Source organism: Pseudorca crassidens, chromosome 11 (genome assembly GCF_039906515.1).
Source record: "Pseudorca crassidens isolate mPseCra1 chromosome 11, mPseCra1.hap1, whole genome shotgun sequence".
NCBI classification, from domain to species: domain Eukaryota; kingdom Metazoa; phylum Chordata; class Mammalia; order Artiodactyla; family Delphinidae; genus Pseudorca; species Pseudorca crassidens.
In genome coordinates, this window is record NC_090306.1 from 951823 (window position 1) to 1021258 (window position 69436).

The following is a 69436-nucleotide window of genomic DNA, read 5'->3' on the forward strand; positions in this document are numbered from 1 at the left end:
GAAGTACAGAGCGTTTAAATGACACGGCTTGGGTCACACCGCTGTGCATGGCCAGGCTGGTATGAAGCTCGGCCTGATCAAAGCCTCTGGGCATCAGTGCTGTGTCCACCTGCCTTCCCTCCCGGAGGGGCTACCCTTCCCGCCTCCCTCGGCCTCCCACCCCGGCATCCTCCACTGTCCTTCCCCGACATCCCTGATTCTCCGTAAAACATCTGCCTTTTTGTTTCTTTTTAGCCACGCCGCGCGGCTTGCAGGATCTTTGCTCCCTGACCAGGGATTGAACCCGGGCCCTCGGCAGTGCAAGGGCTGAATCCTAACCACTGGCCCTCCGCGGAAGTCCCAAACATCTACCTTTTATTATACCTGCCTACTTGTTTACCTGCTGTCCAGTGGGCTGGCCCACACCTCACCCTGCGCTTTGAGGAGGGGAACACATCCCAAAGTTCACGAGCGGGTCTGAGTGCCTCACAGTGGTCCGTGTGGTCCAGAATTATGTTCCGGGTCATACAGGCACAGTGCACCGCGACTCACACCCCAGACAAATGAGCACAACCCACCTGCACACAGACTCACGCACACACACAGACACACATGTGCGTATAACCCCCAGAAACGCACACGCACACACGTGGATGCTCACACACACGTAGAAACATGCGCACGCGGGCGGCCCTCCCTCCCTGGGCTGCAGGGAAGTGAAACCCCTTGGGGAAGTGAAACGGTCGGGAGCCTGGGCTTCCAACGGGCCACTGGGGGGACAGAGTCCACGGTCACGGTCGCTGAAGCTGCCCCGAGGTAACTGGGGTCTCCTGGGTGGGGTCCGGGGACCAAGGCGTGTAGGTGGCTGGTGGCACTGCTGACTCACCTGGGCGGGGGCCCTGCCCGCGGGGTGAGTCCCGGGAGTGGGGTGGGGGCAGGGCAGCCTGGCTGCACCACCTGCTGCAGCCCAGGGACGTGACTCAGGCTCACGGCACCGATCCTTTCTTCTGAGCCTGCAAACAAGCTATTTTTGTAGAGCTTTTATGCGCCTTCTTTTTTTTTTTTAGAAATTTATTTAGTTTTTATTTTATTTATTTTTGGCTGTGTAGGGTCTTCGTTGCTGCACACGGGCTTTTCTTTAGTTGCGGCGAGCAGGGGCTACTCTTTGTTGTGGTGCGCAGGCTTCTCATTGCGGTGGCTTCTCTTGTTGCGGAGCACGGGCTCTAGGCACACGGGCTTCAGTAGTTGTGGCGCGCGGGCTCAGTAGTTGTGGCTCACGGGCTCTAGAGTGCAGGCTCAGTAGTTGTGGTGCACGGGCTTAGTTGCTCCGCGGCATGTGGGATCTTCAGGGACCAGGGCTAGAACCCATGTCCCCTGTGTTGGCAGGCGGACCCTTAACTCCTGTGCCACCAGGGAAGCCCCTATGCTCCTTCTTCTAAAAGGGAGGGAGGACATGAAGTGGCCGTGTGGACGGGATGACCCCTCCTCCTGCGCAGCCGGCTGCTCCTGACCTGCGCTGGACACACTTCGGTCTGGCCGGCGGGGAGGAGCCCCCAGGTGCTGGGCACACAGATGCTCTGGGGTCCTTGGAGAGGACCGAGTGGGAGGTTTGGGGGGGGTGGCCCTTGTTAAATGTCATGGGGAGAGGGGACAAGGGGCGGGGCCCTTGGTGGAGGATGTTGGGGGGCTGGATGGCTCCGTGATGGGGATGGCACAAACCTCACTATCCTTCTGCCTGGAGATTTCAGCTTTGGCAAACACCGTCGACCAAGGAGAGATTTTAGGACCTGATGAAGTGGCAGGGATTCTCCGAAAGCCCAGCTCTCGGATTCGGGGTCCAGCCCTGCCACGCTGCCGTCCCACTGGATGACCATCTGGTTCCTTCTGAAAATCTCCCCCTGCGTTTCCCCCCGCGTCTCCCCTGCGGTCTGGTATAATCATTGAATAAATACCTAGAATAATTGAGAGCCATCCCTGGAAAGGACCTTGGACGATGTGTCTTGACGACGGCCAGGCTCTCCATCTTTGTTGTGTTGCTGTACCTCTATTTACTTACCATTTTTCTTTAAATTAACTGCTTTGAGTTTTTTATTCCACCTGAACAGGGATGACACGTGTGTCACACTTTGAGAACCACTGATGTCATCCAATTCACCCTTTTTTGCAAGTGAGGAAACAGACCCACAGTCATGAAGTGATTTGCCCAGAGTCTCACCAAGACGTGCTAATTTGGGGCTGGGCCTGGGGTCTCCCCATTTACAGTTTTGATTCTTTCTGGTGGAAAGCGTCATACTCTCATGTGTGCAGAAACAATTCCTAAATGTGGTTGCAGTAGTCAGCCCAGGTCAGGGTTCCTCCGCAGACCCAACTGGGGCAGTTCCTTCCTTCTTCCCTCAAATCCCCGCTCACTGGAGACCTGGGTCAGCTGCTCTCTGGAAGCTCCTGGAATCTTTGATGCTAATATTCTGAAATGTCAGGAACACATGTCGCTGTTGAGTGACTGTGCTGGGTGCCTGCTGGGTGTCTTGCCAACCCGGGGTGGTGGGGGGCAGGTCTTCAGTTCTGGGACAATTTCTTATAGTATTTATTTCCTTTTTTTCTCCCATCTATTTTTTCTTTTTCCTTCTGAAATGTCTGTTATTTGGGTGTTGGGTTTCCTGAACCAATATTCTTCTCTCCTATTTTTGTCCTACTTTCTAAAAGCTTCTCTTCAGTTCCATCTTTTATATTGCTCGTCAATGTTTTAAATTTCAGCATTCATGTTTTTAATTTCTGAAAGCTCATTTTGTTTATTTTTTACACCACCCTGTTCCTGTTTTGGGGACACATAACGTTTCTCATCTCTGTAGAGATATTAACTATGCTTCTTCTGGGCTTTCTTTCGTTTCCTGTGCTAGTTCCTTCTCTGTGTTATTTTTTAAGTTCCTTTGTTATGCTGGAGCCTTTCTTCATAAGCCTCGTGATCCTCTGCTCTCCGGCTGTATTTAAAAGTGAAACACTAAAAATCGATTTCAGTGTTTCCCTGTGCATGTCAGCAGGGCTCGCGGGGAGGTCTGGGAGGCCTCGTGATGAACTTTTATGTGGGGACCCCCCCTTGTCTGTACCCAGAGGTCTCTTCTCTAGGATCTCAGAGAAGAAGCGTCGTGTGCATGCTGCCTCCTGGTCATCCGAGTGTAGGATGGGAGGAGGGCGGTCCAGCTTCAACACTAAACTCTTCAGCCTCCCCCCTTCCCAAGTCTCCAGCAGAGCGATTTCCTCTTCTAGGCGTCCCAATGTCCGTGTCAGGGCGGCCAGCCCTGCCCGCGCTGCTGCTGGCCGTGGCCATGTCTTCTTTCTTCTCGGCCGCATCCGGAGACGAAGCACGAAACTGGCTGTTGATGAGAGAGAAGATGATGCGTATTGGGGGGCAGCTGGTGCTGAAGCAGGAGGAGGAGCTGGCCAACCAGAGGCTCGGGGCGCTCAAGGAGGCTGAGATGCAGGAGGCCCTGAGGGCAGGGAGCATCCCGGCCAGCATGCACTTCTTCCAAGCCAAGAGCCTCATTGAGGAAAGTGCAGTGTTCAACATCCTGAAGAAGATGCCGAAAGGTAGGGGTCAGAGGGGACGGTTCTGGGGTCCTGGGGACATAGGAGGGACTAAATTGGAGCCGGTGGGTCTTGTGTTGAGTGGAGCCCAGACTCCACTGGGGCCCTGAGTCCTAGTCCTTGCTGGTGGACTCGGGGCGGGGGCTCCACGTGGCTGCCATCCACCCTGAAACCAAAACCCTGGCTCCGAGGGGACTCGGCCTCAGACAGGCTCCGAGGGGACCGGGCATCCCTGGCGGGGCTGGAAGTTGTCCCCTGTAAGAACCCGATCCCTCCCTGCATACGTTCTTCTAGCCTTTCCGGGGGCTAAGTTACTGAAGGGGATGCGTCCTGGGTAAACAACACATTTCTAGTACTTCACTGCTACTGTCCACTGGAAAAAAATGCACAGCGTGAGAGCTGGGAGTTCAGTTTTATTTGGGGCAAGATGAGGACTATAGCCCGGGAGACAGCATTTCAGATAGCTCTGAGAAACTGCTCCAGAGAGGTAGGGGGAAGGTCAGTACCTACGTGATTTTGGTGAAGGGAGAGTACATGCAATGAAGCACATGTTGGTTTTGGGTTTTTTTGTTGGTTTTTTTTTTGCAGTACCTCTCACTGCTGTGGCCTCTCCCGTTGCGGAGCACAGGCTCCGGACGCGCAGGCTCAGCGGCCACGGCTCACGGGCCCAGCCGCTCCGCGGCATGTGGGATCTTCCCGGACCGGGACACGAACCCATGTCCCCTGCATCGGCAGGCGGACTCCCAACCACTGCGCCACCAGGGAAGCCCGAAGCACATGTTTTTTGCAGGCGGTTTCTGCTAGTCACCAAGAGCAGACGTCACCAAGAAGGATCTTAGTGTTTTTGTAAATATGAAGAGTTAGTTTTTCCCAGAGCACAGAGGGCCTCATTTCTGATCTCCACCCTGAACTCCTTTCAGGGGGTTGAAGGTCAGCAGCTGCAGCGGCTCATGATTTAATCCTCGTAGAGGTAGATGGCAAGGGCCAATCTGCAGGTGACGTTACTGTATAGACGCATCGCCGTGAACAGTAGAACAATCGTGGTCCTGAGCACGTAGCTTGCAGCTGCAAGCTTTCTATACTTTTTTTTTAGTATCACAGAGATTAAAAAATGTAAAGACTGTGAGGTTGGTAAAGCAGCCTCCCTGTTTAGAGAGGGGACACGCCAGAGCTCGCACAGCGGGACACCCGCCAAGGGGCCAGTGTCCAGGCCAGGTGCTCAGACGCAGCCGGAGGGCAGAGGGGGTGAACCCTGAGCCTCGAGTCGGTGCAAGGTCTGAAGGAGGCCAGAAGCCGCAGGGCTCGGCGGGAAGCAGGAGGTGGGCAGGCCGCATGTGGGGTGACGCGGAACAGGATGGGGGACTCAGGGACCCTGGGCCAACAGGCTGGCGTGGGCGGGCGGGGGCAGTCTTCTCACGCCCCTCACGCTGCGCTGGGCCCGGAGGACTCATCTGGGGGTCAGGCTCCCCGTGGGAGCTGGAAGCCAATAGATGGAGGCCAGCCTTCTGATTGCAAACCCGCCTGCGGCCTCCTGGATGAGACCCCCCAGGGCTCCTGCTGGTGGGGGACGCGGTCAAGGAGCCAGGAGGCCGGGCCACCCCGGGACGAGGCCGCCACAGACGGAAAGGGCCTCGTGTCCCCAGGAACGTGGCCCCGTAGAAAGCCGCGCCCCTCTCATCCGCCTCTGCTGGGCTCTCGGCCCCCCGCTGCCCTCGCCTCACCCCACCCGCCCCTCTCCCTGCAGGGGCTGCCTTACACGTCCACGACTTCAGCATCGTCAGCGTGGACTGGCTGGTGAGAAACGTCACCTACAGGCCCCACTGCTATTTCTGCCTCACCCCGAGGGGGACCCCGCAGTTCAGATTTGCTCGCTCGACTCCCCCCACCCTGAACACAACAGAATGTCCCGCGTGGGTTTTGCTGGAGAAGTTTCGAAAGGGGCTGCCGAACGTCACCGAGTTTGACCACAGGTGGGTGGTGGTTCGGGAAGAACCCGTCTCGCCTCTGCGCAGGTGGGCTTGGCGTGTGCGCTGTCCCCGTGGGACAGACCCTTCTAGAAACAGCTGGCGTTAAAGAAGTCCGGAGGCTTTTTCTCTTAACTTTACGGGATCCTTTGCTTCACCAAGCATTCAACACCTTCCCCACCCGCAGCAAGTTCCTGGTACATTTAAAACCCGATTTGACCAGTGACACTGCTGCCGCGCCGAACAGGATTTGTCTGGACCCTCAGGAAGGCCGGAGACAAGGGGATTCCCAGCTCCTGGAGCCAAGAGGCCCAGGATGGATGAAACAGCCTGAACACACGATGGCCAGCTTCCTAACAGACTTGTATACAAACATTATAATAACTATTCTAATCGTAGAACCATCTACAGAGGGCTTTCTTGAGGTATTTCCTTGATGAGTGAGAAAATGCAGCCCAGCCTGCATTTTAAGGAGGTTGCCCAAGGCCACACAGCTGGTAAACGGCTAATCAGGGAAGTAACCTGGGTCCTGTGCTGCCAAGTCCACAACTATTTCCATCGGACCTCGGGCTTGAGTTTGCTGGGGCTGCCACAATGGAATACCACAGGCGGGGTGGCTTAAAGAATACCAGTGTACCTTCTCACAGTTCTGGAAGCTGGAAGTCCAAGATCAAGGTGTGGGCAGGTTTCTCCAAGGCCTCTCTCCTGGGCTGGCAGACGGCCGCCTTCTCACTGTGCGTGCCTCCCTGGGGTCTCGGACACCAGCCCTACTGGGTCAGGGCTCCACCCTTACGACCTCATTTAACCTTAGTTACCTTTTGAAAGTCCTCATCGCACATTAGGAATTAGGGTTTCAGCATCTGAATTTTGGGGACACGATTCAGTGCATCGCACCCTCCAAGGACAGCTTGGTCTGAGATGTCCGTTCAGTGGGGTCAGCCTGGCTAAGAGGCCAAGGGGGACAGCAGAGCCTGGCTGGTGGGAGCATCCTGCCAGGTGTCTCCTGGGGAGCACTTGGAGGTCCCAGGGCAGGAGGCCTCCATCAGGGAGCCTGGGCAGGAGTCCTACAGGCCGGGGTTGATGGCCTGCCGCAAGCCCCTGCCTACCCTTTGTATCCTGACAGCCTGCTGAGGAATTTCACTCTGGTGACCGAGAACCCCCAGGCGACTTATGCAAACCAAGATGCGGTCTGGGCCAAGTTCGAGACTATCTTCTTCGCGATCGCGGGCCTCGTGAGCTACGCCCCGGTATTCCGAGACTACATCTCCCAGGGCCTGGAGGAGTTCTACCAGGACAATGTGCTGTACCTGGAGCTCAGAGCCATGCTGTACCCGGTGAGTCCGTCTCTGCTCAGGCTGGACTCTCTGCTCTCACCCTGCAGGGCTTCACGGGCTCCCCACCCTGGTGCTGCATAGGACCGAGGGCCGGCTTCACCCCCAAGGGGCCTGGTGCCTTTCCGGGGGCCATGTGAGCAAGAAGCCCTGGGCGGGCCCTGCGAAACTGGACACGTGCCCCTCACTGCCCGTCACCTCCCTTCCCTCGTGATCCCCCTGGCCCAGCTCCCCCGAGACGCACGGGGCGTGCTGATGCCTGGGCACCTGCCCTGGACTCTGGGCAGTGCCTAGTGCCCAGGCCATCCTTGACCGTCTCCTTTCCTATCCAAATGCGCTACTGTGAGTCCCATAGGATGATGCCCTTGATGCAAGGCCCGCTGAGCCTTTCATCTGGTAAACGGGTCTAGTTGCAGGTAGAGTGAGGTCTGGTGAGTTCCTGGGGGCCCTCTCTGTGGAGCACGGGGACCTCTATGGGCAACAGAGACATTTGATTTGACTTTGAGGAAGAAAGGTCAAAGAGAAAAAAAAGGAAAAGATTGAGAAGAGTCCAGAAGTATCCCAAAGTGTCAAAATATTAACAAATCGCTCAGAGGACCTTGCATGTTGGCCAGAAGCAAAGGGTGATGGGGTCTCAGTTACCTTGACGGACCGACCTCGGCTTTGCAGACCTGAGCTCGGGAGGCAGCGGGGTGGCTGGGGCTCCAGGCTGGGGAGGCGTCCCACAAGGAGCCCGGGCGGGTCAAGTGCTGCGAGCGAGGACCTTTCTGGTGGGTATGGAAGAGGACTTTCCTGAGGACTTTTGCGGGGAGGTGGGGATTGGGGGTTGAGGGAGTAGCCGAGGTACTGGAAGGCTCTTTCCAGTACCTTCAGGGGGCTCACAAGAGTGTGTGCATTGCGCTGTAGGGGAGCACACTCGCCCCCAAAAGTGTCACTTTGGCATGTGGATTATTTCGAGCTGAAACAATCAGGCCCAGAAGACTCAGGAAGAGCCTTTGACCTTCCCCCCAAGTGACTAAAAGACCTAAAGGGCCTGCTCTCAGCATAGAGCCGCACCAGAGTCTCTGCAGAGAATACGGCCAGGTGTGGTCGGGGGACCCCTCAGGGCCTGGACACCAGAGTCCATTCTGTCCCACTGTCCCTGCTGGCCCAGCAAACATGTGTTTACCAAACACTTGCTTTTTATCACCCTGTGAATTGCCTTCCTCGCCTTTGAAGTCCCAAACCCCTACCCCCAACATCCTCTTTTGTCTTGAGCTGAAGATGGTATTTAAGGTGAGGGCTTCAGCCATTTGGGTGAGCGGCTCAGTCTTCCTGGGTCTCTCCTACGTAGAGCTGTTATTAAACTTTTGCTAGATTTTCTCCTGTTAATCTGTCTCATGTCAGTTTAATTCTCAGACCAGCCAGAACCTCGAAGGGTAGATGGAAATGTCTCCCCCTACACCCCGACAGTTGGCCAGCTGGCCTAGGCAGCTGGATTCAACTTTACTGGCTGGACACCCCTGGCCCCAGGCTCCTGCATCTCCGAGATCCTGGCAGAAGGTGAGAATCCTTATCCTGTCAGTTTGCTGGATCTCCGCCTGCAGGGGCTTTTGGAAACAGGAGTGGAAAGAGTCCTTTTTCTCTTTTCTAAAATCAGATTAGCAGGAGAAAATATTTGTGGAGCTAGTTCTCGGGCCTTAGGGCCTCTGGGTCAGTGAATTTGGAAGAGAGCTCTGGGCTTGTGAATCCTTTTCCTCCCAGAGATGGTCGCTGTTTTTCTGTGTTTCTGTCTTTTGTATCACAAGGAGGAAAACCATTGGTCTGATTGGTTTTACATTTTTCTTGTTCTCTGTCTTGAGAGTTTGGCCTCAGCACCAGTGAGAAAACTTGGCTGGTCCTGCCGTCTGGAAGGCGCAGGCACCAGGGCATTGGGTGGCCAGCCAGCTAGACTGGGATTCCTAGCTGTCACCTCTGGTCGGAAGCACAGGCCACACCTGGGCTTGCAACCAGCGTCCTTGTCCAACGGTGCCAGCTTCCGGGGGTTTGTCACAAGAGGTCTCCGTCCCCAAGGGGCCTCTGTCATCTCAACCTTCACGCCGCCTTTGCTTCCTTAGACCATCCTTGGGGGTGAACTTCCTGGAGCTTGTGAGGCTGTGTCCTTTGCACTCTCCTGGGACACCTCTTTTGTTCATGGTTAAGCCACGGAAAGCCTTATGGTGTAAGTTGGTATTACGATCTTACTGTCAATGGCCAGAGGATGGATACTTTGAACTGGAAAAACTTCTAAATTGGTAAATTTTTTAGAGACCTCTCCTTGTAAACACCTGTTTTATTGGTACCAATGTTAAGACCAAAAGGTTACCTTAACTCAAATGAACAAAATGGTTTGGGAAGCCGTATGGAATTCAGTGTCCTAGCTTCGCCTCATGGGTCTTACAGATGCTAATAAAAACGGTCCATTAATTAACAAGGGAGTGAGAAGAAGGGTGAAGTCGGGACTCTTTCCAACAAGGTAGACATTTGTAAAGGGTTGTTAAGGGGAGAGTCACAGGACTGGTCCCAGCAGTGTGGGACTCTATAGATGGTTATGAAGAAATGGGATGAAGGGCTTCCCTGGTGGCGCAGTGGTTGGGAGTCCGCCTGCCGATGCCGGGGACGCGGGTTCGTGCCCCGGTCCGGGAAGATCCCACATGCCGCGGAGCGGCTGGGCCCGTGAGCCATGGCCGCTGGGCCTGCGCGTCCGGAGCCTGTGCTCCACAAAAAAAAAAACAAATGGGATGAATACAATGGACATTGATGGGATTAAAACAAAGGTTTTGATAACAGCACTACCTAAGGCTGGGTGGGCCAAAGGGACCCCCCGCCAGCACCCCCCAACATGAAAGGGCCCCAAACAAGTCCTCTCTCTTTCCCCCAGTTTGGAGAAGTTTAAAGGCCAGGACGCAAAGGTGACACCTAATAAGCCGACCTGAATCCCGAGGGCAACAGTCAGGCTGATTAACCAAGTTAAAGATTGACAGGAGGGCCTGGGTCCCTGGGGTGGACTCCGCACTGGGGACCCAAGGCCTTTGACAAAGGAGGGTGGAGGGAACTTCCCCTGACCCCTCGAAGCGGGAGCCCCAGGAGCTGTGGCACCAAAACCGCTTGTGGAGCCGAGTTGTGGTGTGAGGGTGGACGAGGTTTATAAAGCTTGGAATGTTTGAGGAGTGTTTGATGGGAAGAGATGTGATGTCCAGCTGAGAACTCTTCCCCGACAGTATCCAAACTGGTCTGTCCATTCATCCAAATTATTGAGTGTGCCAAGGCCTTGCCACACTCAGTAATTTGAACTGACTTCAAGGGTGGCACTATTTTGGTTTTCTTACCATATTCCATGGTCTTTATTGGCTCAGAAATTTTACTGTTTGTACACCCAGAAGCAAAAGGGCTCCAGAGGACTGACACACATTGACCAAAGTCATAAGAGACAGATGTATACACAAGAAAGTCAGAATGCAGTTTTCAGAGAAAATTGTCAATCAGACCAGTCACGTATGCTTTCCCATCAGTAAATTCTCTCTTGAAGACAAATTTTTTTAATTGAAATATAATTGATTTACAATGTTGTGCCAGTCTCTGCTGTACAGCAAAGTGACTCCGTTTTACACATATATACATTCTTTTTTTTTTTTTTTGAGTATAACTGCTTTGCAATGTTGTGTTAGTTTCTGCCGCACAGTGAAGTACATCAGCCGTACACATACACGCATCCCCTCCCTCTTGGACCTCCCCACTACCCCCCCACCTGACTAGGCCATCACAGAGCACCAAGCTGAGCTCCCCGTGCTAAGCAAGTTCCCTTTAGCTATCTATTTTACACATGGTAGTGTACTTATGTACATTCTTTTTTTAATACTCTTTTCCATTATGGTTTATCCCAGGAGACTGGATATAGTTCCCTGTGCTATACAGTAGGACCTTGTTGTCTATCCATTCTAAATGTAATAGTTTGCATCTCCCAGCGCAACCCCAAACTTCCCGTCCATCCCTCTGCCCCACCCCACCATGGCAAGCACAAGTCTGTTCTCTACGTCTGTGAGTCTGTTTCTGTTCTGTAGATAAATTCATTTGTCATATTTTAGATTCCACATATAAGTGATATCATATGGTATTTGTCTTTCTCTTTCTGACTTACTTCACTTAGTGTGATCATCTCTAGTTGCATCCATGTTGCTGCAAATGGCATTATTTCGTTCTTTTTATGACTCATATTCCACTGTATATATGCACCACATCTTCATCCATTCATCTGTTGATGGACATTTAGGTTGTTTCCATGTTTTGGCTATTGTGAATAGTGCTGCTATGACCGTAGGGGTGCATGCATCTTTTTGAATTATAGTTTTGTCCGGGTATATGCCCAGGAGTGGGATTGCTGGATCATATGGTAGCTCTATTTTTAGTTTTCTGAGGAACCTCCATACTGTTCTCCATAGTGGCTGCACCAACATACATTCCCACCAACAGTGGAGGAGGTCCCCTTTTCTCCACACCCTCTGCAGCATTTGTTATTTGTAGACTTTTTAATATTACCATTCTGACTGGTGTGAGGTGGTACCTCACGGTAGTTTTGATTTGCATTTCTCTAATAATTAGTGACGTTGAGCATCTCTTCATGTACCTACTGGCCATCTGTATGTCTTCTTTGGAGAAATGTCTATGAAAATCTTCTGCCCATTTTTCGATTGGGTTGTTTGTTTTTTTGTTGTTGAACTGTATGAGCTGTTGGTATACTTCGGAGATTAAGCCTTTGTCAGTTGCATCATTTGCAAATATTTTCTCCTGTTCCGTAGGTTGTCTTTTTGGTTTTTTTATGGTTTCCTTGGCTGTGCAAAAGCTTATTAAGTTTGATTAGGTCCCATTTGTTTATTTTTGTTTTTATTTCTATTGCCTTGGGGTGAAGGCAAATCTTAACTTCTCCTGAAGCCAAACTATCTGATATTTTTGCATTCGGAGGCTAATTTTTAAATCCTGGGTGGGATCCCTAAACTGACTCTATTGCCCTAGTTTGACTTGAAGGGTTCGGGGACCCTGTCGTGGAGGCTGCGCCAGCCCTGAGAACCCGTCCTTCCCGTCCTGAGTCAGTGCCCCCTCTCCCCCACTTCCAGGTCTCTACTCTCCTGTGTATCCTGGATGACCCCCTTTTCCTGGGATATGTTCACACCTCCTTGAGGTCGGCCCAGGTGAGGGTGTGCATCTCCACCAGGATCCGGTGATTGTTTGCCGGTTTCACTCTGAGCACAGACCTGCAGACCTATTTCTGATTCTTGGGAAGTGGGAGTGGGCCTGACCTCGGCCCCCAGTAGAGTCTTGTCAGCCTTGTGAGTAGTCAATAAGTCCTGGGTACAAACGATCCTTTCAAAAGAAAAGAGAGGGTCCAGTCCCCCTTCTACTAAGAGAAGAATTTCGGAAAGAGATGAGCTGGCCCTGGACTAGCCCGTGTAGGGCGGAGGACAGTGCACCTCCCAGAGCCATTAGTCCCCTGTTTGGCCTGAAATCCCTTCCTTCGCCCAGCCTGGGCCCCGCCCCTAAGCCCATCCTCCTCCGGAGTCTGGTTTAAGCCCTGCCTCCACCACACACCCCCACCTTCCTGGGACTGGCTTCCTCTCCTGGAATCCCCGTGTGTATGTCAGCCCCGGTTTCCCAGCGAGGGAAATGACTGTGAGTCATTTCAGACCCGGCAGAGTCCTCCAGAGGCTCCAGGGGTGATAATCACGCTTAGGGGGGGTAGGTGTGCATGGGACTGAGTTGGAGGTGCTCTTTGGACCCTGACCTCCCAGGGTCCCAGACCTTGGGTCTCGGGTTGGGCTAGGGAGCTGCCGAGTTAACTAGCCAAACGCCCGCCCCCCGCGCCCCTTGGTTCCCATGCAGATGGTCTGACCCAGACCGCACTTCAAGACCTTCTGAAAGCACTTTATCTGCATGGTCTCCTCTGAGCCTCACCACCTGCACTTTGCAGATGTGGAAACAGGCTCAGAAGGGTGCAAGAGCCTGACCCAGGCCATGTGGGCAGTGAGTAGGGATGGGCCAGGGGCCGGGGTGCTGGGCTTTGAGAAACCCTGTGGGGCTACACGCATCTCAAAAGGAGCTCCCCGAGGGGCTTCCGGCCTGGGGGTGTCGCTTCCTGTGGGCACATCCTGGCAGCTTTCGCAGAGTGGGGAGTGGGAGGGAGGCCTGCCCTTGGGGAGGGGACTTGGGCTCCGTAGGGGGAAGGGGAGAGGAGGGAGAGAGGTGCCGAGCGAGGGTCTGAGCCCCTGGGGAGGTATTTGGGGAAGCTGCAAGGAATTGGGCCTTGCTTCCAACCCCCCGCCCCCCTCCCCACGCCCCTTGGGGACACGTGGCTCTGGGGTCTGCCCTGGGGACCTGCCCAGCCAGCCTCTCTCCCCACCTCCTCCGGCACCCAGCCAGGGCTCCCTGAAGGTGGAGGGCGGCTGGGATGTGGGCTGGGGCGAAGACTGAGGGGGATGGGATTTGCTGTTTGCTCTGGTCTGACCCTGGAACAAAGGGCCTTTGCAGTCCGGAGTCTTTGCCTAACGCCCCCTTAGCCAGAGTAGGGGAGCCATCAACACATTAACAACTAAAAACGTCTGCCCTGGAATTCTTTTCTGAGCCCCCTGCCTCCCCCTCCTTGCCTGTGGGGCTAATTCAGGGCCTGGGATGCTGTTGATGGACTATGCCACTGCCCAGCCTCCTATTGTGTCACTAATGCTCCATCACAAAGGCCACTCACCCGTAGCAACAGTTGCTAGGCGGGTCTGAGCTCCTGGGCCCCATCCCCGCCCCCTCGGCCGGAATCGGAGACTCAGACTGGGTCGGGCCAGCCTTCCGAGAGGAGCTCCCAGGGGATTATGCACAGGAGCTAGCCCAGCTGGCATTTACCCGTGGGCGGTCTCGGGGTGGGGGGGGACACGTCGGGGGCGAGGGAGCTCAGGATGGTCGTTCGCGGACGGCTTCCTGGATGCTGTCACTTGTGTAACCAGCGGTCCCACTGCTCCCCCTACCCACTCCCAGGGTTTTGTCCTGGGTTCTTAGCAGAATCCTTCATTAGAAACTCCACCTGGCTTTTTGCTCTAGTGACCCGTGTTTCACGTCATTGGTGTTGCTCTGCGGAATCCCGATGGCCGCGCTTCCCTACCACGTTGCGCTGTGATCGCGCTCTAAACAAGGCTGTGAAATCGACGAACACGGTAGATCTCCAGCCTAGAGGTACATTAGTACATGAGAATCACCTGGGCGAGTTTAAAAAACCAGGTTCTACCCCCAGAATTTAACTAATCCGGGGTGGGATCCAGGCATTTTCTCCTCACTAGGTGGTTGGAGACTTTGAGACAGCGCCCCTCCACCGCGATGCCGCCGACCCCCAGCCCCCCGCTCCAGCCAGGGAGCCTCAAAATTCTCATCTGTAAAATAAGACCTACCTAACAGTGCAGTTTTTAGGATTAAATGAGATTGATGGAAAGCTCTCGGCATATGCCTGGCACATAGCAGAAGCTCAGTTCACGCTTTTTAAGTGAATCCGGCTCTAGAAGTGGAAGCTGGTTGCATTCGGAACTAGAGCTTCTGAGTCCTAGTTTCTGGTCTGACACAAGCTAATTGTGTGACCTTAAGCAACGCTGCCCCCACATTTCCTTTCTGTTCCTTCAGCTTCAAATTCTTTAATTCCGTAATATCATAGAGAACGGGAATTTGTAATCTTGTACTAGTTTAGGAAAGTAGTAGGTAGTTTGAATAACTTCCCCACAAATATGCACCGCCTCAAGTAAACTGCAGGATTTGAGATCATCTAAATTGGGTCCAGTGTGTTTTTAATCCAAGGGGGCTTATTATAGAGACATAGCCGCTTCTGTACCCCTGAGCCTTAGATGAACGACAGACCCCTTCTTGTACTTACAGGTTGTCACATTCTTAGATGGTAACTCATCTTCCTATAGGACAACTGCAGATTTGAGTTGTTTTTCTGCATCTGGCCATAGGTTGCTGATAACAACACGGTATTACTAGTTATCATTTCTTTTTTTAAAATTTTATTAGGGTAGAGTGGCTTTACAACGTTGTGTTACTTTCTGCTGTATAATGGAGTGAATCAGCTATAGGTATACACATATCCCCTCCCCCTTGGACCTCCCTCCCGCGCCCCCATCCCACCCATCTAGGTCCCCACAGAGCACCGAGCTGAGCTCTCTGTGCTATACAGCAGGTTCCCACTAGCTATCTTTTTGACAGGTGGTGGTGTATTTATGTCAAACCTAATCTCCCAGTTCATCCCACACCCCTTCCCCCGCTTTGTTCACATGTCCATTCTCTACGTCTCCGTTTCTATTCCTGTCCTGCAGATAGGTTCATCTGTACCATTTTTCTAGATTCCACATATATGTGTTAATATACGATATTAGTTTTTCTCCTTCTGACTTAACTTCACTCTGTATGACAGACTCTAGGTCCATCCATGTCTCTACAAATGACCCAATCTTGTTCCTTTTCATGGCTGAGTAATATTCCATTGTATATTTGTACCACATCTTCTTTATCCATTCATCTGTCAACGGCCATTTAGGTTGCTTCCATGTCCTGGCTATTGTAAATAGAGCTGCAGTGAACACTGGTGTGCATGTATCTTTTCGAATTGTGGTTTTCTCAGGGTATATGCCCAGTTGTGGGAGTGCTGTGTTATTATGGAGAACAATATGGAGGTTCTTTTAAAAACTAAAAATAGGGACTTCCCTGGGGGTGCAGTGGTTAAGAATCCGCCTGCCTGTGCAGGGGACACAGGTTCGAGCCCTGGTCTGGGAAGATCCCATATGCTGTGGAGCAGCTAAGCCTGTGAGCCACAACTACTGAGCCCGAGTGCCACAACTACTGAAGCCCACGCACCTAGAGACTGTGCTCTGCAACAAGAGAAGCCACTGCAATGAGAAGCCCACACACCGCAACTAAGAGTAGCCTCCGCTCACTGCAACTAGAGAAAGCCCGCACACGGCAACGAAGACCCAACGCAGCCAAAAAGAAATAAGTAAATTTATTTTTAAAACCCCCTAAAAATAGAACTGCCATATGACCTAGTTATCATTTCTGAGTGCTTTACAAATATTAACTGATTTGATCCTTGCCACAAGCCTCTGAGGTGTGATTGGTTTGGAATATATTGTAGCTCACTGGAGCCAGAAGGCGGACCACAACCTCAAACCAGCTGAGAACTTTCCTCTGAGGCTTGGCTTCAGAGCCTGTTCTAACTGCACCAGTGCGGCTGCGAGGGGCTGCAGGTCTCACCCTGGAAAGGGTCTCCACTCCTGCAAGTGGGGGGCCCTTGCGCTTTCAGATTCCTATCAAGGCTGCAGTTTCTTGGGCAGAGGCTGGAGGCCAGAGGGGCATGAGCTCGGGGCCTGGGCGGTCCCAGGGGAGACTTACTGGGGTGCCAGCAGACCAGGAAATGCTCTGGATGCGGCTTCAGTGTCTGCCCTTGTGGCTCTCCGTGCCACGGGAACTAGCAGTGGGACCGCTGACAGAATCCATGAGTGGGAACCACCCTGAGTGCATCAGCCCTCCGTGGCACTTTTTGTGTAGCCATGCAGACTCGACTAACCTGCCAGGGATCTTCCTTTAGGCAGAATATCATGTGTTGATCTATATATTTAAGTTTCTTTCTTTTGTCTCCTATGCCCCCCCCAACATCCATCTATCCACCCATCCCCTAAAACGTGCTGCGTGGGGCTTACTTTTTTTTTTTTTTTGGCCGCAGTGTGCAGCAGGCAGGATTAGTTCCCCAACCAGGGATGGAGCCCACGCCCCCTGCAGTGGAAGCACGGCGTCCTAACCACTGGACCGCGAGGAAAGACACGGCACTTTTTTTTTTAATTGAACTATAGTTGGTTTACAATGTTGTATTAGTTTCAGATGTACAGCAAAGTGATTCAGTTACACACATGTATATGTATCTATTCTTTTTCAGATTCTTTTCCATTATAGGTTATTACAGGGTATTGAATATAGCTCCCTGTGCCGTACAGTAAGCCCTGTCTTAGTATTTTTAAAGCTGCAAGTAGGGATTTCCCTGGTGGTCCAGTCGCGCTTCCACTACAGGGGGTGCAATTTCGATCCTGGGTTGGGGAACTAAAAAAAAAAAGAAAGAAAAAGGTGCAAGTAGACAGCACTCTTCTTAGGTTAAAGCTCGTTTCTGGAGCTCCTCCTCTGGTCCTAGGAGAGCAGGTGGGAAGGTCAAGCGACATGGACCCCGTTCTCAGGGATCTCCGACCTAGCTGGGGTGTCTGGACAGGTGACTTGTAATGACGGAGCAGTCAAGGCACGGGGCAGAATTCCATCCTTCCCTTCTGCAAATCAGGTGGGTAATGCCAAAATGACGTCAGCTAATAATTTTGGGTTGAGTTAATACAATGGTTCTCAGACTTTTACTCACAAAATCTTTGAGGATCCTAAAGGGCTTTTGTTTATGTGGATTATATCTACTATATCCTGTATAATATAACCAGTATTAGAAACTAAAATTGAGAAATTTTCAAAGCACAAGCCTGCACAATTACACCATCTATTTTGTGTCAGAGCAATATTGCCATATGTGATGCAGCTTCTGGAAAATTCTGTACACTCAGAGAATTAGAGTGAAAAAGAAAACATCTCAACATTTTTATGAAGACAGTTTTGAATTTGTAGACTTTGCAAAAGTCTAGGGGACCCTCAGCGGCTCCCTGACTATCCTTTGAGAACTGCTGGAGTACAGCATCAAAGATTTGAAGATTCTAACAGAATGCCTTGATCAGTAACAGGAAAAGCATTCTTTTAAAAAATCCTTTGGGGACTTCCCTGGTGGTGCAGTGGTTAAGAATCCACCTGCCAATGCAGGGGACATGGGTTCGAGCCGTGGTCCGGGAAGATCCCACATGCCATGGAGCAACTAAGCCCCTGCACCACAACTACTGAGCCTGCCCTCTAGAGCCGGCGAACCACAGCTACTGAGCCTGCGTGCCACAACTACTGAAGCCCACGCACCTAGAGCCCGTGCTCTGCAACAAGAGAAGCCACCGCAATGAGAAGCCCACGCACCGCAACGAAGAGTAGCCCTCGCTCGCCACAACTAGAGAAAGCTCGCGCGCAGCAACGAAGACCCAACGCAGCCAAAAAAACCCCCACAAAACTTTGTAAGTAGGAAAGGAAGAAAGTAAGTTTCCTTTACCTTCTTACGTTCTGTTCTTGGGATGTGCAAATTAAACTGACAAAAGCAGGGCTTCCCTAGTGGCACAGTGGTTAAGAATCCGCCTGCCAATGCAGAGGACACGGGTTCGAGCCCTGGTCCAGGAAGATCACACATACCGCGGAGCAACTAAGCCTGTGCACCACAACTACCGAGCCTGCGCTCTAGAGCCCGTGAGCCACAACTACTGGGCCCGTGTGCCACAACTACTGAAGCCCGCGTGCCTAGAGCCCATGCTCCACAACAAGAGAAGCCACCGCAATGAGAAGCCCGCGCACCACAACGAAGAGTAGCCCCCGCTCGCTGCAACTAAAGAAAGCTGGTGCGCAGCAACGAAGACCCAACACAGCCAAAATAAATAAATAAATTTATTTAAAAAATAAAAAATAAAGAAAACTGACAAAAGCCACATTAACAGGAGAAAAGGCATAGAAATTTTATTTGATGTCAACGTTTAATTTTTACGTGCATGGAGACCTTCATAGAACAGAAGTGAAGACCCAAAGAAGTGGGTAGACCAGGTTCTTATATGCTACAGTATGTTAACAAATGGTGAGAAATTGTGGAAAAGCAATAAGACAAAGGAAAAGAGGTTTGGGCTTCCAGGTGCAGTAAATTGTGGGGAGGTAAGTGTATGGGGGAACTAATAGAAGACGGGTTATTTTAGTCAGGTTCGTCTGTTCATATCTAGCTCGGAGCCCAGTTTCTGTCTGCAGTGATAAGGGCTGTTCTCCCGGAATGGGAGCTGGAAGGCGGCGCCTTCACGGACAGAAATGTATGTCCTGCTCTGAGGCAGAAAGGAGGGCACAGAGCTCTGTCTGCTTCTGTGCTTCTTAATTGCCTTTAGCTCAGAATAATCCTTATGTAAAAGTGGGATCTTTGGGGGCAGCACATCTGATACCCCTCAGGACCCCCAGAGATGCACAAGCAAAAAGCCTGCTCTTCCCCACTGCATGTTTTCTTCTGTCTCACCTACTGTGCACCCCTGGTCTTCCCACTCTGCCCCTGACCATTTCGCTCTTGGTGTCCCTAGTGGCTTGGCCACCTCAGGGGTCCCCTGCCTCAGGGTGGGAGAGTGGGGAGATGAAGTGGGTCCTTGGAACACCCTTTCTGGCTTGTGTCCTGTCGTCAGCTGGCCTGTTCCTCATTCGCTGCACAAACGCTTACTGAGCACCGACCATGTGCCAAGCACTGTTCTAGGTGCCAGGACCCAGCCTTGAACAAGAGGCAGACATCCCAGCCTCGTGGCACCAAAGAGCATTATCCCATTCGGGGCTGGGACTTCTGATCAACCTCAGAGGCCGTCACAGGCACTGAACAAGGAAATCACAGAGTCCAACCTAGTTTTGGAGACTGTTGGCAGCTGGGACTGGAGATCTGCTCTGCTCACTTCTGACATCTGGTCGGGACCATGCTTCCCTCGCAGGTGTATGAACTGAACGGGACGGTCTACAGCCCAGAGTGGTCGGTGAGGTTGTACGAAGAAGTGGCTCGTAATTTTGCAAAAGAGCATCCTGGGTTTATCGGAATCAAACTCATTTATTCGGATCACAGGTGAGAGCGAGCACGGCTGAAGCTGAAGGACTAGGAGGAGACGGGGGTGGGGCGGGGGGAGGGGCTGGGAGGCTGGGGCCAGAGACCCCGGGGGACTCCATGTGCCGTAGCGGGAGTGCAGAATCCACTCTGAAATCCTGACCAGGCTGGAATGAAGAACTGTGGCAACTTTCCAGATCATTGCAGGCTGTGACCCACACCGGCCTGGGTCATCAGTTACGGGTTTAGTGTTTTTGCCTGAATGTTTTTTGCTTCAATCTGCGGCCGGGTTCTGCCTCACGGCAGCCACGTCTGTGTGGAGGCCTCTGGGAGCTGCAAAGAAACCCTCACCCTTGCCCCAAGCAAGAGGAGGAGGCCTCCGCGGAACTCGGATTTTACCGAGGAAGGGTCTCCCTTTTGTCGGAAAGCAGCCGGTCTGGACAGTCGGCGCCGTGTCCAGCCGGAGGGTTTGGGGAGGGCAGACCCCGCCTGCTCAGCCCCCCGCCGGGGGAGGCGGAAGGGCAGTCAGGCCTCCCTGGAGCCCCCTCCCGTCCTGGTGAGACTTGGGGCCGCCGGCGCTGGTGGGCCGGGGTGGAGCTGGCGGTGGTGGATGGCGGAAGCTCCCGGGGGCCGGTGTCAGGAGCGCGGCCGCACGGCGTCCCCTTGGCGCTGGGGACGGAGGCAGCTGCTCCCGGTGCAGAGGAGGGACGGGCAGGTGTGGGGCTCACAGAGCCGGGGATGGAACAAGCGGGGCGATGCCTCGGCCCCACATGGACTTGCGCCTTTTCTTTGTGCTTCCGTGGTGTCGCTCCCGCCTTTTCCCTGCCCTGGGCTGGAAGGGAGAGACGTGCAGGGCAGAAGAGACACTTTGGTCGTGTGGTTTCTGCAGTGCCCGGGCCTTGCTGACGGAACCAGGGCCCAGGCCCAGCTGCCCTGTCAGGGACTGGGTGGCCTGTGGTGTTTCACAGGTGCCCAGGGAGCAGTGGGCTGGGCACCTCCAGGACCATCCTCTCAGGGATGCGGGGCAAGTTTCGGGCATGGCCGCTTTGCTTCAGTCAAATGCAGACCAATAAAACTGCACTATTTGTTTTGACCCCGTGGGTCCCCATCCCCACTGGCTTTCCAGAGCCTACGCTCTCTGTGGGCCCCGCCGGAGTCCTTGAAAAGATGGATTTGGGCAGAATTTCTCCGTGATGGGGCACAACAGCCTGGATGGGGCGGGGTCGTGTGGGCAGGGCGGCTGGGTGCCCTGGACGAGGCCAGACTGGTCGTGAGGGGCGCTCACTACACCCACTGGCCCCGAGGAGCCTGCGCCCGTGCTTCTCTCCATCTCTCCCACAGGTCCAAAGATGCGTCCACCATCACGAAATCCATCCAGACAGCCATGGAGCTTCGAGCCAAGTTCCCCGGGATGGTGGCGGGGTTTGACCTGGTAATGGGCCCAGCCCAAAGCCCTCCGGGAAGAGCTGGGTGGCCGGCACCACTGAGACCCTCCCTCGGGGCCTGGGGGGGGGGGGGGAAGGGAGAGCAGAAAAGTTCAGAAAAAGGCTAGAAAGGGAAGCTCCAGAACAAGGAAGGGCCAGGATGAGGGGCTGCCCCCCACTCCCCGGCCTCTGCCCTGCTCTGGCCTCAGTGCCCACGACACATCGCTCTTCAAGCTGCAGCCCAGGGCTGGGGTGTCTGGAAGGAGACATGGGCCTGGGCCTGAGCGTACCGTCCAGGATCCAAAAGCGGCCCCGCCCCCTTCACCCCAGCTGTTTCCAAAGCCCCCTCACCCCCCGCCCCACATAACAGCCAGGCCACACTTCCAGGTGACAACTCCGTAACCTCACTCAGAAGCTACGTTAATCTAACTGGCCAAAGGCACCCCGACCCCTCTTCCAGAATGTGCACATTCCACTCGAGACTGCGCTGAAGCCCTTACGTTCAGGCCCGCCAGGGCCCCGGGAGCGGAGCTCAAGGAATTGTTTTCTTTGGACCAGGGTGTCCTCCTGGGGTCCTCGGGGGCTGCTCAGGGGATCCGGCCTCTCCAACCCCTTTTCCCCTCTGTCTGCGGCGCCTCCCGACCGGTCCCTACAGGACTCAGGTGCACCAGTCCTCGAGGGAAGCCGGGCTGGTGTTGTTCAAAGGGTCGGCTGGGGTCTGCACTCCGTCCTGCTGCGCTGAGCGCCCAGCTTGTGTTATCACGAGGGTGTCAGCGCCCCTCCCCGCCTTCTCTCCCAAGGCTCTCTCACTCCCGGCCCTGGGGGTGGGGCCCCCTTTGAAGAGCCAGACTTTGGTGCAATTGCGGTCGGGCTAATTACGGCTGAGGGACTCTGCTGGGAGCTGCCAGGCCCGGGGAGCCCAGGGGTCGAAGGCCACAATCCTCCCGACCCTGGTCTAGGGCTCAGGCTCTCCCGCCCTCTCTGGCTCTGTCTCTGTGCTCTCTGAGTCTCTCTCTCCCCCAACAAGGAGCTCGGGCTGGAGCGCAGGGCTGGGAAGGCCGTGTGCAGGACACCACGCAAAGGCTGGGAGGGTCGAGGTACAGCCTCTGAATAAGGGGGGAGTTCTTTCGGGGCAACGCGCTCTCTTTTTCTTTCCCAGTCCTGCTACTGGTCCCTCTCAAAAGGCTGTGTGCCTGAGGCCTCAGCATTGCTGGCAGGTACAGGGCTGCAGGGCACACCAGCAAGGCCCCCCACTCTGTCCTGCAGGTGGGGCGAGAGGACACGGGCCACTCCCTGTATGACTACAAGGAGGTTTTGATGATTCCAGCCTCGCGGGGCATTAAGCTGCCTTACTTCTTCCACGCCGGAGAGACAGGTGAGCCTATGACCCCGTCGGGGACAGAGGGGGTGATGGGCAGGGGCCCTGGCCATCTCCGAGGGCACGGACGGGACACCGGGAAGTGGACTGACAGCCCCAAGGCGTCTGGCGGCACCTGTCCCTTTCACGTACATTATCACATCTGTCCTGAGAGCAACACCCGGAGAAGGAGGGACAGGGATACTGGGGCAGCTGCCCTTCACATGCGTTATTCACAGCTCTCAGCCGGTCCTGCCAGGAGGGTGCTTTTGCCCCCATTTACAGGTGAGGAGCCCAGGGCTCCAGCCAAGCACAGTAACTGGTCCCCGGTGAGGAGCTGGGACCTTTCTGATGATCTCCTTTTCATAAGGTGTGAACTGTGCTTTCGAGGTCGACTCCCCTGCAAAGGGGCACCCCGGGAGGTGGTGGGAGAGGGACCCCCAGACCAGCGCCACGGCTGGGAGGCACTGTCCACACCCACCAGGCTGAAGGGGGGACCCCACCCCACTCAGGCAGCCTGGCTGCCCTTGTTTCTGAAATGCCATCCGCCCAGCCATGTCTCTGCTCCTCAAAGCTCAGTCCACGGGCTCACTGGTCATCGCTCAGCCTCCAGACATTCCAGACCTTAAATAAAACACGTCGACCCTCAGCAGAAGCAACACCAGGTCACAGCTGCGACATCAGATCCCAGGGAAGATCTGGGGGGCTTAGACCTGCTGCATCCCGACTGGCACCCCTCAGAGCACCTTGGGCTCCTGCCACCCAAGAAGCCCTAGGAGCCAAGGGCAGAGCCGTGGGAGCTGGGATTTCATAGCCGGGCTTAAACCCTTGTGTCTCGTCATCTCTCAGAGGAAGGCTCCTGGGCACTGATCTCTCAGTTATGTATTATTTAGGCTGCCCCGGGTCGTAGATGTGGCACGCGAGCTCTTAGTTGCGACACGCGAGCTCTCAGTTGCGACACGCGAGCTCTTACTTGCGACACGCGGACTCTTAGTTTTGCCGTGCGGCACGCGGGATGTAGCTCCCTGACCAGGGATCGTGGAGTCTTAACCGCTGGACCACTAGGGAAGTCCCGCCAGGGAAATCCCGCGTTAATCTCTTTTTCCTGACATTATTTTCAAGTCCATTTAGATCCAAGCTGTTCTAGGAGATTTAAAGAATTGTTTGTGGGGGTGGGGAAGTGGAGATGGTGTGTGTAGGGGGGGGGTGTTAGCCTTGAAGACCACGTGGTTTGGTTGGGAAAATCATACTCACCTCTGTGAAATCATCTCAATTCCAAGACGCATGGTCCTAGGAGAGGATTTTGCCAGGACTTGGGTATTTAACACCTTTAGTTAAAAAGAAAAAAATCTTTGAAAAGAAGTAGTAGTTAGGAAACTAGTGAAAATCTACCTGAAGCACATGCCCTCACCAGCAATGGGAACACGTGGGTTTCATTCCCAACAGAAAAGTGGAGTTTTCACCTTTCCCATGTGAATCAGTCAGGATGCTTTTCCAGGCATGCGGCCCTCACACCTGGGTCTCACAATTAGGTCTTCTGTGATCTCCCACAATAAGCAACCTCTGCTTGCTTTCTGGGTCCAGGATTTCACCCCACTTGGCCACAGATATGAAGTCACAACCAGGCGTGACCAGAGAGGAGCTGTTTCCTCCAGGGCACCTCCTTGTACTGGGGGGAAGCTGCAGGAGTCCTCACCCGCACCCTCCCTCCCCAGGCTGGCAGAGTCCGAACTGCCATTCTCACCTCCAGCGAGGCCCTGCCAGCGGGAAGCCGCCTCGGGGTGGCTGGTTCCTGCTGGCTGCTGCCGTCCTGCCACGGGTTGTCCCAAGAGCTCTGTTACAGACAGAAATTAAAGTTCGTACAAATCATTAGAGTGACCGAGTCTGCAGCACATTGCTATAGAGGATCCTACACATAAAATTCCCAGAAAACAGCTCTGGAAACAAACATAAAATGGAAAGAAAGAATATGGACGGTGGGTCAGGTAGACCAAGGCTTGAAACCCAGTTTTGCTGCTTCCTGCCTGAGGACCTTGCTTGAGTTTATAAAGCCTGTGTGGGTTTCAACTTCCTCAACTGTTACATACGCACATACACACGTACGTACCTATAGGCAGGCCGTACCTCTCTTCAGCATCGTCATAAGGAAAACGTGTGCGCGTGTGCGCTTTTGTGTTAATGGTCATTTCTCTTCCTTTTCCTGCTTGGGGAGTCTGGGCCTTTCACCTGCAGATTGTCTGTGGGTCCCATCCATCCTGCTGAAGACCCACCCCCTTTATTCCTAGACTGGCAGGGTACCTCTGCAGACAGAAACGTTCTGGATGCCCTGATACTGAACGCGACCAGGATTGGCCATGGGTTTGCTTTGAGCAAACACCCGGCCGTCTGGGCTGAGGCTTGGAAGAAGGACATCCCGGTCGAAGTCTGTCCCATCTCCAACCAGGTACGCAGGCTCCCTGGGGCCAGTGGAGGGCACTCTCCTCCCCCAGCCATGGCCAACCTTTCTCCTGCATAATCTCTCCGTTAACTCCCTTGGTTTCTCTGTCCCTCCACTCTCTCACTCCCGGTCGTGAAGTTATGTAGGAATGGACTTTGCCTAAACCATTCATAGTGATGAGGGGCCCCAGTGGGGCGGGACTGCGGGTGAAGCTATGGACGAAGCTAAAGGGGCCCGGGACGGACACGCAGGGGGTAGCGTGGGGTCCCACTGCCGGGCAGCTGCCTGGGGCTTTGTGCTTAGGGCAGCCGCTGCGAGCAGGACCAGGAGAGACCAGATGTTTGTGGAGAAGACGAGGACTCGTGAGAGGACCGGCTCTTCCTGCGTCAGGACCGCCCAGAGCCCCGATGCTCGGAACAGTGACGGGGACGGCAAGGCCCGGTTATACTCGCGGCCTCACCTTCCTCGTGACGGCTCTTCATGGATGCCCGGTTGTCTCTGCCTGGGCAGGTTCTGAAGCTGGTGTCTGACCTAAGAAACCACCCTGCAGCTGTGCTGATGGCCACCGGGTACCCCATGGTCATCAGCTCTGACGACCCCGCTACGTTTGGAGCCAAAGGCTTGTCCTATGATTTCTACGAGGCCTTCATGGGCATTGGGGGGATGACAGCCGACCTGAGGACCCTCAAACAGCTGGCCGTGAACTCCATCAGGTGAGTGTACCTGTTCTCCTTGGTCACCGCCTGTGTTGACCGCTCCGGGGTTTGGGCTGAGGCCCGGAGGTTTCCGTGCTCTTCTCCGCATTGTCTCCTATCCTGTGACTGCTCTCGGGCTGGGGACACGGTGCCCTGCCAGCATCCGAGGTCCCCTCCCGCCCCTCCCTAGGCTGACCCGGGCGCCCCGCCCCCGCAGGTACAGCGCCCTGTCGGAGCCGGAGAAGCAGTTTGCCATGGCAACCTGGGAGGAGAGGTGGCAGAAGTTTGTGGCCCAGCTGGCAAGGGGCCCCGAGTGAGGAGACGGCCGTCTGTCACCCACTGCCTCTGCTTCCCTCCGCCCCGGCTTCGCCTTCTCTCCGCCGGTCTGGAACCCAAGGAAGTCACCTCCGTCTCTTTACCAGAACCGACCTGCGAAGGCCACCCTCAGCCTCCACCTTGCCCGAACTCTCAGAGCCCTCATCAGTGGACCCCACACACCTCGTGGAATGTCCTCCCTCGGCCTCGGTGACACAGCCCCTCCGGGTTCCTGCTTCCCTCCGGCCGCAGCTCCCGGGGGGGCCCCGTCCCCGAGCTCCTCTCGGCTGGTCTCGGGTGGGCGTCCCTCAGCTCAGCCCTGCACTTTGGTCTCCGCTGCTTCCCTCCCCTTTTCTCTCTTCACTCCACACTCTTCTCCTGGGTGGTCTCGTCCACTCCTTCCCTTCAGAAACCGCCTACTTGATGATGATTCCCAAACCTGTGGGTGATTCCCAATCAATACACTCGATGGCCCACAGGAGCCTCGGAGACCAGCTCTGAGCAACGCTTCCCTCCCAGGCGCCTCAGTGACTGGCATGTCCGTCCAGGCGGCGCAGAGGTCGTCAGAGGAGTTCTTGCTGCCCCTGTTCACCCAACCTCCCCACACCGCTGCTGCCTGCCCTGCAGCGGCTGTATGCGCTCTGGCCTGACTCGCAGCAGTCCCTAGCTGCTCTCTCTCTTCTCTTTGCCCTTTCCAGCTCGTTCTCCGGGAGCAATGACTGTTTAAAGTTAAATTAGGGGCTTCCCTGGTGGCGCAGTTGCTAAGAATCCGCCTGCCAATGCAGGGGACACGGATTCGAGCCCTGGTCCGGGGAGATTCCACATGCCGCGGAGCAACTAAACCCGTGCGCCACAACTACTGAGCCTGCGCTTTAGGCCCTGTGAGTCACAACTACTGAGCCCGTGAGCCACAACTACTGAAGCCCGCACGCCTAGAGCCCGTGCTCCACAGCAAGAGAAGCCACTGCAATGAGAAGCCCGCACACCACAACAAAGAGTAACCTCTGCTCGCCGCAACTAGAGAAAGCCCGTGCACAGCAACGAAGACCCAACACAGCCAAAAATAAATAAAATAAATAAACAAATTTATTTTTAAAAAAAGTTAAATTAAACCAGGGTCCTCCACTGTGACAAGTCTGTGCACTTAGGAAACTCCTGTCCCCACTGGGCACGTAGCACCCTGTGAGCCGGGGTCCCTCCCACTCCATCCCGCCCCGCATGGGACTCCAGCCTCGGTGTCCCGAGCTCTGCCAGCCCCAGGGCCCCCCTGGGTCTCTCTGCCGGGAATGCTGCTTCTCCCGCTTGTGTCTGACTCTTGTCACCCTCGGGCTTCATGTCCTTGTTTCAGAAAGGCTTCCCCCTCGGGGCTCCTTGCTCTTCCCTCCCACTCCACCGTGATGTGTAATGACCATGCATCTAGTTCTGCGGGGCCGCCCTCCCCCACGCCGTCGTCTCCCCGTGGACAGGCACGAATGACCGGTTCACGTCCACCGCGAGCCCGGAGCCCAGCCCGTGCCCAGTCAGCCCCCAGTAAACAGTGTGTTGCAAGAACGGACATGCCGTGTTCGTGCTGAGCTGAGGTCGGGTCCCGGCTCCCAGCCTGGTCTCTGGGAGAAGGTAGGCGAGGAGCTGGCCCTGGCCTCACGTGGGCCCAGGCTGCGAAGGAGAACCGAAGAAGTCATCACAAGTGCCCTGTGGCTGTGGTGAAGCCCACCCTCTCCCTGGCTCCTGGCTCCTGGTGCTGGGACAGCCTTGCTGACTAGGGTGCTCAACCACAGGCTGGTGTCCAGAGGGAACCAGAGGCCCTTGAAGACCTTTTGATTCATGGCCTTAACCAATCCCAGCAGGGGGCACACGGGTCCCAACTGAGCTGACTTCGATTCAATGAATGGTGACAACGGAACTTAGCAGAACGGGCTTCGGTAGCCAGCTGCCACGGTCATGAGGGTCTCCCAGGAGTGTGGGGTCTCTGATTTGGGAAAACTAACCGGCTGTGGTGCCTTCGTGCCGGTTCAACAGGCAGAGTCCCCGCAGAGAAACAGAAGCACCAGCAGAGCCAGACCGGGACTCGCCAGGAGGGAGGGGCCGTGGCCCCCGGTTCTGCGGCGGGTAGAGAACGTAGAACCTGTTTCACTCACTCCTCCTGTGACTTCCCAGAGGGGCCCTGACATACAGGTCTTCGGGGAAAACTTGTGTTAGTTGAATTCTTGTAAGCAAAACCTTGCTGCACCCGGGGGCGCGCTGTTTCTTTCAAGGAAATCGGTAGCAAAACCTGTTCACAAAACACCTTTTGTGATTTGAACCCCTGGAGTCTGCATCTATTTGTTTAGAGTGAGGTCTCCTTTGTCAGAGGAAGGGTCTGGGCTGGAAAACCAGAGTCCCCATCGTCTGGCCCGCGATGGGTGCCCTGGCCTGGCCTCCCGGTCCTGGAGTTTTGCTTCCGTCCAGGACAGCTTGGGGTGGGGGGCGGTTCTGGAAGATCCAACTGAGGGAGTGCCGTTGGAGATGTGAATCATCCCCTTTCCCAGCAGTTTAGAAGTTGGGATCCAACCTCAGGGAAAACCGTGGAACATTTAATCTTATAATCTTGAAATAATGTGAAACTTCAGAAAAGTAGCAAGAATAGTACAAAGAACTCTAAACATAAATAAATAAACCATGTTTATTAGTTTCTTGTGTTTCTTTGTACAAAATAAACAAATGCACATGTAAACTCTGTTTCCTCTTTCTGTGATGAAAGGCACACGTTGCCCACTGTCCTGAGCAACTGAAAACATAAATGAGAAAGGTGATAATCAGAAGATCCTAGAATAACAGGAAGGAGAAACGACACTGACCTCTGATGAGAAACTAGCTTTAGGCAAGAGAGAATGTACATCCACTGAGGGTTAGTGTCTGAATCGAGACGATTACTCCCCTCGTGGCTGTTTTAGTTACCTAGTGCTGCACAGTAAATTATCCCAAAGTTTAGTGGCTTAAGAAAGCAATAAGACGTATTGTCTCTCACGGTTTCTGTGGGTCCGGGATTTGGGGTGGGCCCAGCTGGGCAGTTCTGTTTGCGGCAGTTCCATCTCTCTCGTGAGTTGGAGGGGTGGGAGCGGCTGGGGGCTGGCCGGGACCTCCTTGTCTCCACACAGCCTCCCGCCTCAGCCAGGGGTCTCTGCACAGGCCCGGGTGGGCTTCCGCACAGCATGGCGGCCGAAGGCTTCAAGAGTACGTGTTCAGGGAACAAAGCAGAAGTTCTATTGCCTTTTCTGATATAACCTTGGAAGTCCCCTGGCATCACATCCGCCATACTCTTGGGCCATATCTCTCTAGGCTAAACCCTCCCGGTTTCAAGAGGAGGGGGAGAGACCTTGCCTTCTGATGGAAGATGGTCAAGGTCACATAATAGGAAGGGCATGTAAGATGCCGTAGAAAATATCTGGAAGAGACAACCACCAAATGGTGGTTTTTCTGGTTCTGCCATTTCTTCCATATGTATGAGCTGCCATTCTGCCGTAAGAAGAACTTTCTCTGATCGATCGATTGGTTATCAGGTGCTGCCCGGAACTTCCTCAGGACGACCTGACTGTTTAATTTTTAAAGTTCACCAGAACAGGATTCTGCGACCCATCTCGGCCACCTTGTCCAGATCCCCAAATGTCCCTTTCCCCAGGTCAGGAGTTTGAAGCACTGATGTGAGCCATGCCTCTTGCAAGACTGGACTCGTTGAGGTCTGGCTACGTGTAGATGCATCTATCGGCCGAAATTAAGTCAGCTTGCTAGATTATAAATACCACTTTCACATACATAATATATGCTACTTTAATTAGCAGTCATCCTAAAATAATGTAACCTTCTTTGTTCTTTCTTCTGCGTCCCGAAGCGCGGACGTCAGAGGTGTGGGATCTGGGATCATGGTGGGGACAGGCAGCGATGTCAGACGGGTTTTGCCCTGAGAAGCATCTGTAGTTCCCGATTCTCCCCGCCGACGGTGCGGCTGGGGCAGAGACGCTGGGTTCCACGGGGTCCAGGCTTTTCAGCCAATAGCCTCTTCCTCTTCCTCCTTCAGGGTGGCCAGGATCCAACCTCCCAAAGGGCCTTTCCTTGGGGACTGTCCGGAGACCGTATGTTAGGAGATGAGGTCTGCCCAGTCCAGCCAGACCTCCCAGAGGGGAAGAGGTGGGAGGACTGGAAGTTTTAGATTCACAGACTATCAGAGCGGGGAGAGGCCTAAAGATCATTTTATCTACCCTCTCTGAGGGACAGAGGGCTCAACTGGGGCCCAGAGAGGGTCAGTAACTCTCCCAGGTCACACAGCAGGTGATAGCAGTTTCCTGAGTCTTGCCTCAGTGGTCACCCTACAATTCGGGGCTGTTTTCTCTCCTGTCAGGGGCCCATCACCCTGGTGGGCCTGGGTCAGTTCTCTGAGGGTGGGGTTCGCACTGCTCAACCCCTAACCCACACACGACAGCCGTTTCACCCCTGTTCTGGCTCCATGAGGCCGGGACGCATCAGCCCTCGGGGGACAGGCTGACCGCTCTCATGACCCCTGGCTTCCCTTGGCCTCGGCTTCCTGTGGCCCCGAACGAACGGATTCTTGCCCAGAGCCTTTGTCCAGGGTCCTCCGCCCCCGCCCCCGGGGACCTCCGTTTGGTGGGAAGTGCCCGGAGGAAGGAGTCTGAAAGCAAAGGCGATGCTTGCGGCCCGCACCTTCGGCACCTGCGGCGCCTGTGGCGGCGGCAACTGCGGCGGGCGGCGCGCTGCTGACCCCTGGTGGCCACACACGGCAGCGCAGGTGCCGCCGCTCGCTCCCGGCGCCCTTTCCGCCTCAGACCCACAGGGGCAGGTGCGCTCGCTTTGAAAACACATCGGCCGGAATTCCACTTGCTCCTTCCCACGGTGACCAGACCTGAGGTCCGTTCCCCTGGCTCCGGCCGTCTCACTTGCACTACCTGCCTCCCCTGCTTTGCTTTTGCTCCCCATCTCCTCCGGGAGAAAGGCCCGCTCCTGCCATGGGCGTCCTGCCCTCTGGCCACATTTAGAGCTCGTAGAGGGACGGGAGGGCAGGGCCATCGACGTGTTTACATTTTGTTATAGTAAAATAAGAAGTTCGAATAGGTATGGAATCACATTTCAAAAATCAAAAAAACATGAAAAGGGAAATGTTGAAAGATTTATACCCACCTCTACTCCCCACGCCTCTTTCCCACCCCACCTATGTTTCCCACCATGTTTATCAGTTTCTTGTGTTTCTTTGTGCAAAATAAACAAATGCACATGTAAACTCTGTTTCCTCTTTCTGTGATGAAAGGCACACGTTGCCCACCGTCCTGAGCTTTGCTTTTAGCTGAGGGTCTTTCCCCACCCTCTGTCTCACGGTTTCTCAGTGGGGACACACCAGAGCTTAATAAACAAGGCCCAGATAGCTGACACCTGGATTGTTTTTAGATATCTGTTATTATAAACTCTTGGGAATTCCCTGGTGCTCCGAGGGGTTAGGACTCCACGCTTCCACTGCAGGGGGCACAGATTCGATCCCTGGTTGGGGAACTAAGATCCTGCATACCTCATGGTGTGGCCAAAAAAACCCTAAAGCCAAAAACCAAACAAAGAAACCATACACAAACCCCCCCCCCAAAAAAAAAACCCACAAAAACTCTTGCAACGTAATAAGTACCTAATATATGCAATGACTGAATAGATGGCCAGGTGACAGAAGCCCTGAGGGCGCCTCCCTGGGTTTATACACACACCCCTTCCTCCAAGGCACCAGCTCCAGGGAAGGCTCTAGGACGTTTGAAACAGTCATCTATGCAGCAGGGGGAAGCAGGTCTTGCTTTATAGGTCAAACACCCGGTCCAGGCAGATTAGAAGTAGAAATGAAAAAAGGAAAATATATGAACAACATTTTGAAGGAAAAAATAAGAAACCGGACATAATTTTCTGTAGATGAGGGACACCTGCAGTTCTGTCTGCTCAGAAGGGGGTTGGAGGCCGAGGGGTCAGCGCCTCAGTCTGCGACCTCCGGGAATGCCCTCTCTCTGACCCCCTCAGTCCTCCTTGCCCCAAACATCCTCTGACGCTGGGAGCCGTATCTGGGGCCCCAGACCTCTTCCAGAAAAGCCCACACTTCAACCCCAGTAACTCACCCAAGGCCAAATGCAACAAAGCCGCCAGGAGAAGAGGTGAATGGGTCAGAGCCTGGGAGGAGCGTGGCAGGGCCGTGAGCTCTGGTTCCACGTGGATTCCCGCCCCACAGACTGGGAGGCCCGTGGGAGGTGAGGGGTCAGATGGGGGTGCATCTGGGGAGGTCAGCACGGGAAAGAGAGAAGAATGCTGGTCCCTGAGGTCTGAGCGCCAGCCAGAGGTCTCTGCCACCGTGTGCAGCGCTCCGACCCTCGTCCACGGCTCACAGGGCTTCTGGGCTGATGGCCTCATTTTATCACAGGAGGTGCTGGGCCCGGTGTGCTCTTAGAGCCCTTTCTGGCTCTGACGGTCAGTTCTGTGCTCTGAAGGAGGTGTTACCACTGCAGGGAGAAAACTTGGTCCACGGGGAGGCGGTAGCGCCAATGGCTAGAGGGGAAGGAGGTACCAGCCTCTGAGTGAAAACCAGCCCTGAGTTCATCTCGGCAGGAAAGCCTCTGGTGAGGACCGGGGTGCAGCCGGGGCCTGAGACGAGAGGCCGGCCAGCTTCCCCAGGAGGAGGGCAGGCATTACTGCGCGCCATTTCAGCGGCACCTCTGCAGGCTCCGTCACTGCTCTTTTTTCTTTTCTTCTGTTTCTTCGAAGCCGTTTGTCCTGTAGAGCGCCCCCGTCCGGAGCTGAGGGCATCCCCTCGATGCTCCTGACCCGTCCCTCTGCCCTTTATTTCCTGTCAATCGGTGGTTGGACCTAAAGTCCTGGTGAGATGTCACTGATCCTCTCGCAGGCAGGACTAGGTCACGAGACATAACAACGCGCACCAGCGCGCAGCAGCCAGGCTCAGGCTCAGGCTGTGCCCCGCCCAGGGCTGGAGTCGCGGGGCAGCCCCTCCATTTGCTCCACGCAGCACCTGTGGGAGGACAGTCAGACTCCCCAGGAGCCTCCTCTCCCCCCGTCCCCCGAATGCCCTCCCCTCCGTGTGAGGCCCAGGGCCGCAGCCCTGCGTTCATCTGTTCACGGAAGGCGTTCTATAGGACTTCTAGGAGGGGCCAAGGTGTCAGAAGTCCCCCTTCCGCCCTCTCTGCAGTCGGGGCGGGAGGGCAGAGGTGGCGGGCGGGACTCGATGACACAGTGCTTTACCTCAGCAGGTTTTAAAGATTTTCTGTAAATGTTACCTGACTGCAAATCAGGGCCAGGTAATCCATCTGACACTGTCCCACCTGGTGGACCAGGGCTCCCACCCGGACCCACTGCAGCACGAGGTCATCCAGGAAGCAAACCTTGTCACCCAGGATTAACACAGCCATGTCCCCTGCCTGCCTTTCCCGAGCAGGGGGCACAGGTGGGCCTGGAAGCACGGAGCAGCACAGTGACCTTGTGTTGGGGATCTGGTGGGAGTTGAGCTCCGAGCCCTTGGGGCCCTGTGGGCCTTTGCTCTGCCCACTGCCACCCTGTGGTGCCTCGACGTCCCCCTCCTGCCCACTTACACAGCCCGCATTCAGGATGGGAGCATCAGCCATTTATACCATGGAGTGAATTATCTCAACTTTCTGTGTCCCCGTTTGCCCCGTCTTCAGTCAACGTTCTATGCAAGGTGCAGAAGGTGATTCCTTGGGGGTTTGGGGGGAGGGGTCCGGGAGCTGGCCTGGGCACCGGGGGACCTCCCAGCCACACTGGAGGCCACTTATTCCACTAATCGGCAGGGCATGTGAAGGCAGCGGGAGGAGGCTGTCGGGGCTTGGGGGCTAAATCATAACTGACGACCTTGCTTTCCTGCTTACATCTAACTCGGTTGGAAAACAGATCTGGGGCAGATGGAAATAAAGGTCAGATGTATTCCTGCTGAAAGCTTGTTGGAGAGCATGGCTTATTTGGGAGACGAATGGACTTGCTGACACTCTACCCTTGAATTACACTTATCCAGCCATCCCTGGCACAGCTGAAACCCCAGCCCCTCATTACTGGACTGAACACCGGGGCCCCTGATGGGGCAGCTCCCAGAGGGAAGAGAGGCCGAGCCGCGGCCACTCATTCTTCCTTCCAAGCTCACCCATCAGGAGAGTCCCGTGTCCTCGGCCTGGGTGGAGAGAGGCCAAGTGCTATGGACCGATGTTCCTCTTCAGGGAAACACGGGGAGGGGATCAGCCTTCCTCCCAACAGAGGCGAACACACCCTCCTCTTGGGATTCTCCTGCAGCACCACCCAGGGGGCCTGGGAAAGTAGTTGTGAGATAAGCCCCCCTCTGTCCCCTCACTGACCACCCACCATGCCCACCCGCCTCCCTGCTGCCCATCCTCCACTCTCCTTCAAGCCACAGCATCCCTGCCTTTCCTCTACTGGGAACCCACAAGCTCTCTGACTTGTTTCTTTTGTCTGCTTCCTCCTGGTGTGAGGAATAAAATGCCAACCCCCCCCCCCACATATCCTTTATTCCCTTCTTATGTGGAAAAGGAACCCCTGATTTTTAGCCAGGCATAAAGCTACATTTCCCAACTTCTTTGCTGCTAGATGTGGCCACGTGCTTAAGTTTTGGCCAGTGAGGTGTAAGCAGAACGGGTGTATAAGACCTCTTGGAATTGTACCTGTAGGGAGATGGCATCCCCTTTTTTGTCTCTTCTTTCCTGATGGCTGGAATGCGAACATGATGGCTGGATCTTGAGCAGCTATCTTGGACCATGAAGTGGAAGCTGTGCAGCGAAGATGGCAAAGGAGAAAAATAGGAGCCTGGGTGCCTGACAAGTTTGTGGAGCCACAATACCAAGCTTGTACTCTTCTCTCCCAGCCTTGTTCACATGAGAGAAACAAATCGCTTTCTTATTTAAGCCACTGGTCTTTGGAGGTTTCTGTTAACGGCAGCCAAACCTAATCCTAACTAATACAAAGTATGTGCATGGGTGTGAGCTGGCTTATACACACGTGTGTGCATGCAAACACGTACAAGCAATCCTAACTAATACAAAGTCTGTGCACGGGTGTGAGCAGGCTTACACTCGCGTGTGTGCACGCAAACATGCATAAGCGAGTTTATGGGGAAGTAGCAGTGTGGATAGTCATCCACTTGCCTGTTAATTTTTTTTGGGGGGGGCGGGTAGGAGCTTATTTATTTTTGCTGTGTTGGGTCTTCGTTTCTGTGCGAGGGCTTTCTCTAGTTGTGCCAAGCGGGGGCCACTCTTCATTGCGGTGCGCGGGCCTCTCACTGTCGTGGCCTCTCTTGTTGCGGAGCACAGGCTCCAGACGTGCAGGCTCAGTAGTTGTGGCTCACAGGCCTAGTTGATCCGCGGCATGCGGGATCCTCCCAGACCAGGGCTCGAACCCGTGTCCCCTGCATTAGCAGGCAGATTCTCAACCACTGCGTCACCAGGGAAGCCCGCCTGTTAACATTAATTGTACATCTGTCATGTGCACCTCACCCTGACAGGCCTTATGAGAGAGACAAAGATGAACAGAGAGGGACCCTGCCCCCAAGGATTTTTGTTGTTGTTGTTGTTGTTAGAGGATGGTTCTTAACCTCTTCTTCCTGAAGAACCCTAGAGGATCTAAGGAAAGCTTATCGATATTTGAACACACAGGCACACAGAGTTTGGATTACAATGATCAGGTTGGAACCTCCCAGAATGCACCTTCTGTTCTGTCATCATTTCTGAAAAACACCAGCCCATTTCTGATCCCTGCCAGAGATGGAGCTGAGTTCACAGCCAAGGAAGACTGAAAGCAGGGCAGACCCAAACAGGGACAAACCTGACCCAAACTGAGAACCCTGGAGATGAAAGAGCAGTGATTACAATACAATTTTGGTCACACGTTGCATAACAAATTTCCCCAAAACTTGATGACTTAAAGCAACACACATTTATTATCTCCTAGTTTCTGAGGGTTAGGACTTCAGGAGTGACATAGATGAATAGCTCCATCTTGGGGTCGTTCATGAGGTTTTGGCCAATATGTCTGCCACGGCTGAAGGGTCTGCCTCCAAGATGGTTCTCTCACTCAACTGTGGGCAGGAGACTTCGGGTCCTCATCTGTGGGCCTCTCCAGAGTTGCTAGAGTGTCTTTATGACATGGCATTTGACTTCCTTAGAATGAGTGATGCAAACAAAGGCAATGTGGAAGCCACAATATCTTTTATGACCTATTAGCCTTGGAAATCACATACCATCACGTCTGCCCCATTTTACTTATTCAAAGTGAGTCGTTAAGTGCAGCCTACACTCAACGGAAGGGGAATTAGATTCCACCTCTTGAGAAAAGTATTGTCAAATAAACCGTGGACATATTTAAAAACCACTACACCAAGAAATGCTCTAATTACTGAAGTAGTTTGATAGCAGGAAGAAATTGAGAACATTCTAATCCTGGAAAGCTATGTCCCCTGGCAGGGTTTATGTGTTGGGCTATTGTAGGTTTGAGTAATGTGAGTCAGTCTTCCAGATCCTGCTTAACTGTGGGTAAGCTGACATTATTAAGAACTTGGTATGATTTCAATCTTTTGAAATTTGTTTTGTTTTATGGCCTAACATATGATCTATCCTGGAGAATGTTCCATTTGCACATGAGAAGAATGTGTATTCTGCTTCTGTTGGATGGAATGTTCTGCAAATATCAGACCATCTGGTCTGTCGTGTCACTTAAGTCCAATGTTTCCTTACTGATTTTCTGTCTTGGTAGGCTATCAATTGATGTAACAGGGGTATTCAAGTCCCTTTCTATAATTGTATTGATCTCTATTTCTTAACAAATATCTTTTGTAACAAGTGTTAACAAATTTAAGAAGACTGAAATCATATCAAGCATATTTTATGACCACAATGGTATGAAACTAGAAATCAATTACATGAAAAAACTGGGAAATTCACAGATATGTGGAGAATAAAAACCATGTTACTGAATAACCAATGGGTTATTAATTAACCTATTAATATTAAAAGAAAAAAATTTAAATGCCTGGAGACAAATGAAAATACAACATACCAAAACTTATAGGATGCAGCAAAAGCAGTTCTAAGAGGGAAGTTCATAGCAATAAATGTCTAGCTTAAAAAACAAGAAAAATTTCAAATAAACAACCAAACTTTATACCTCAAGGAGTTAGAAAAAGAAGAACAAACAAAGACCAAAGTTAGCAGAAGGAAGGATATAACAAAGGTCAGAGCAGAAATAAATGAAATAGAGACTAAAAAGACAATAGAAAATATCAATAAAACCAAAAGCTGATTCTTTGAAAAGATAAACAGAACTGACACACCTTTAGCTAGACTCACCAAGGAAAAAAAGAGAGAGGACTCAAATAAATGTCAGAAATGAAAGAGGAGATGTTGCAGTGGATACTACACAAATACAAAGGATTATAACAGACTACTATGAACAGTTATATGCCATGAAATTGGGCAACCTAGAAGAAATGGATAAATACCTTGAAACATACAACCTTTAAAGGCTGAATCATGACAAAATAGAAAATATGAACAGACTGATAACTAGTAAGGAGACTGAATGAGTAATAAAAAAAAAAAACCAACCTTCCAACAGGGACTTCCCTGGTGGTCCAGTGGTTAAGACTCCATGCTTCCATTGCAGGGGGCACAGGTTCAATTCCTGGTCAGGGAACTAAGATCCCACATGCCACATGATGTGGCCAAAACAAACAAACAAACCCTCCAACAAACAAAAGTCCAGGACCAGATGGTGAATTCTACCAAATATTCAAATAATTAATACCAATCCTTCTCAAACTTCGAAAAAAATAGAAAAGGAGGGAACACTTCCAAACTCATTTTTCAAGACCAGCATTACCCTGATACTCAAACCAGACATGGACACCACAAGAAAAGAAAATTACAAGCCAATATCCCTAAAGAATGTAGAGGTAAAAATACTGAACAACAACATATTAGCAAGCCAAATTCAACAGTACATTAAAAGGATCATACACCATGATCAAGTGGGATTTATTCCAGGGATGCAAGGATAGCTTGTCATCCACAAATCAATCAATGTGATACACCACATTAACAAAATGAAGAATAAAAATCATATGGTCATCTGAATAGATGCAGAAAAAGCTTTTGAAAAAATTCAACATTCATTTATGATAAAAACGCTCAAAAAAAAAAAACTCTCAACAAAGTGGGCATAATAAAGACCATATATGACAAACCTACAGCTAACATCATACTCAATGGTGAAAAGCTGAAAGCATTTCCTCCAAGATCAGGAACAAGACAAGGATGCCCACCCTTGCCACTTTTATTCAACATAGTATTGGAGGTCCTAGTCAGAGCAATCAGACAAGAAAAAGAAATAAAAGGCATTCAAATCAGAAAGGAAGAAGTAAAAGTTTCATTATCTGTAGATGACATGATACTATACATAGAACTCTAAAGACTTCACACACACACACACACACACACACACACACACCCCTCCTGTTAGAACTACTAAATTAATTCAGTAAAGTTGCAAGATACAAAATCAATATACAGAAATCTATTGCATTTCTATATACTAATAACAGAATATCAGAAAGAAAAATTAAGAAAACAATCCTATTTACCACTGCATTGAAAGGAATAAAATAGGGACTTCCCTGTTGCTGCAGTGGTTAAGAATCCTCCTGCCAATGCAGGGGACATGGGTTTGAGCCCTGGTCCAGAAAGATCCCACATGCCTCAGAGCAACTAAGCCTGTGCGCCACAACTACTGAAGTCTGTGTGCCCTAGAGCCCATGCACTGCAACTACTGAAGCCCGTGCACTCTAGGGCCCACGTGCCACAACCACTGAGCCTGCATGCTGCAACTACTGAAGCCCGCGCGCCTAGAGCCTGTGCTCTGCAACAAGAGAAGCCACTGCAATGAGAAGCCCGTGCACCGCAACGAAGAGTAGCCCCTGCTCGCTGCAACTAGAGAAAGCCCACACAGAGCAACAAAGACCCAACGCAGCCCAAACTAAATAATTTTTTTTAAAAAAAGAATAAAATACCTAGGAATAAATTATACCAAGGAAGTGAAAAACCTGTACACTAAAAAACTATAAGACATTGACAAAAGAAATTGAATACACAAATAAATGGAAAGATATTCCATGCTTATGGATTGGAAGAATTAATATTGTTAAAATGTCCATACTACCTAAAGCAATCTACAGGGGCTTCCATGGTGGCACAGTGGTTAAGAATCTGCCTGCCAATGCATGGGGCACGGGTTCGAGCCCTGGTCCGGGAAGATCCCACATGCCGTGGAGCAACTAAGCCCACGCGCCACAGCTACTGAGCCTGTGCTCTAGAGCCCATGAGCCACGACTACTGATCCCACGTGCTGCAACTACTGAAGCTCACGCGCCTAGAACTTGTGCTCCACAACAAGAGAAGCCACAGCAATGAGAAGCCCGTGCACTGCAATGAAGAGTAACCCCCGCTCGCTGCAACTAAGGAAAGCCCATGTGCAGCAATGCAGATCCAATGCAGCCAAAAATAAATAAATTAATTTAAAAAATAATAAAGCAATCTACAGATTCAATGCAATCCCTATCAAAATTCCAATAGCATTTTTCACAGAAATAGAACAAACGATCCTAAAATTTGTATGGAACCTGAAAAGACCCGGAGTAGCCAAAGCAACCTTGAGAAAGAATAACAAGCTGGAAGCATCATGCTCCCTGATTTCAAACTGTATTACAGAGCTGTAGTAATCAAAACAGTATAGTATTGATATAAAAACACATAGATAAGTGAAACAGAATAGACAGCCCAGAAATAAACCCACATACATATGGTCATTTTATTTTTGACAAAGGATCGAAGAACATACAAACGGGAAAGGACAGGGTCTTCAATAAATGGTGTTGGGAAAATTGGACAGTCGCATGCAAGAGATGGAAACTGGACTACAGTCTTACACCATACACAAAAATTAACTCAACATAAAGACGTGAATGTAAGACTTGAAACCATAAAACTAGAAAACATAGGCCGTAATGTCCTTGACATAGGTCTAGGTGATGATTTTTTTGAATCGATACCAAAAGCAAAGGCAACAAAAGCAAAAACAACCAAGTGGGACTACATCAAACTAAAAAGCTTCTGCACAGCAAAGGAAACCATTAACGAAGTGAGAAGGCAACCTATGGAATGGGAGAAGATATCTGTAATTCATATGCCTTATAAGGGGCTAGTATCCAAAATATATAAAGAAGTCATTCTACTCAATAGCAAAAAAGCAAACAATCCAGTTTAGAAATGGGCAGGAGATCTGAACAGACATTTTTCCAAAGAAGACACACAGACGGCCAAACACAAATGAAAAAATGCTCAACATCAGTAATCATCAGGGAAATGCACATCTAAACCACGAGATAACACCTCACCCCTGTTATAATGGCCATCATCAAAGACAAGAGGTGACAAGAGGTGACAAGTGTTGGTGAGGATGTGGAGAAAAGGGAACCTTCATGCACTGTTGGTTGGGATGTAAACTGGTGCAGCCACTGTGGAAACCAGTATGGCGGTTCCTCAAAAAGTTAAAAATAGAACTACCATATGATTCAGCAATTCTGCTTTTGAGTATTTACCCAAAGAAAACGAAAACGCTAACTTGAAAAGATATATGCACCTCTATGTTCATTGCTGCATTATTCACAATAGCCAAGATATAGAAGCCACCTAAGTGCCCCTCAGTGGTTGAATGGACAAAGAAGATGTGATATATATACACATAATATATAATATATAGTATTCAGTCACAAGATATTATAAAAATTATAAGTTTAAAATTATAAAATATTATATATCATTATAAATATATTATATATATAAAAAACAATATTATTCAGCCACAAAAAGGAAATGCTGCCCTTTGCAGCAATGAGGATGGACCTTGAGCGTATTACACTTAGAGAAATAAGCCAGAGAAAAACAAATACTGTATAAGTTCACTTGCATTTGGAATCTAAGAAACAAACTAGCCAAGCTCATAGATCCAGAGAACAAAATTGGTGGTTGCCAGAGGTGGGGGGTGAGGTTGGCGAAGTGCGTGAAGGGGTCAAAAAGTACAAACTGGGCTTCCCTGGTGGCTCAGTGATTGAGAATCCACCTGCCAACGCAGGGCACACGGGTTCGATCCCTGGTCCAGGAAGATCCCACATGCCACGGAGCAATTAAGCCCGTGCGCCACAACTACTGAGCCTGTGCTCTAGAGCCCGTAGGCCACAACTACTGAGCCTGCGTGCCGCAAGTACTGAAGCCCACGTGCCTAGAGCCCGTGCTCCGCACCAAGAGAAGCCACGGCAATGAGAAGCCCGCGCACCGCAACGAAGAGTATTCCCCGCTCACAGCAACTATAGAAAGCCCACGTGCAGCAACGAAGAACCAATGTAGCCAAAAATAAATAAATAAAAAAAAAAAAAAAAAAAAAAAAAAGAAGTACAAACTTTCAGTTATCGGATAAAACCCAAAGACGGAGGCGGAACAAAACGGAGTTTGTTTTGCTCCCGAGATGCCCCACGCCCCACCCCACCCCAGACACGGAGGCGGGACTACAGCTCCCGAGGTGCCCCGGGCGCCACCGGTCCGTGATTGGCTGAGCGGCGGTCAGGCGTGCGCGGTGCGCGCAGGAGGCGGCCCATGGCTGCTCTCGGCGAGGCGGCGGCGCGGTGGGCACCCAGACTGTGGCGGCGGGCGGCGCGCTCGGCCACGGGGTTCGGGGGCCGCCGTTTCGCGAGCGGCTCGCAGGTGAGGGCGGAGGGTGCGGGGCGGCGGCGGGAGGCCGTGAGGCCTCGCGGGCCGGGCTCGGAGCAGGGTGTCCGGCCTCCGGACGTCACTCCCCCGCGTGTGGTGACATCACGTCCCCTGGGGCCCCGCCGCGCGGGTCCCTGGCTCCCCGGGGCTCTGTCCACAGAGCCCGGGGGCGAGGCGTGACCCCGTCGCTCGCGGGGGCGACCGGGGGGCGGGGACGCGGGACCCCGTGACTCGCCCGCCGGGATGTGATCCAGGAGGACTCTGCGGCCCCCGCCCCGCGGGTCCTGACTTTCCGGACTTTCCCGGTGGAGAGAGTAGGAGGAGGGAAGAAAGGATGCGGCACCGGCTAAGGGATCAGTCCTGCCCGGGCCGCTTACTGCCTGTTTGACTTAAGGCAAAGTGCCGCTGCCCCTCAGTGTCCGCAGGGGACCCCTAAACCCGCGGGTGCTCGAGTCCCACAGCCGACCCTGCATCCGCGGACTCGGCATCCGCGGAACCGGCACCCGCGGATCCACCAACCGCCATGGTGTGTGAGGTTTGCGATCAGCAGTTGGTTGAAACCACACGTGGGGAGCCTGGAGTTACCGAGGGCCGACTGTATCTTTATTGGAAAATATCCGCCTGTGAGTGGATCTGCACAGATTAAACCTGTGTTGTTCTAGGGTCCACAGTACTTAGCTTTCTAAGCCTGGCTTTCCCCGTGTGTGTACCAGGGTTAGTCCTTACCTTGCAGTGTTTTTGCTAGAGGGTGCTTGGGGTACTTTGTGTGATGTAGGTGCAGTGCTTTGCACAGTCACCGCATGTAGTAAATTCTTACAAACATGGAGCTGGTTGGAGTGGACAGTGTGCTGGACGGTAATTGTGATGCTGTTGTTGGAAGCACACCAGCCAGTTCCAGATAAGAAGCAAAAACACAAGGAACATCTTAGTGGTCCCTTCATTTAAAACTAATCTGAAGACCACACTTCTTTTTTGTTTTCTTTTTTTTTGTTTTTTGTGGTACGCGGGCCTCTCACTATTGTGGCCTCTCCCGTTGCGGAGCACAGGCTCCGGACGCGCAGGCTCAGTGGCCATGGCTCACGGGCCCAGCCGCTCCGCGGCATATGGGATCTTCCCGGACCGGGGCACGAACCCGTGTCTCCTGCATCGGCAGGCGGACTTTCAACCACTGCACCACCAGGGAAGCCCCCACACTTCTTTTTTTTTTTTTTTTTTTTTTGCGGTACACGGGCCCCTCACTGCTGTGGCCTCTCCCGCTGTGGAGCACAGGCTCCGGACGCGCAGGCCCAGCGGCCATGGCTCATGGGCTTAGCCGCTCCGCGGCATGTGGGATCCCCCCGGACTGGGGCACGAACCCATGTCCCCTGCATCGGCAGGTGGACTCTCAACCACTGTGCCACCAGGGAAGCCCAACACTTCTTTTTTTTAAATTTTTTAATTTAAATTTTCTTTTGGCCACGCCATGCGTCTTGTGGGATCTTAGTTCCCCAATCCGCGATTGAACCCAGGCCCTCGGCAGTGAAAGCACGGAGTTCTAATTCACTGGACCACCAGGGAATTCCTAAGGCTGCACTTTTAAAAATTCATGTATAGTTGATTTACAGTGTTGTGTTAGTTTCAGGTATACAGCACAGTGATTCAGTTATACATATATATTCTTTTTCAGATTCTTTTCCATTATAGGTTATTACAAGACATTGAGTATAGTTCCCTGTGCTATACAGTAGGTCCTTTTTGTTTATTTTATATTTAGTAAAAATCCACACATTTTATCACTGCCACAAATATGAACTTTAATTAGAAGATCTGCATAAATCCCAGGACTAGTTTAAAAAAACATGAAGTGAGAAAGAAGAAAAATCAAAATACAGATACAGAAGAGAATGAAAAGAAAAAAAAAAGAATGAAAAGAAAAAAACCTAACCCTATGTCCTTTTCTCGAGGTACCTTCACTCAAAAAAATATTTAATAGATGTTATTCTTTTAGAGCAGTTTTAGGTTTTCAGGAAGGCTCAGCAGAAAGTGTAGAGAAGCCCCACATACCACCCCTCCCCCTGTTTCCCCTCTTGCTAACATCTCACACGAATGTGGCATGTTTGTTAACAATTACTGGGGGCCTTTCATTTCTAGGTGGCTGGGTGCCTGGTTCTCTGTGTGCACTCACCTGAGGGGTTGGGGGTTGTGGTTACACACTGCACAGAACAGATGACGGAGCGTCGGGGATATTGCTAAATTGTCCAACAGATGAGGGAGCATCAGGGATATTGCTAAATTGTCCAACAGATGAGGGAGCATCAGGGATATTGCTAAATTGTCCAACAGATGAGGGAGCGTCAGGGATATTGCTAAATTGTCCAACAGATGAGGGAGCATCGGGGATATTGCTAAATTGTCCAACAGATGAGGGAGCGTCGGGGGTATTGCTAAATTGTCCAACAGATGAGGGAGCGTCGGGGGTATTGCTAAATTGTCCTGAGACTTCCTTGTTCTAAGTAGCAGGGTCTGTGTGCTCTTATGTCTAAGGGAGCAAATCTTGTGACTATTTAGGATATGGTCACTAAGACCAGTAAAACTGTACGGTTAACTTTGGCAGCCATCAGCACAAACAAGCTGTTTTATTTTTTTAACTATGTAATTGTCAAAAATCTAAGAACAATATTATGAACTCTAAAACCCATCTTCCAGATTCAGCAGTTATTAACATTTTGCCGCACTTGCTTTGCTTATCTCCCTGCCACACTTTTTTTTTCTGTGGCTCTAAGATTTTAAAACAAATCCCTGATTTCTTGTCCTTTGAACCCTAAATTCTTCTGTGTGTACCTTTAGGAAAATAAGGGTATTTGGAACATAAGTACAATGTGTGTGCGATGAAAGTGGCTTGACTTAGCTGGCGCCAACAAAAGGAAAATGACAAACAGGTTAGGTTGGATTTTTCTGACAACTGAAAAACATCGTGTATGTTAACGGTTCATAAAATAAGAAATGGGATGAATTTTTAAAAAGGATAGCGTTCAACTTTGTAAATCCAAGAAATGCAGATTGAGAGGAGATAATCACTTCTTTAAACTTTGAAATTAACAAGATGTTTGATACTTAAACTCTTTGATACTGTGAAAATCATCCTTGGCAAGGGTACCAGGGTCCATGTGAGTTGATACTGTTTTGGAAAACAACTTGTCAGTAGGTGTTATGTCATTGTAATGTTTGCACTTTTTTGGCTTATTACTCTTGCTTTTAAGAATCTAGTTTAAAAGGGCTTCCCTGGTGGCGCAGTGGTTAACAATCCACCTGCCAGTGCAGGGGACACGGGTTCGAGCCCTGGTCCTGGAAGGTCCCACATGCCGCGGAGCAGCTAAGCCCGTGCGCCACAACTACTGAGCCTGCGCTCTAGAGCCCGCGAACCACAACTACTGAGCCCACGTGCCTAGAGCCCGTGCTCCGCAACAAGAGAAGCCACTGCAATGAGAAGTCCGCACACCACAACGAAGAGTAGCCCCCGCTCGCCACAACTAGAGAGAGCCCACGTGCAGCAATAAAGACCCAATGCAGCCAAAAATAAATAAATTAAAAAAAAAAGAATCTAGCTTAAGGAAAAGTCCATAATATGGAAAAATCAGTAAGCATGAAGAGTTCCTTATAGCATAATTTGTAGTCGCAGAAATGTGGAAAAACCTAAATGTCTGAAACAGGGGAAACCTAATGTTAGCGGAGTATTCACTCAGGATATTATGTAGCCAGAAACATGTGTAGGTGGTAGGTCTGCGTGTATCGATATGGAAAGATAACCAAGGGATACCAACGAGAAAAAGCAAGACGGAAAAGAAAGCACAACACAGTACCATTTGTGTGTTAGCTAAAAGGTAAGAAAGTAGAACCATCCATGAAAAGTTTCTGGAAAATACACAAGAAGGGATGGTACTGGGCAGAAGTGGAAGCAAGAAACTTAAAAATTCTTTTTCTGTATCGTCTGTAGCAATTGAGTGTTTTTTTAAAAAAACTCTGTGTGTTGTTACGATAAAACAAAATTCTAAAAGATGGTTATGAAGGCTGTTGTAACAGATAAAAATGCTTCATGTCAAGCAAAAAAAAAACAAGATGCAAAATTGTACGTATAAGGTGCAGTCATAGCCGCGTGACAAACGTAAGAATAGAGAAAGGAGATGAAAGGAAATACTGGTCGGTTGCTTTAAAGTGCTCGGCTTGTTTCTGAATTTCTCTATTTGCCAATTAAAAACATTCCTTTTTATTAATTATGCAAAAATAACTTGAACAAAATAGTTACATGCTTAAAAATACCTGAAAAGGCTTAATTCTTTGTTGCAGATGGATTTGCCCTGTCGGCAACCCCAAGTCCTCACCTTGCGTTCGAGGCCCAGGCCGGCCCGGGGGTGGGGATGAGGCTCCCCCGTCCCCTCTGCCTCGACTCAGGGGCCGTTCTCGTCTCCCCTCCGTGCAGAGCCCTCCCACCTTCGGGTTCCTGTTGGACATCGATGGGGTGCTGGTTCGGGGCCACCAGGTCATCCCCGCTGCGAGGGAGGCCTTCCGCAGGCTCGTGGACCCCCAGGGGCAGCTGCGGGTGCCCGTGGTCTTTGTCACGAACGCGGGGAACATCTTACAGTGCAGCAAAGCCCAGGAGCTGTCAGCCCTGCTGGGCTTCCAGGTAAGGAGCGGCTGGAGACAGGAGGCTGAGGACCTGGTTCCCATGGAGCCCCCTCCCCAGCCCTGTGTCGCCTGCCCTGTGGGGGGACAATATGGATGAGCCCGGTACACATCTTCCTGCTGGAAAAATAACCTGAAGTTCAAGGCCAAACTCAGAGGGTAGCGCCCCATCATCAGGGTCATTTTTTATGAAACTGTACACGTTGAGCACAGAAATCCCACCTGTGGACTTGGCCGTTTCCATCTTTCCCCCTGGCCTCAGGGACGTGTGTTGCTAAACCCTCATGCACCAGGCGGGACTCTGCAGTGCAGCCCTTGTTCCTCATGAGTAAGATGGCAGCTCAGCGAGCTCTGTCCCTCGCCACCCCCTGCGGCTCCCACCGTCCCCACATTGACACGCTCTTTGTTGGCAGTGGCTTTGGTTCTTGGAAGGAGCCCTTTGGAACCGAGAGAGTAGATCCCATGCCGATCGGCTGGGAGACACTGCTCGGGGAGGAGACCGGTTCCTACCCTGGTGTCTGGACAGTGGGGCTGCGCAGTTGCCATTAGCATAAATGCTGAAAAGCCAGGTCTTCGTGGAGAACTGAAAATAGTCAGAGGTGGAGGCGGGTCTGAGCTCATGCACGAACCCTGTGGTTCCCGTCGGGCTGAGAGCTGGGCCGGTGGGGCCCATGGTGGCCACATCTCCTGTGGGCTCTGGTGTCCGGGTCCCCTCATACCTGTTGGGGTAGTTCTGGAAGGGTTGGGCCCCCCTTCTGGGCAGGTTTCTCCTTCCTGGGCCAGGGAGCCAGCTCCCTGCTGCTGCCCTCACATGCGTGTCCTCTGCTCTCCATCCCTCGGCGGCCCTGCAGGTGGAGCCCGACCAGGTGATACTGTCCCACAGCCCCATGAAGCTGTTCTCGCAGCATCACGACAAGCGGATGCTGGTGTCTGGGCAGGGGCCCCTGGTGGAAAATGCTCGAGCGTATCCTTTTGCTGCTTCCTGCTCTGCTGTCCTTGCCCGGCTGAAAGGACCGGGGTCAGGAGCTCTGGGCGCCCGTGGGAGGGAGGGAGGGAGGGAGGGCACCTCCCAGGGTGGCCAGCCCTGGTTCCCCGGGGGTTCCTGGAAGCCAGCCTCGGGGCCTGCTGGGCAGCTCACAGAGCAGATTCCTGCCCGTTCCCTGCAGAGCCTGACTCACGGGGTCTGAGAACCCAGGCGGTTCTGTGGTTCGGTTTGGGACCCACGGCTCCCTGAGCGTGTCTGCAGGGAGCTCAGCCCCGGGCGTGTGCTCAGTGAGAACGTGCCCCTGCTCTGAAGCGGCTCGTTCCTCTGCTGCTTCCGCAAACCAAGGGGGCTGAGCACCGCCTGTGCGTGGCCGCGTGCTCGGGGCCAGAGCAGCACACGGCTGGTGCTTCACCAGGGCTCCCGCTTGAGGTGGCAGAGTGACACACCAGGAGCCGTGCAGGCGTGCTTAGGACGGCGTGTGGCCAGAGGCTGGGAAGAGCAGAGTGGGTCCGAGTGTCACAGATGCGGGGGGGTCCACCCTGGGGCGGGGGTCCCCTGTGGCTTCATGGGGGCTGGCTGTGCCGCAGGAGGGGGCGTAGCTGGGGAGCCTGCCGAGAGGAGGCTGGGAGGATGCCCGGAGCAGGAGGCCGGGATGGGGTCGGGTCGGGAGGGGGGCCAGAAGGACAGCGCTGGGCTCGGGAGCCTCAGACGTGAACGCTGAGGAGCACGGGTCTGTGCGGTCATATTGCTGACGGAAGCATCATTCTGGGGAGATGTGTTTTGAGGTGATCTGAACCTGCGTCCAGTTAAGACTGCCAGTGGGGTCTGAGGACAGGAACACGGCGGCAGGTGTTGGAGGGTAAGGCTGCAGCGGGCGTGCTCCCCACGGCCTCCCTTCTGGCTGAATTGGGTCCATCGTCCAGATTTAGCTCCGATCTGGCTTCTCCAGACCCTGCTCGGCTTCCTCCCCGCCAAGGAGTCTCCTCTGAACTGTCCTCAGAGCCCTGGTTCTCATGGCCCTGGGCCAGCGTGAGCTTGAGGATGGGGCTTCCTGTGAGCCTTTGCGCGGGCGGTGCCCAGAGTCGGCCAAGCCCCCGGGTGTTCCCACCGCCTGCGCCCACGCCTGCCTGCAGCGCTCCTGGTCGGCGCTGGCCTCACGGGGCTCTGTCTGGGGTCCGGGCGGGTGGGGTTGATGTGGGCTGCGGTGGGTCCCTCACTTTAAAGGCGTCTCCCCGGCACTGGGCAGCTTTGCTTCCTGACCTCCTTCCAGACTGGGCTTCAAGCACGTGGTCACAGTGGACGAGCTGCGGGCGGCCTTCCCTGTGCTGGACATGGTGGATCTGCAGCGGCGGCCCAAGACCACGGTAATGGGACACGCTCGGGCCTCCCCGCTGACCCTGCAGCCCTTCCCTCTCCGAGCTGCCTTCTCGGAGGGCAGGGCACATCTGGCCGAGGCCTTTGTTCCCGGACACACGTTGTCGGGGGTGGTGAGCAGGGCTGTCCCCTCCCTCCAGAGCCCTCGTGTCCCCTCCAGGTGGTAGTTTTGTGATTTACCAGCTTTCCTAGTTGCTTGGAGAACCGCTGGTGTTAAGTTAATCGCTGCTCTGCTGTCCTGGAGCTCCTTACAGAGGGCTGGCCTGGTGGCAAGTGGCTTCCTGTGAAAGCACTGGCGGCTTGAGCGTCTGCTCGGGGTCCTTTGGGTTTGGCTCACATTTGAACCTTATCTTTTCCGACCAGCCGTCACGGGGCCTCTCGTTGACCCTCTAGGGTGACCGCCCGTCTCCTGATGCCCCTTCGCCCCCTTCTTCCCTGCGTGAACTCTGTGTCTATCACAGAGTGTCTGTCACCGCCTGTTCGAAGTCAGTGCATGTCAAAGTTTGATGAACTGCAGTTATAAACAGACAGGCCTGCTTTTGTTTGTCTGTGTAACTCTAGTCCCCCCCCCACCGAGCTTTCCGAGGGCTCCCCCACCTTTGAGCTGCGCACGTTATGTGCAGAACCAGGTGCCAGAGTTGGCATGGCTCTCAGAGCAGCGCAGAGACAGCCCCGCCCCCTGCCCAGGAGCCCCCTGCCGCGGCTCGCCCCAGGTCTCCGCTGGTTACTGGCAGAGCCGAGGGCAGGGGAGCTGTTCCTAGAAGGAATGGGCCCCCAGGCCGTGGTCCAGTGATGGCCCTGCCTCCTGAGTGATGTCAAGCTCCCGTCCCTTCCTGGGCTCACCTCGTCCTCTGCCACCTGATTCCAGACTCTCACCTCCTGTCCTTGCTGGAGGAGGACAGCTGAGCAGCCGTCCCCTGGCTGACCTACACGCTTGGTGCCCGCCGGCCTGGGGTGTGGCCGGCCGGAGCGCGCTCTCCTCCTGTCCCCGAGGACCTCTGCCCTCGGTCCTGTCCCTTTCTCCTCGGCCTGGGCTAGACCGAAGGGTCTTCCGTCTGTCAGGCACGTGTCTCTCCTCCCACCCCTTGGAAACCGGGTGTGGAAGGTGACCGTGGCATCGACGGGCTTGCTCTTTGTCTCTCGCAGCCCCTCCCAAGGAACGACTTCCCTGCGATCGAAGGTAATGAGGTCCCTGCGTGATGTGGGCGGGCTGTCCCCGCAGGCTCTGCAGCCGGGTGGTGTGGCTGGGACGTTGGGCGCTGGGTCTCCTGGGCTCTGGTCTCGGGTCTGCCGGTCACTGCCTCTGAGACATTAGCTGCTAAGCTTTCCTTCCCCGCGTCACTTGCCCTGTTGTTCCAGGAAAACCTAAGTGTGGAAAAAAGCTACCTAAGGAAGCCTGGTGCGGTGTTTCTCAGCCCTATTAAGTCCAGTTCTCCCTGGGTAACAAAAATATTGTAACGTCCCCTTTACTACCCTAAATGAATGCTTTCCTATACGCAAATATTAAAAATTAATTAATTCATGGTAAAGCCCTACTTGTAATAGGGAGAAATAAAAGGAAACGTTTTTTAGTAAGGTCATCTGCATTTCAATATGTAGTAATTATCCAGGAAGGCATAATTAAGTAGTGAAATGATTATACCAAAAGTAGAATCCCCATGAACGTTACAGCTACCAATGCAGTGTGTTTACGGGTGTGTTTCATTGGTGACTCAGAAATTAGGAGCAGTGTTGTCACTGGTGATGCGGTTTTCCAAAATGGGGACTAGCTCTTGGCAAAGTTGTGAAAAAATAAAGTACGTCTTCTCTTGACTAACATGATAGTTGTATTTTTGGAAAAATCAGTGCTTATGAAAAGTCTAGCAAAAAATACTTTGTGTGGAATAGAATTAGGGTTTCGGCTCAGTTAATTACAAGCAAGTTGTTCTCCTGTGTGAGTGTCAGCTATTAATAGACGTGGGGAAGGTTTTGACTCTGCAGAATGTCCTGAGCCTCTTGCATCCCAGTCTTCTCCCGGGCCTCCCCAGTAGTGTCAGTCCTTGTGACAGGTGAAACATGTCCCGGGGGTGGCCTGCGCACTGGGGCCACGGTCTGGCCCAGCTCCCCAGTCTTGCAGCTGGCCTTGCTGACGCGTGTGCAGCATGGCTTCCGTGCTCTGTCAGGTCTCATTGTATCCTCCTCCCAGCGTGGGTGTTGTCCTCATGTAGCTGAGGAAGCTTAGACATGGTGAGAACTGGCCCACAGTCCCAGAGGGACGTGGACAGCATCAGGCCTGTGACCCCGTCTCCCCGCCATGTGGCCGAGTGACCTCTGGGTCTTGGGGGACGTGGCCGGGCGGGTGGGGTGCTGTGCAGGGCGTCGGTCAGCAGGAGCTGCTGCTTCTCTGCCTCTAACCCTCAGGACGTCCTGGTGGACACACTGAGGAGCCCTCGGGAGCTCCTCCTGGGCTCGGCTTCGTCCACCTCCTGGGACCCACGCCCCCAGCGGGGCCGTGCACCCCAGGCCTCCCGAGGCCCTTCCACGCCCGGCTCACCCCACCCCCACTCTGCAGGGGTGCTTCTCCTTGGGGAGCCCGTGCGCTGGGAGACGAGCCTGCAGCTGATCATGGACATCCTCCTCAGCGATGGGAACCCCGGCACCGGTCTGGCGACGGCCCCCTATCCCCACCTCCCTGTCCTGGCCAGCAACACAGACCTCCTCTGGATGGCCGAAGCCAAGATGCCCAGGTGAGGACTCGGGGTCCCTGCCTTGGCCCTGGGGGCCACCTCCAGCTGCCTCCTGGGCAGTCCTGCTGACGGCGCCTCGAGCCACCCCAGTGCTCTGGGCTCAGACCCCTCCTCTAGGCCCTGGAGTTGCCATGGTAACCTGGCCTCTGGGAGCGGTCTCCAGGGTCACTTCACATACTGATTGATAAACGAAAACTCAGTGAGCACAGAAGGTGGATCGAGATGGTCTTAACCCCCGGCCCCGACAGAGTCTAACAGGACGTGCTTCTTCTGGCTAGAGGAACCCAAGTGATGCTCAGTTCCTGTTATCCAGCTGCCCTTCCCTCGCTGCCTTCACCCTGTGGTGCTGGCTCTTTCACTTCTTTGTTTCCTTCTGCCCATAAGACATTGGGGAGGGGAGAGTAGGCGTGATTCCGAGGCCCCTGGAGCAGTCACTTCCTCAGAGGCCCTCAGGCTCCAGGCAGGCCCCCACCCCGTCCGCCCGGCACTGAGCACAGCACAGGCTGCCGTTTTGCTGGCCCTCAGGTTGCCTTCCTGGAGGGGCAGCTGCCGGTGCCATGTGGCTGCTCTTGCCTGCGAGGCCAAAGCCTGGAGTTTCTCCCCCTGCCCTGCCTCGCAGCGAGCTGTGTGGTGGATCCGCCACTGAGGGCCTGAGGGCCCAGCACTGAGCCCAAGGAGGTGGGGATCACCGTGTTCTCTCTCAAGTGCATTTCTGCAGCTCGAGGTCAGGTCTTTTTTCTGGAACATTCTTCCTAGAGTTCGGGTTTGCTGACACTAGGTGAAGGGGGTTGGTTATGTAGCAGATTTGAGATCACTTTTTCATTCAATAATTTCAAAATTGAAAGTAGAATTCAGTATATGCATAAGTGACACTGAAATGTAACTTCAAGATACTGAACCATATCCAATAGGATTTGATTTAGCAGCAAGGGATGAAAACCCAAAAGAAAAGAATCTTAAATGAGATGGAAGTTTGTTATTGTGAAAAAGTCCACCCATCAGGGACACAGGCACCTTAGCCCTTTACTATGTAATCCAAAGGGCTGCCTGATCTCCAGCCATCGTGTCAGCATTCCAGTCAGCAGGAGGGAGTATGGGGAGGGTAGAGAAGAGCACCCCCTCCCCAGTTTCCAGGCTCCTTTCCAGGAGGGTAGTCCAGCACTTGTGATTTCATTGACTCGTAGGCTGTAGCTTAGTCACTGGCCATACACTTAGCTGCAGTGGGGGCAGGGAGGGTGCTTTCTGACACTCGGTGGCAGTGTGCTCAGTGAAATTGGCACTGAGGAGTGACGTGGGATGCCAGCCAGTATTCTGCCCAAGTCTAAGGCAGAATTGAAGCTGGGTCTCTGGTTCCAGCTCCACACGTTGGGCAGGCTACTCCATCTCTGGGCCTCAGTTTTCTCACCTGTGCAATGAGGAGAATGAACGCCACCTCATCGGGTTTTTCTAAGGGTTGAACGTGATGTGCCTGCCATCTCCAGCGCTGGGACAGCGCTCAATAGACGTTGTCAGAGAGTCGCAGGCCATTAATGCACATCCTAAGCGTGACGGCCTCTCACCAGAAGTGATTCGCTTTGCCCTGTCACCGTGCTCTGTGCCACCGCGAGAGGGTGGCACACAGGGCATGCCTGAGCCTTGGGGCCCGGGGAGGGGACCGAGCGCCGCTTTTCCTCTGGCAGGTTCGGCCACGGCACCTTCCTGCTGTGCCTGGAGGCCGTTTACCGGAAGGTGACGGGCAGAGAGCTCTGCTACGCGGGCCTAATGGGCAAGCCCAGCCTCCTCACCTACCAGTACGCGGAGGGCCTGCTCGCCAGGCAGGCGGCGCGGCGGGGCTGGGTGGCCCCGATCCGGAGTCTCTACGCCGTGGGGTGAGCCCCGCACCCCTCCTCCAACCCCTGCGACGCGCCCCGCCCCCCCCCCCCCGCAGTGGTCACCCGCGGGCCCCTGTGTCCCCGCCCCTCCATCCCCGAGACGCGCCCCCCTCCCCCAGTGCTCAACCCCGCCCCCGTGTCCCCGCCCTTCCGTCCCCAGAGACGCGCCCCCCTCCCCCAGTGGTCACCTGTGGGCCACCCCTCTCCCCAACCCCCTGCCGTCCCTGCACCTCCACCAGCGCACTGAACTGTGCCTTCTCTCCCCAGTGACAACCCCATGTCCGACATCTATGGGGCCAACCTGTTCCACCAGCACCTGCAGACAAGGCGGGAGGGGGCGGCCCGGAGCTGCGCCTCCATCCTGGTGTGCACCGGCGTGTACAACCCCCGGGCCTGGGGGCCCGCCGCACCCGCCCTGGGTGGCGAGGGGCCTCCGTTCCACGGGCACCGGGACCTTGGCTTCAACCCGGGGCTCCTGCAGGCGGCCCACGTGGTGAGCGACGTGCACGAGGCCGTGGGGCTGGTCCTTGGCAAGGAGGGCTGGGCTCTGTAGCAGGGAGGGAGGTGGGCCCGCTGGCTGCCCCCTGCCCACCGCCTCCCCGCCTCCCGGCCAGCATGGTGACACTCTCGCTCCTCCTGGGCGGGGCCGCACGATTGTTCCCGGGGTAGCATTTGGGTATCAGCCTCAGATTTTTCTAGGCTGGTTCCTGTCTGCCTGTGCTGGCAGCCTGACCCCAGGCTCGTCCTCACTCTGGGGGGTCTTCTGCAGAAGAGGAGGCGGTACCGCCTCTGCCCGCTGCCAGCACAGGCTGTAACTCACTCTTAGACACTACTTTTTATGGTAGTTTAGCTTATTGCCCAGAGACTTTGGACTTATTTTTTTAAGTTAAAATAATTGTAATAAATATTCATTTTGCTGTCTCTTGTGAAGCTCTGTCTGGAATGTACTAAAAAGTCCTGTGGAGGAAGGCTTGTGTGCTGGCGGGGTGGGTGACCTTGAGGCCCAGGCGCTGGTGGCATTTCAGTCCCGTGAGCGCTGACCCCAGCACACCGCAGTCTGGGCCGCGAGCCCCGAGGCCTGCCGTTGACTTAGCCGCTTCCCTGACGTGGAAAGAAAGGAGCTTTTCCTCTGGCGGCTCTGAACCCGTGTGTCTCGTACTTCTCCCTGTCGCGGTGGCCCGGTGAGACCCTTCAGCACAGCCCCGTCTGACCCCAGCAGCACCGGCCAGCTGCTCCCTCCCGTCTCCAAACCCTTGTCCCTAGGCAGCAACTGGGCTCCAGGGAGAGGCGAGCGGTGCCCTGCCCTTGAGCGCCAGGGCTGGGCCAGCCCACCTGCGCCCCCAGCGCCCCCAGACAACAGCAGCTCCTCCCCGTGTGCAGCCCGGCCTCACCTGCAGAACACCCGGGCCAGGGCCCCTCCAGCCCCCAACGCCCCCGGCAGCCTCCCCACTGGTCTACCCCACAGGCCCAGTCAGATGGGAGGTCTGGTCTCTCAGAGGGTCAGGCCCCCTGTGACTTCTCACCACAGCATGGGTGCCTCCCCTCCATCCTGTTCCACCACTTTCCCCTCCACGTTTCGTGGGTCCCCCACGTGCCCTCCTGCCTCAGGGCCTCTTGCACTCGCGGTTCCCTTCCTTCTGACATCGCGAAGCTCTGTCCCTTCTTAAGGGTCTGGGAATTGTCCCCTCGGAGAGACTCCCTCAACTTCCTATAAAAAGCAGCGCTCTGGGACTCCCCTGGCGGTCTAGCAGTTAAGACTCCGCGCTTCCGCTTCAGGGGGCACGGGTTCCATCCCTGGTTGGGGAACTAAGATCCCAGTGCAGTGTGGTGCAGCACGAAACAAAAAACAAGACAAAAACAAACAGCGCTCTCTGCTGGCCTGCGTCATGTTCCCCACGGTCCTCATCACCCCATGACCTGTATTTACTCCTTATTGCCCGTCTTCTGCTAAAATACGAGCGCTGAGGACTGTCCACGCTGGTTCCTTCTCGAGTCCCCACACCCCCATGCCGGGCACTTGCAGGCCCTGTGGGGCGTCCCACGTCACAGGCAGATGTGGCTTCTCGCCTTTCTGTCCCTTGGGGGTGGGCTGGGGCCCTAGCTCCCCGCTCATAGCCATGCAGCCGTGGGCGATCCCCTCCGCTCTCCAGCTCCTTCCTGTCTGCGGACTGGCGTTGGCGAGGTGGACTCCACAAAGGAGCTATTTTAGGTACCTCACTGTGTCATGTGGGATTTTGTTCAGCTGCCTGTTTCAGAAGCCTGACCGCAGTGGCTTGAATGCTTTCGAAGCGTCAGGACGTTGGAGCAGGCGCCTCAAGCCCCCCGCTCGCCCACCGTGCTGGTGTGCGGCCCGCCCGCCTGCAGCATGGCCCCAGCCTCCACGGGGAGAGGAGGAGAGGGCGAAGACAGAGCAGGTGGGGCTGGACTCCCTTAAAGAGCTTTCCCGGAAGGCGCACCTCGCTGGGGACTCCAGTCCTGTCCGGCTGACCAGAGGCGGGGCCCAGAGGCGGGGCCCGGGCACACCATCGTGCCAACAAAATCAGGGCTTGTTCGTGAGGAAGGCGAGTAGAGGGGACGGCGGGCAGGTGGGCAGCAGTTCAGCCCCTGGGACCGAGCTCTGCACTCGCTCTCCGTCTGAGTGCCTAGAGGACGTGTCTGTTGGGCCACTGAGCCACTGGGTCTGGAGGCCTGTGATGCACGTGCTGGCCTTTCCCAGAGCACCTTACACAGGCATCACTGGTCCAAGGTTTGTCAGAGCCTCTCAGAGCCCCTCGCGGAGACACGGTTCTCACCACCCCGGTTTATAAATGAGGGCACGAGACAGGCCAGTGATCCCTTCCTTTCAGAAACACTGACTGAGGACCCACTTGCTGCCAGGCCCCATGCCGGGCGCCACAGCAGCGACCAGCCATTGGCAACCACACCTGCCTTCGTGGGGTTCGCCTGGTAGTGACCACGCGTCTGAGGTCAGTTAGGAAATGGAGGGGCTGGGCTGACAGCTGGGCCTCCTACTCGGCCATGTCCTCCCGGGACCCTGCCCGCCCTCAGCCAGCCCACTGCCCTTCCCGTGAGTCCTGGAGCAGCTGCTGTTGTGGGTACAGCCCTGCGAGCTTGCCCTGGGCCCAGGAGGCTCACAGGGGTGACTGGGGAGGAGTTGGGAAGTCAGCCGGTGTGGCCACGTGCCGAGGAGTCTCGCCGGAGCCCGGGTGGAAGGGACGGGGCGACAGCGTCTGTGTGCCTGCCCCTGGCTCTGCCCCGTGGCTGGCAGCCGCTCTCTGGGGCCCTTTCTCTCCCTTTCTTACTCCTGGTTTCCTGAAGGTGGCAGGAGCCCCTCCAGACAGGGTGCAGGAGCGCAGGCGACTGCAGCAGCATCACGCAGGTGCAGGGCCAAGGGCAGCCCTGGGCACTTGGCTCCGGACGGGTCTCGTTGCTCAGGGGCTTTGTCTGGACCCTGGAACCAAAACCCACAAGCAACCGCTTCACTGCTCAGTCCGACTGAGTGAAAATGTTATCTTTTTGTGTTTTGAAGCGGCCAAGCGATTACAGACGAGACGCTGTGAGTCGCTCTGAACGGGAAGTAAGTGCGTGTTCATAGTAAAGTGATCAGCCTAGAGCAGGACTGGACCGTCAGCTGCCCACTTGGGTCCCCAGTCCCGAACCCCGGCACTTTCTCAGTGTCCCCATGGTGGCGGCAGCTTCTGGCCTCCTGAGGACACCTCTGGGCTGAGGCAGGTGGCGAGCCAGCAGGTAGTCAGGGCTCCCAGCAGAGCTATGGTTGCTGTAGCAACCGGATGCTGCCTTGAGGGCGGAGTTTTAAAATATCTTGGCTATAATAGTTCTTTCCCCCCAATCTCTCTGTCACTTCCCCCGTGCCGCGTGGTGTGGCGAGGCTGGGTCGCCCGGGGACGCCTGCCTGCTCTCTGCCTGGGGCTCCTGGCAGCTTCTTGGGGGGCTGGATGTGGGAGGAGTGTCTCTGGGTGTGAACTGCTGCGAAGCTGTCAGGCTTTTGCTTCCAGCCTTCTCCAGCTCTTGGATCCAAAAACCTTCTGTCATTTTCTCTTTTTGGAGAGGCAGAGAAGAGGGGTCTAGCTTGAAACTCCCACCGCCCCCCCAAAAGAAACCTCCTCTCCCTCCTCCCACCCTGGGCCATACCCCTACCAGCACAGCCGCAGCATCCTGGGACCACTCTCTGCAGGGGGAGGGGTGTCCCCTCTTGTCTGCTGTTTCCTTTGGTGTTTCTAACTTCCTCTTTTGGCTTCATTTATTCACTCAACAAATGCCTGTAGCGCACCTACTAAGCCCCTGAAATAAACGAAAAACTGCCTTGTCACGGGGATGTTCATCCCTGTCTTCATCTTGGACTTGGTCCTATCAGATTTCAAACTTTTTTCTAAAGTTACAGTAATTAAGACAGTGTTCTCTTGGCAGAGGGAGGGATACAAACCAATGGGACAAAACAGCCCTCAGAAACACATATATGAAAGTATGGCTTAACAAAACAAATGTGTATTTCTCGCTCATTTCATAGGCTGCCGTGGGCTGTGTGCTGTTCTTGGCCTTTCCCTCCAGGTGGTGACTCGGGCATTCAGCCTCCTTCCATTTGTGATGCTGTCATCTTCAAAGAGGGAGGGAGGGTGGATGAACGTGGAGGGACTTGGGTGAGACGTGGTCTTGGTGGTCAGCACTTCTGTTCATGTCCACTGACCACGCACGTGGTTCCAGTGCCACTCCCAAGAGGACAGGGAATGTGAGGAAAAGGAAATGGGATCAGTCGGCGTCTAGCCTGTCTCTGTTGCCCTATTACTGTTTACTAGGATAAAGAAAATTGGATTTGCTTAGTTTTGTTTAAATTCATGAATATATGTTGCAATTTGTTTCTGTATATTTATTGAATTGATCATAAATGTTTTTCTCCTTTAAACTGTTCATTTGGTAAATGAGATTCATAAATTTTCTTTTCATCTTTAACTCTGCCTTTCATTCCTGTGATAAAACCTAATTGGTTATGTTATATGTTGCTGTCTACCATTAGCTAGAATTTCGTTTATGCTCATAAATGAGACTGGCCTGTACAGTTTAACATTTTTCTACTGCCTTTGTCTGGTTTTGATATCAATTTTGTATTAGCCTCATAAAATAAATGGTGACGGGGCTTCCCTGGTGGCACAGTGGTTGAGAATCTGCCTGCCAATGCAGGGGACACGGGTTCGAGCCCTGGTCTGGGAGGATCCCACATGCCGCGGAGCAACTAGACCCGTGAGCCACAACTACTGAGCCTGCGCGTCTGGAGCCTGTGCTCCGCAACAAGAGAGGCCGCGACAGTGAGAGGCCCGCGAACCGCGATGAAGAGTGGCCCACGCTCGCTGCAACTAGAGAAAGCCCTCGCACAGAAACTAAGACCCAACACAGCCAAAAATAATAAATAAATAAATAAAAATTAAAAAAAAATAAAAAATGGTGACACATTTCATCTTTTCCTATTTTTGGAACAGTTTGTTTAAAATGGGATTTTCAGTGCCTTGAATATTGGTAGAACACACAAAACCATCTGAACCTGGTAAATTTTGGAGGGGAGACTTAATTACTGATTCAATTTCTCTAATAATTAAATGTATATTCAGACTTTTCTACTTAGTTTAGGAAAGTCATGTTTTTCTAGGGAATTTTCCATTTTTCTCTAAGTTTTCAAATACAGTGGTGTAATATTGTTCATAATATTCTCATCATTAAAAATCTGTTTCTGTAGTTAGACATCTTTTTCATTCCTATTATTGCTTTTATTTATGTTTTCTCCCTTTTTTTCTTAATAAATCATGTCAGATCTTTGTGTATTTAAACATCAGGGTTTTTTTTTTGTTTTTTTGTTTTATTTTTGCGGTACGCGGGCCTCTCACTGCTGTGGCCTCTCCCGTTGCAGAGCACAGGCTCCAGACGCGCAGGCTCAGCGGCTATGGCTCACAGGCCAAGCTGCTCCGCAGCATGTGGGATCTCCCTGGACCGGGGCATGAACCCGCGTCCCCTGCATCGGCAGGCGGACTCTCAACCACTGCGCCACCAGGGAAGCCCTAAACATCAGTTTTTATTATTTCTGTTTTTTTTTAAATTTATTTATTTTACTTATATTTATTTTTGGCTGCGTTGGGTCTTTGCTGCTGCACACGGGCTTCTCATTGCGGTGGCTTCTCTAGGTGTGCGGGCTTCAGTAGTTGTGGCGTGCTGGCTCAGCAGTTGTGGCGCACGGGCTCAGTTGCTCCACGGCATGTGGGATCTTCCCGGACCAGGGCTCGAACCCGTGTCCCCCGCACCGGCAGGCGGATTCCCAACCACTGCGCCACCAGGGAAGCCCTTATTTCTGTTTTTATCTTTAATATTTCCTTCTTTATGTTTTCATTGAATTTACTTGTTCTTTCTTCAGTTTATTAATTTGAATGCTTAGCTTATTAATTTGTAGTCTTTCTGCATTTGTAACAAACATTTTAAGGCTATACATTTTCCTCTAAGTTTTGCTTTGGCTGTATCTTGTTCATTTTGTCAAGTAATATTTTCATGATCATTTAATTCTAAGTATTTTCTAATTTTTGTGTGAGTTATTTGGAATAATGTTTAAAATTTTCCAACTGTTTGGGGAGTGATTGGTGATATTTCTGTTGCTGTGTTCTAATCTAATTGCTTTGAGGTCAAAGAATATAGTCTGTACATGATCAGGTTTTATAAATGTTGCACATACATTTGTGAACTGTGTGTGGTATCTAATTTTTTGTAGAGTTCTACATTCAGCCATTAGATCAACCTTGTGTTTAAACTTGTATATGTATTTACCAATGTTTTATCTGTTTGATCTGTTAATTACTGAGAGGTGTGTTTACATCCCCCACTATAATTAGGTATTTGCCAATTTCTCATTATAATATTATCCATTTTGCTTTATATATATTTTAAGCTATGTTATTATGTACACACAAGTTCAGAATTTTGCTGTCTTTCTGGAACTTGGTTCTTTTATAGCAGCAAATACTTATATAGTACAACATGCCAGCATTTTCTAAGTGCTCTCAATATATTAATTTACTTACCCCTCATAAAAACTCTATGAAGTAGGTGCTATTATTGTCCCCATTTTACAGATGAGAAAATTGAGGACAGAGAAATTAAGTAACTTGACCAAGGTCACCCAGCTTCTGAGTGGTGGAGTCAGGATTTGAACTCAGAGAGTCTGGCTCTAGCGTGTGTGCCCTTAACTACTATGCTATACTGTCTTCTTTATCACTATATGGTGAAATTCTTTATTTCTAATAATTTTCTTGGGTATAAAGTTTATTTTTTTCTTTTCTTGTCTTTTTTGGCCATGCTGTGTGGCATGCAGGATCTTAGTTCCCCGAATAGAAATTGAAACCGTGCCCCCTGCATTGGGAGCACGGAGTCTTAACCACTGGACCACCAGGGAAGTCCCAAAGTTTATTTTTTTCCTAAAGTTAATATAGCCATGCCAGTTTTTTTAGTTAACAGTTGCCTGGTTTATTTATATAAATGCATTAAAAATATATATGTCTACGTATTTTCTTCAACATTCACTTTCAATCTGTCTTTTTGTTTTAGAGATATTTCTTATATAAAAGCATATAGCTGGGAATTAAAAAAATCTAATCCAATAATCTCTGTTATTTAATAGGACATTTATTGTGATTACTGATATATTTTGCTTTATTTTTTACCATCCATTGCATTCTGGCTCCTGTTATTTCTAATGTGAAGCCTGCTGTCAATCTAACTGTTGTGTTGTGATTTACTGCCTGGTCTCTCTTAAGATCTCTTCCTTTAGATGCTCTCCAGTTTCACATCTGAGCATCTGGGAGCATATTTATTTTTATTGATCCTGTTTAGGATTCATTGAGATTCTTAAATCTATGGCTTGGAGAAGTTTTTCCACCAGCTTTGGAAAATTCTCGGCCCAGACTTCTTTCTTATCTTTCCCCCACTCTTTAAAATCTCTCCTTCTGGAACTTCTATTAGGCATATTTTGAATCTTCCCAATCCACCCACCTTGTCTTTTGATTTCTTTTTATATGTCACAACCTCTAGCTCTCTCTACTGCATTCTAGAGAATGTCATCAGATATGTTATGACATTTACTAAGTCTCTTTAGTTGCCTCTAATCTGCTGCTTAATCCATCTATTATTTAGTTATTTATGTATTTATGGCTGCGTTGGGTCTTTTTTGCTTCGCGGGTATTTTTCTGGTTGTGTTGAGCGGGGGCTACTCTTTGTTGCGGTGCGCGGGCTTCTCATTGTGGTGGCTTCTCTTGTTGCAGAGCACGGGCTCTGGATGCATGGGCTTCAGTAGTTGCAGCACGTGGGCTTAACAGTTGTGGCTCGCGGGCTCTAGAGCGCAGGCTCAGTAGTTGTGGCACACGGGCTTAGTTGCTCCGCGGCATGTGGGATCTTTCTGGACCAGGGCTCGAACCTGTGTCCCCTGCATTGGTAGGCAGATTCTTAACCACTGCACCACCAGGGAAGATTCTTAACCACTGCACCACCAGGGAAGTCCCCATCTATTATTTTTTTTCAATGACTATATATTTGAAATCTGAAGTTCTTTTTAAAAAAATTGGTAGGCAGATTCTTAACCACTGCACCACCAGGGAAGTCCCCATCTATTAATTTTTTTCAATGACTCTATATTTGAAATCTGAAGTTCTTTTTAAAAAAATCTTCATTTTTTTTGTATTAAGAGATTTTTTTTCTAATATAACATTTAATTCCATTAATGATTTTTAAACTGTTTTTTAAACATTTTCTTAGCGGTTGCTCTAGGGCTAATAATATACATCTTAGCTTATGATTTATACCAATTTAGTTTCAGTGAGATATAGAAACTATGTTTCTATATATTTCTGTTGCCCTCTTCCCTTTTTAGTACTATTATTGTTGCACATATTAGATCTATATATGTTACAGAACCCAATAATACAGTCTTACAATGGTTACTTTTATATAATTTTATGTCTTAAAGAAGCTGAGGTCTACTCTCCTTCTATGGGAGAGAAAGTACATATTTATAAAGTTTGTCATACTAAACTTATTTACCATTTCTGGTTCACTTCATCTTGAGGATTCAAGTTACCATCTGAGGCCAGATCCTTGCTTTATTACAGTTTCGCTCCCACCCACCTCCTTTGTGCTCTCATGGGCAAATATATTACATTTTTATATATTAAAGTTCCAACAATACAGTTATAATTATATGGTTTTATGCGATTGCTTTTTTTTTAAAGACAATTTTAAAAATAGCAGTTTTATGTCCACAGCAAAACTGAGAGGAAGGTACAGAGATTTCCCACATACCACCCACTCCCGGCCCATATGCATAGCTCCCCCCAACCCTGCTATCAGCATCCCCCACCAGATGGTACATTTGTTACAATCAAGGAATCTGCATTAACACATCATCATTACCTGAGGTCCATGGTTTACGTTAGGTTCACTCTTAGTGCTGTACATTGTATGGGTTTGGACAAACTGTACTGATATATATCCATTACAGTGTCATACAGGGTGTTCTCACTGCCCTCAAAGTCCTCTGGGCTTCACCTATTCATCCCTCCCTCCCTCCTGGCTTCTGGCAACCACTGATCTTCTTACTGTCTCCATAGTTCTGCCTTTTCCAGACTGTCATATAGTTGGGATCATACAGTATGTAACCTTCTTCAGATTGGCTTCTCTCGTTTAGTAATAGGCATTTAAGTTTCCCCATGTCTTTTCATGGCTTGAGAGCTTTCTTTTTAGTGCTCAATAGTATTCCATTGTGTGAACGTTCCTGGTTTATTTATCATGTCACCTACTGAGCCAGGCACCTTGGTTGCTTCCAAGTTTGGCAATTATGAGTAAAGCTGCTATAAATACCAAGTGCAGGTTTCTGTGTGGACATAAGTTTTCAACCCCTTTGGGTAAATACCAAGGAGCATGACAGCTGGAAAGCAATATGTTTAGTTTTTTTAAAACTCCAAACTATCTTCCAAAGTGGCTGTACCATTCTGCATTCCCATTGACAACGAACGAGAGTTCCTGTTCTGCATCCTCACCAGCGTTTGGTGTTGTCAGGGCTCTGGAGTTTGGCCATGCTCATAGGTGTGCCGTGGTATCTCACTGTTGTTTTAATTTTCATTTCCCTGCTGACCAGTGATGTTGAGCATCTTTTCATGTGCTTATTTGCCATCTGTATATCTTCTTCGGTGAGGTGTCTGTTAAGGTTCTTCGGCCCATTTTTAGTATTGGGTTGTTTGTTTTCTTACTGTTGAGTTTTAAGAATCCTGTGTATATTTTGGATAACAGCCCTTTATCAGATGTGTCTTTTGCACACATTTTCTCGCAGTCTGTGCTTTGTCTTCTTATTCTCTTGACAGTGTCTTTTGCAGAGCAGACATTTTAAATTTTAATAAAGTCTAGTTTACCAATTCTTTCTTTTATAGATCATGTCTTTTTGGTGTTGTATGTAAAAAGTCATCGCCAAACCCCAAGATCCAGGTTATTTCTCTTGTTATCTTTTGGGACTTTTATATTTACTTTTGCATTTTACATTTAGGTATGGAATCCTTTCTGAGTTAATTCTTGTGAAGGGTGTAACGTCTGTGTCTAGATTCATTTTTTTGCTTGTTATTGTCCAGTTGTTCCAGCACCATTTGATGAAAAGATGGTATTGCTTTTTAACTAAGTTAGAAGAAAGGAGAAGAAATACATATTTACATTATTTCCTATAATTACCTATATAATGACCTTTACTGGCAATCTTCGTTTGTGTGTGTGTGTGTGTGTGTGTGTGTGTGTGTGTATTTGAATTAGTGCTTCCAGCCTGAAGAACTTCCTTCTATATAGTATTTTTTATAAGGCAGGTGTGCCAGCAACATTTCTCATTTCTTGTTTATCAAAAAATGTATTAATTTCACCTTCAGTTTTGAAAGATAGTTTTGCTGGGCGTAAGAATTTTTCCACCTTTGCTTTCAGGACTTCTAATATGTCATCCCTCTGGCTTCTGGGCTCCACTCTTTCTGATGAGAAGTTTACTGTCACTCTTCTTGGAATCCCCTTGTTTGTGATGCGGTTTTTCTCTTGCTCTGGTCAAGATTTTCTCTTTGTCTTTATCTTTTTTTTTTCTTTTTTTTAAGATTTATTATTTATTTATTTATATTTGCCTGCGACACGTGGGATCTTAGTTCCCTGACCAGGGATCGAACCCGCGTCCCCTGCATTGTAAGGCAGATTCTTTACCACTGGACCACCAGGGAAGTCCCTGTCTTTATCTTTTAACGTTTTGATTGTGATGTGGCTGGCTATGGGTCTCTGCACTTATCCTGCTCAGAGTTTTTGAGTTTCTTGGATGTGTAGATTAATGTTTTTCATCAAATTTGGGAAGCTTTCAGACAGTTTTTCCCTGAATATCTTTTTTCTCTCCTGTCCTTCAGATGCTCCCACGTATGTATGTTGATGAAGTCAGTTGTATCCCATCTCTCTCTGAGGTTCTGTTCCTTTTTTTCTTAATTCTTTTTTCTTTGTTCTTCCGAGTGTTTAATTTCTGTCAATGTGTCTTTAAGTTGGCTGATTCTTCTGCCAGCTCAAATGTACAGTTGAGTCCCTCATTAGTTTTATATTTTAGCTAATGTACTTTTCAACTCCAAAATTTCCATTTGGTTCTTTCTTTTTATTATTATAATTTCTATCTCTTTATAGACATTCTCTATTTGATAAGACATTGTCATCATACTTTCCTTTAATTCTTTAAACGTGGTTTCCTTTAGTTCCCTGAATATATTATAATAGCTGCTTTGGAGCCCTTGTCTGGTAAATCCAATATCTGGGCCCCTCGAAAGCAGCTTCTATTGTTTGTGTTTCTTTCCTGTGTATGGGTCACACTTCCTATTTCTTTACATCTCATAATTTTTTGTTGAAAATTGGACATTTAAGATAATATATTGTAGCAACTCTGGAAACTGTGATCCCTTACCTCCCCCATCCCCCCGCCAGGATCTTTTGTTACTGGTACTTGGTTTTTTGTTATTTAGTGATACGGGTAGATGAACTCAGCGAGGTCTGTTTCTCCTGTAGTGCGAAGCCTCTGACGTGTGCGCAAATCTCCCTGCCCCCTGGGACGGCCACGTGTTAGCTGGGTTCTCACTGACTGCCTTTTCCCCAATCTCTTTTTTTTTGTCATAATCACTCGTTTTCTTTCTTTCTTTCTTTCTTTTAACATCTTTATTGGGGTATAATTGCTTTACAATGGTGTGTTAGTTTCTGCTTTATAGCAAAGTGAATCAGTTATACATATACATATGTTCCCATATCTCTTCCCTCTTGCATCTCCCTCCCTCCCACCCTCCCTATCCCACCCCTCCAGGCGGTCACAAAGCACCGAGCTGATCTCCCTGTGCTATGCGGCTGCTTCCCACTAGCTATCTACCTCCCCAATCTCTTTGTTAACCTTCGGCAGCTTTGCCTCTATTGGTATCACACTGAACTGTTAAGCTCCACTAATTGCTACCTGATTGCTCTGTTATTTTTGACAAAGTCCTGGGACATAAACTGCTCCACATCTGATCTGATAAAGTTGGGCCCCTTTGCAGGGGTAGTTCTTACGACCAGTCTTTGAGGCTTGCTCTGACCCCAGCCCGGTTCTTTCCAGCTGTCTCTCTGTTAAACTCCTGGCTGGTTTGTTTCACTTGTTCCATCAGGGAATGACCAGCCTCCTTTAAGTGACTCACCACCAAGGTCTTCCTTCTTTTCAATAGTGCCCTTAGGCTTGAACTTCCCTGCACTCTGTTCCAAGTGAGCCAGTCCCCTTAGCCTGAGCTACCGAACCCTCTGTTTCTACACCCAAGGCAAAACTCCATGCCAACACTCTGGACCTGGGTTACAGCAACCTGCTTCTCTTAGAGTGATACATCTTTTCCATGAGTTGGAAGGGGATGGGAGGAGGGGGTAGTAGCCCCTTGTCTTCTCAGTTTGCCTCTCCCTGCACAGAACCTCTACCCTACAGGTGAGCTGGGGCAGGAGATTGGGTTAAGGTAAGCAAGGCCTGCCACCCCTGGATTAGAGCTTCCAGTCTACAGGTGGGGACTGGGTGGAGGTGGGGAGCCACAGGCCTCTCAGCTGTGCTTTTGTGGAACAGAGTTTCTGCACATGCAGCCGCGGGGCAGAGAGAGGGGAGATGAGAAGTGCAGTGACCAGCCCCTCCCGAGAGGAACTATTGTCCTACAGTCGCAGATGGGGAGGAGGGGCCCTTCTTGGCCACGCTCACCTGGAGGTGAGTTTCTGCCACACTGAGCTGGGGGAGGGGACGGGACCGGTGTGGCTTCAATGCCACAGACTCACTGTTCTTAAAGAGATTCAGCAGATTTCTTGAATAAACGTTTTTCCGTTTGCTGTGCGCCCTAAGACAAGTTTCAGAAAATTTAAATGGGGGACTTCCCTGGCGGTCCAGTGGTTAGGACTCCACACTTCCAATGCCGGGGGCCCGGGCTCCATCCCTGTTCGGGGAACTAAGATCCTGCAGGCAGCGTGGCACGGCCAAATTAAAAACAAAAGAAATTTTAAATGTTTTTTTAAATTTATTTTTTATTGAAGTATAGTTGAAGTACAACGTTGTGTAAATGGTTGTTTTTTATAATTTCCACCAGTTATGATTATTTCACTGCGGAGAAAATTCACAGAGATCCACACACTGTGATTCTTGGATGCACTTCTCCCCGCCTTATTCCTTCTTTTTTCTCCACTATTCTTTTTCATAGTATTTTATTCTTTTTTATGCTCTTAATCATTTTAAACCTATTGGTATTATAGCCATCATCATCTGAAGTTCCTGGGGGGGTCTAACCTTGCTGTATGTTTCATACACTGGCTTTCATTCATGATGGGTTATTTCCTTGTGTGTTTTGCAATTTGGTATTGTGAACTGACTTTTACTGGTGCTTTATCCGTGGGAATCCTCTAAGGCTTGGTTTGACAGTATGTCCCCCCAGAACTGTTTTGTATTTGCTTTTGCTAGGTATCCATGGTTATTACCAGCCTACAACCAATATTTATGTTACTTTCTCAGCTTGAGATTGTGCAAGTCTCAAATCTATGGGTGGTATAGTCCAATGGTTATGAATTCCCAGGAGAGATTTTTTTTTTGCGGTACGCGGGCTTCTCACTGCTGTGGCCTCTCCCGTTGCGGAGCACAGGCTCCAGACGCGCAGGCCCAGTGGCATGTGGGATCTTCCCGGACTGGGGCACGAACCCGCGTCCCCTGAATCAGCAGGCGGACTCTCCACCACTGCGCCACCAGGGAAGCCCCCCAGGAGAGATTTTTATGCCACTTCAAGCCTAGGTCAATGCTTATTCATTTGCCTGTGGCCTTCCTGTTTGGGTGGGAGATCTAGTTTTCTGTTCGTCCTTTCGCTGAGTCCTGGATTTATGCAGGAAGCTCAGCTCTGTGCTCTTGTCTCATTTGGCTTGAACGCCAGGTGTCCACGTGCGCACCAGTGCTGCCCAAGAGGACATGCCACAGTGATGCAATTGCTCTGTATCTGCTGTTCCGGGTAGTAGCCACCAGTCACATGGGGCTTCTGAGAACTGGAAATGTGGCGAGTGAGACTGAGGAACTGAATTTGAAATGTTAACTTATTTCAAATGATATTTATTTCTTTATATTATTATTATTATTAATTCATTTATTTACCTTTGGCCTCGCCATGCAGCTGCAGGATCTTAGTTCCTTGACCAGGGACTGAACCCGGGCCCCTGCAGTGGAAGCGCGGAGTTCTAACCACTGGATGGCCAGGGAAGTCCCAGCTGATATTTCTTTAAATACATTCAGATTTAGGTAGCTGCTTGTGGCTGGTCCCCGCTGTATCAGACCAACCACACATCTGAAGCATCAGGTACTTCGCTCGCCATTCCAGTTCCCTCTTCATGGACGGCCCCCAGGGTTCATCTCACTCTCTTAACTGCGCACTTAGACTGTTCAGTTTTACCTGGTGTTTACCTCCCACCTGGTAAGCTGGGAGGTCTTATGCATTTTGTTCACAATATGGCCAGAATGGAACACAGTCTCTGCTTCCATTTTCTCTCCCCTCCAGCCCATCGGTTCTGCTGCAAAATAATTTTTCTATGACGCAAATCTGTCCATGTGACACGTCTGCTTTCAAGAGGTCCCTGTTCTCCTGGAATGCAGCCCAAGCTCAGCCTGGCCCCCGAGGTCCTCTGTGACCTGGCCCTGCCTATCCCCTCCGTTTACCCATCATGCCCTTCTCCTTGTACTTCATACTGGCCGTAACCGTCACGATACTTGACTGTGCTTTCTTGTTTATGTGTCTGTCCCCCGCCCAGCCTGGACTCCTAGGAAAGGACTTGCTGTTTTTGGCCTCTGGAGCCCTGGCACCCAGGCCAGGGGTTGAGTGACACTTGCAGGCACTGATGCCGGACCTTCTCCTTTGCCCGCGAGGGTAGCGCCTCGCCGTGGGCCGTCCATGGGGTGGCCCAAGCCACAGCCTGGCTCCGGGCCTTAGGGGCGCTCTGCAGTGGGCAGCTGGAGTGCTATCGTCACAGACTCTCCAAGGAGTTCTGAGGCTTCAGTTCCTAGTGAGCCGAAGCTCGCAGCCCCGTCCTGCTCCAGCCACAGCCCCCCGCCCGCTTCCCCTCCACTTCCGGCAGTCGGCACCGTGACTGTGAGACTGGGCACCAGAGGGCCTGCTGGGCCTTTCCACGGGGGCCCCCAGTGAGGCCCCACATGCTCGTCGACAGCGCCCTTCGGCCCTGCCCTTCATTCTCGCTGTGGAGGGAAGAGGGCAGGCTGACAAACAGACGGTGGGTCCGTGAGGACTGGGCCTTGGTTCAGTGCTGGGAGGGCTGGCCCTGCCCGCCGCGCTTTCCCGGGCTGCTGAGATGACGGGGGCATCTCTCCTCCCTCCCGACCCATCTGCCGCTGCCGCAGGAGGATGAGGGTGTCAGGTCTCCAAACGAGCCTTACCCAATGACAGGTAAGGTTTAACAGGTGCTCAGGGAAATGACGTTTGGATTGAAAACTGCTTAGTTTTCCCCTGACTCCCAGGATGCCATCCTAGGCTTGTGAGAAGGAGCGTGGTAGGTGGGTGAGAGT

General features: G+C 51.9%; 2 protein-coding genes and 1 long non-coding RNA gene across 4 annotated transcripts; 2 read left to right on the plus strand and 1 right to left on the minus strand.

Annotated features, from left to right (window-relative positions):
• The first annotated feature begins 714 nt into the window (after positions 1 to 714).
• Positions 715 to 28468, plus strand: ADA2 (adenosine deaminase 2). Of its 2 annotated transcripts, XM_067755960.1 has the most exons (11): positions 753 to 795; positions 1366 to 1536; positions 3244 to 3564; positions 5306 to 5531; positions 6649 to 6859; positions 19507 to 19634; positions 20955 to 21045; positions 22304 to 22412; positions 24680 to 24837; positions 25342 to 25544; positions 25744 to 28468. In XM_067755960.1, exons 2-11 carry the CDS (start codon positions 1455 to 1457, stop codon positions 25841 to 25843), a joined length of 1629 nt encoding a protein of 542 aa, XP_067612061.1. In that variant the 5' UTR covers positions 753 to 795; positions 1366 to 1454; the 3' UTR covers positions 25844 to 28468. The 2 variants fall into 2 exon arrangements, with proteins under 2 accessions (XP_067612062.1, XP_067612061.1); XM_067755961.1 differs by lacking the exon at positions 1366 to 1536 and having other exon boundaries at positions 715 to 795.
• Positions 23694 to 32848, minus strand: LOC137233429 (uncharacterized). Its single transcript, XR_010947409.1, has 3 exons — positions 31976 to 32848; positions 24139 to 24228; positions 23694 to 23722 (listed from the first exon to the last, which is right to left on the minus strand). It is a non-coding gene; the product is annotated as an uncharacterized lncRNA (long non-coding RNA).
• Positions 32849 to 41549: 8701 nt separating this feature from the next.
• HDHD5 (haloacid dehalogenase like hydrolase domain containing 5) lies at positions 41550 to 54231 on the plus strand. The gene is made up of 8 exons (XM_067755963.1): positions 41550 to 41689; positions 46152 to 46355; positions 47206 to 47318; positions 48610 to 48703; positions 49860 to 49893; positions 51265 to 51439; positions 53119 to 53307; positions 53578 to 54231. Exons 1-8 carry the CDS (start codon positions 41582 to 41584, stop codon positions 53861 to 53863), a joined length of 1203 nt encoding a protein of 400 aa, XP_067612064.1. The 5' UTR covers positions 41550 to 41581; the 3' UTR covers positions 53864 to 54231.
• Positions 54232 to 69436: the final 15205 nt, after the last annotated feature.

Bases quoted from the DNA above. Each gene is read 5' to 3' on its own strand.
- ADA2 (XM_067755960.1), top strand. From the start codon at position 1,455: ATGACCCCTCCTCCTGCGCAGCCGGCTGCTCCTGACCTGCGCTGGACA. The intron at 6,860-19,506 runs GTGAGTCCGTCT...CTTCCCTCGCAG, and splicing joins TCAGAGCCATGCTGTACCCG to GTGTATGAACTGAACGGGAC. The intron at 21,046-22,303 runs GTAATGGGCCCA...TCTGTCCTGCAG, and splicing joins TGGTGGCGGGGTTTGACCTG to GTGGGGCGAGAGGACACGGG.
- HDHD5 (XM_067755963.1), top strand. From the start codon at position 41,582: ATGGCTGCTCTCGGCGAGGCGGCGGCGCGGTGGGCACCCAGACTGTGG. The intron at 47,319-48,609 runs GTATCCTTTTGC...ACCTCCTTCCAG, and splicing joins CTGGTGGAAAATGCTCGAGC to ACTGGGCTTCAAGCACGTGG. The intron at 49,894-51,264 runs GTAATGAGGTCC...CCCACTCTGCAG, and splicing joins CGACTTCCCTGCGATCGAAG to GGGTGCTTCTCCTTGGGGAG.